This window comes from Miscanthus floridulus, chromosome 14 (genome assembly GCF_019320115.1).
Source record: "Miscanthus floridulus cultivar M001 chromosome 14, ASM1932011v1, whole genome shotgun sequence".
Taxonomy (NCBI): Eukaryota; Viridiplantae; Streptophyta; class Magnoliopsida; order Poales; family Poaceae; genus Miscanthus; species Miscanthus floridulus.
The window spans coordinates 83,426,720-83,498,808 of record NC_089593.1 but is presented as its reverse complement, the minus strand read 5'-3'; the positions used below and the strand labels follow the sequence as shown (position 1 = coordinate 83,498,808).

Genomic DNA, 72,089 nt, shown 5'->3' with positions numbered 1-72,089 from the left:
CATCAGCTACTCAGTGGGGGAGGGTGCCAGACACCCCTCATAAATAGCAGCCCCTACCCCCTCCCTGGAGCTATCCCTGAAACCCTAATTCATATCTTCAGGATCTAAGCCAGCTATCAAGAGAAGATTAGTTCTTCATAGGATCTAGGCTTATGAATAGAAATAGTGAGATAGAGAGTAAGGGAAGAGTTTGGACGAGGTGCCGGTCTGTCGGTGCTCTCTCAACAGCTTGTACCTTGGCGGATCCAAGTTCTATCTGAGCTTGCCTCTGAGATATCTCTGGTAATCAACTTCTGATTCAAGTAAGCATCTTGTTTATATTATTCTTCAGGTTCACGACTCTCTTGAGTGCTTTATTCCTATTCTAGAGGGGGTAAAGTATTAATTGTAAGTGTAAGCATGGTGCTTAGACTTAGGGTAATCGTGGATGCACCCTACATTCTAGATCGGTGGTAGCTCGCGAGGGTGACTCTTATAGCCTCATTAAATCCGTTGTAGTCCACCTCCCATTTCTAGGCCAAGTAGGACCCGATTACTACGGAAATCATCCTCTGCTGGTGTCTTTCCTTAAGTAATGTCCCAAGTTGAATAGTAGAAGACATAGCTTACCAAAGTCAGAACAAGAGAACCTTAGTAATCCTCTCTACGCTCTTGTTTATCCTAACCTTGTTGCTACCCTTTGTTAAGTTAGACCGTAGTTAGTCTCACACGTTTCCCTGTGGATACGATACTTGGAATACTTCTAGGTGAAAGCTACAGCGATATCTGTGCGCTTGCGGATTTATCTGTGTGCGTTAATAAATACCAATAGGTATAGAAAACTTAAAGTTTTTCCCAAGTCTTATGTTCAACTTTCTCATTTGTCCTTCTTGGACAAGTCTTTCGATTGGTTGTCCTATCAACAGGTCAAACTCCATAATATCAAAGATATAGAAGCTCAGGTGAACCTTAGTTCCTTTTACCTAGATAGGGAGGACATATAAAATTCCCAAACTCGAGAGAATGTGTCCTGAAAGATTTTTCAATAACTTTGTTGTAGGAGTCAATGACATGTGTTTCAATAAATCATGAGCAAAAGATGCAGACATGATACTAACACCCACAACAGGATTGTAAAGAGCATCAAAAGGATCTTTGTTAATTTGGCAACAAATGGATATAGAAGGTGAATCTAAATGAATCACATCAGAGGAAAGCTCTGATTCTTCTAACCATTCACTGCTTATAATAGATACTAGCTCTTTCGTAGTCTTTTTAAGGAAAACTTCCTTAGAAGGATATAAAGGTTCTTCATGCAATGATTTCCTAGACTTCTGGGGTCTCCTCATGGTATGTTAATTCAAGGTATTTCCATATTCATCAAAAAGTTCATCCTCGAATTCAAGCATGAAATCTAAAATTGGAGTTTCCTCCTTTTCCGATGGTTTAGGATCTAGGATAGCTGAAGTTGGTGATGGGCCTGGTAAGGATTCAGGTTCAGCTATCTAGGATTCTTCCTCTAATGGCTTCTATTCTAATTCTTCAGGGATGTTCTCTAAGATTTTTGTAAGAATGCTTCTCCCTGAATTGGCGGAGACATGCAAGAATGAGCCTCCTGAGGCCGTATTAAGATGCTCCGAGGTTTTCCTATCAAGACCCATATAGAAGTGTTGAAGAAGAATAGGGTCTTGAATGGCAAGGTAAAGGCTAGTATTAATAAGAGTATTAAAGAAATCTCAAGCCAAGCATAGAGATTTTTTTTCTTTTGTTTAAAAGATAGAACCTCTGAATGAAGTCTGACTACCCTAGAGATGGGAAAGAATTGCAAGCAAAAGCTAGAACACAGGGCTTCCCAATCTCCTTGTCTACTCCCTATGGTGAGATTGTACCAACGTTTAGCTTTTCCCGTCAAAGAGAAAGGAAAAAGCTTCCATCGTAAGGTTTCGTCTAACATGCCCGCAATGCGCAAGCATGCATATGTCTGCTCAAAATCATTTAGGTGGGAGTAGTGGTTTTCATTATCTTTGCCCAAAAAGGGTTGATCCTGAACCATGTTAATCAAACACGGGCGCAACTCATAGCCAGGTGTTAGGATAGGCTTCAAAGACTCTTTTGGCTGTAGGCGTGCGCTTGTGGGTGCACCATATTGGTAGATTGGGATGGATTCTAGATTCATGGTAAAGGCAAAAGATAAAAGAATAATGATACAAGAATAACGCTTGTTGGTATAAATTAATGCACACAGAATAAACCGCAAGTGCACGGATATTATACCGATGTAGCGCTTCACCGGGAGTACCCAGTTTTATATCGAACTCAAGGAAACATGTGTGAGAATAACCAAATCTAATTTATCCCAACTTCATAATCAAGGCTAGATAATTGGAGCGTAGAGGAGACTGCTAAGGTCTTCTAGTTCTAATTTTGGTAAGCTTTGTCTTCTATTGTTAAATTCTAGGGATATTACTAGAGAAAACACAGACAGAGTATGTTTCATATAGCAACAAGGTCCTGCTAGGCCTACTAACGGGAGGTGGACTACAGAGGATTCAACGAGGCTATAAGAGACACCCTCGCGAGCTACCACCGATCCGAAAAATAGGGTACATCCACAAGTAACCGAGTCTAAGCACCATGCTTACACTACGAATGCTACTTTAACCCAGGAGCTACAAGGATTAAAGTACTCAAAAGAGAGTCACAAACCTGAAGAATAATATGAACAAGATGCTTACTTGAATTAGAAATCGATTACTAGAGAAATCTCAGAGCAAGCTCAAGAAGAACTTGATTCCGCCAGGGTACAAGATGTAGAGAGAGCACCGACAGGATAGGACACCTCCAAACTCTTCCCTCTCACTCTATCTCACTATCTCTAGTACAAGACTAGATCCTATCGAGGACTAATCTTCTCTTGATTGCTAGCTCTGATCCTAGTGGACATATGAATTAGGGTTTCTGGCTTCTTAGCTCTCAGGATCAATTGAGGCATGGCTCTCCTAGAGGGGGTGCAGGCAGATATATAGGCTAGAGCATCAATCCTGAGCCCTTGGATCAAACTGACTTGAATAAATAGCGGAGATGCAATCCTTAAGGTAGTGGAGAACCAACTACAAGGAGGTTGACAGGTGGGACCCCTAGGGGCCGGGAGGCCTGCATGTGTGGCCGCATGTGTCCCGCTTCGGTGGAGAGCCACCTGGAGTCTTCTAGAGTCTTCCCACATCTATTACACGGTGCAATTCCATGATTTCCTTTGATGAATAGGTCCTCCTTGGTGGTTTTCTGATTAAATTTTATTGGAAACACATATTCACCAAAACTCATGGAATTTATCAGTTTAAACCCCTAAGTTTACATTGGTGATCCATTTTAGCCATTTATACAAGTTATATTGATGGTTTATGATGAATGTTAACTACTGTCAACACCTATACTACGGATTACTACTTTAGTCACATATGCTAACTAAAGCACTCGATGCGAGTGGAGATCTGATGCTAAGGTATGATAACTATACTAACCATACACATGGAAGGCATAAAAGTAGATAGAGAAGATAACTATATTAAAGCATAAGTCTTATAAAGGTGAGATACAAAGATATACCTGACCTCCAATGATTTCTCCAGAACCTGAGCATGGCCCAACTCTCCCTAACTCTCAACTAGAGCTATTCTACTTCTACATCTTGAGAGCTTTGTGGAGATTTCTCTCTTGCAGTGTATCTTGATCTAAATGAGAGATGGCTCTCAATGGATGCCTATGGAGGGGGGTATGGGGCCCTTATATAGGGGAGATGGAGTAGGGGGCAAGGCATTGCCACATCATCAATCAGTGTCATGACCTCATCTCGTCCCTCGATTCGAACTGACATTGATCTACGATGAAAGATTGATCCCTAAAGGCGGTGGAGCACCGACATTGAAGGGGAGACTACCATGTGGGCCCCATAGGCTGGCCGACCTATAGGTGGGGCTGGTTGGCCTGTCTCTATGACAGGTGGGCCCCTCCCTCTGGTGGAAGCTTCTGGATTCTGTCTTGAGTTGTTTTCTATGTGTTTCGCGAGTCGATTCACTTATTGATGTCGGTTTGATTCTTTGGAGTATATGACGGTGGTCCTAGAGACTATTTTCTAGACAAATCGTTCTGCATTCACATATTCACCTAAACTCATGGAATTCATTACTTTAAACCCCTATACCCATGTTTGGTAATGGAATTAAGCATATATGTATGATATGTTGACAGTTTATGATTGACATTAACAACCATCAACACCTATGTACTTTGAGGAGTGAAAACATTGTAGCAACTCCTAATCCATTGCTGAGTTTAGCTTTGCTCAGGGACTAGCAAAGGGTAAGCTTGGGGGAGCTTATTGACGGTCGTTAACATTAATTATAAACCATCAACATATACTCTATATGTACTTAATTCCATCACCAAACATAGTAATAGCTTTTAAACTAATGAATTCCATGAGTTTTAGAGAATATGTGAATGTTGGAGGATTTATCCAGAAAATAGCCCCTAGGACCACCGTCATACACTCCAAATAGGCAAACCGACATCAATAAGCAAATCGACTCACGAAACTTGTGGAAAACAACTCAAGATGGAGTCTAGAAGCTTCCACCAGAGGGTGGGGCCCACCTATCACAGAGATAGGCCAGTTGGCCCCACCTATAGGTCGGTCGACCTACGGGGTCGACCCATCAGCGTCTCCTTTCTACGTCAGTTTCCCACCGCCTTTGAGAGTGCATCTACACCATTGCTTTAAGTTGCTTTGATCTGAGGGCTCAGAATTGATGGATCCCCCTATATATAGTAGCCCCTACCCCCCACCCTAAGGCCATCCTGAAATCCTAATTCATATCCTCCTCATCAGGATCAGAGCCAACTATTAAGAGAAGATTAGTTCTCCAAGTTAGGATCTAGTCTTGTAATTAGAAATAGTGAGATAGAGAGTGAAGGAAGAGTTTGGAGTAGTACCGGCCTATCAGTGCTTTCTCTACGGCTTGTACCTTGGTGGATTCAAGTTGTACCTAAGTTTGCGTCTGAGATTTCTCTGATAATCAACTTCTGATTCAAGTAAGTATCATGTTTATATTGTTCTTTAGGTTTGCGACTCTTTTGAGTGCTTTAATCTATTGGCCATAGGTTAAAGTAGTATTCGTAGTGTAAGCATGGTGCTTAGACTCGGTTACTCGTGGATGTACCCTACATTCCATATCGGTGGTAGCTTACGAGGGTAACTCTTATAGCCTCATTAAATCCTTTGTAGTCCACCTCCTGTTTGTAGGCCGAGCAGGACCTAGTTACTATAGGAAACATACTCTGTTTGTGTTTTCCTTAGTAACATCCCTAGAATTGAATAATAGAAGACATAGCTTACCGACATTAGAACTAGAAGACCTTTGTGATCTCCTCTATACTCCTATTATGTTAAGTCATGTTACTACTCTTGGTTAAGTTAGATCACACATTTTCCTATGGATATGATACTTGGAATACTTCCGGGTGGAAGCTACAGCGGTATCCGTGCGCTTGTAGATTTATCTGTGTGGGTTAATAAATACCAACAAGCTCCACACCCTATATTTATAATGTAGAGTAAGGGGGTACATGTAGGCAGTAGGACGTCGGTTGAGGTGCCTTAGGCATCAGACGGCACTAGGGGGGCGACGGCCAGCCCTCTATTCCATCGCCTCTTGATCCTATGACGTTAGTTGGCTCCCAAAGGTGGTTGTAGGAGTGGCATGTGTGGAGATTTGGACAAGAGGTCGGTTTGGAGGTCAGTTGGAGGCCTCCAAGCCTATGACGGTGGGCCAGTGGATCCGCGTCAACTCCATCTTGTCCATCGGTGCAAACCGACTTAGATCAATGCTTAGCAATGCTTCTGGAGCAGCTCCCACAAGATCAGTGATGTGGTAGGTGCCAAGGTGGCACCGGGCGACGCCCATGTGGGGCCGGCCGGTGTGGCATGTGGGCCCCTGGCCCCACTGCCACGTCCACTTGCCTCATGTGTCCATATTTGTCACCTTTTTGCACATTTTTGCTATATTTTCCTGTATACAAACAATTCTACAGCACAAGTGGAACTAGATGAATTATAAACAAAAATCAACATGTATGATGATGATTTAGCTCACTCTATCATGCTTTTGGGTGGAATGTTGATGGTAAAACCGGTGTTAGTGACCATCAACAGTGGTTATAGGAGAAGTCTATGGGCTTTGATTAAGCTCATTAAGAAGAGAATTGGGATAATCCAAGGAGGTGGCCTAAAGTTTTGTCTGAAGCTCTATGGCACATTGCATATTTAGGAATGGTGCTAGGTGTAGAAAACCATGCCACCAAGTGGTTGAGGAGCAACAAATTTGGCAAGAGGTCACCACGTTGAGAAGGTCCTTATAGAGTGATCAAAGACATATTTGGCAATTCATATCCGCTGGAGACGTTACAAGGTGATAGTCTCCAAAGGGTAATTAATGGGAGGTGCTTGCAAAGGTACTTTCCAAGTGTTTGGCAAGAAGCCCAAAGTGCTCTCCAAACAATAGCCGATACATGTATCATCCTTAGAACAAATATGGCCGATGTATACATCGCCCTTAGGTACTAGATAGACGATGAGTTGGGTATCACTGCTATTTAGCACTTTAATTATGCATATATGAGAAGATGATGGAAAAGCTGAGGATATTACTCTAGATAAGTTCGAGACAGCAAATAGAAAGCATTACTGAATTTTTCTACACAAGACTGCAGCAAAAGGATTATTTTGGCTTTGAAGATGCTTTTTAGTACGCAAGCTTTACTAAAAGGCAAGGGGGCATATCTTGACACCCAAAATTGTCCAGAGTGCATAATGGACTTTATCATCAAGTTTCTGTCATCAAGACGGCCAGAGAACATACTTGGATCATCACATTTGGCGCTTGGGCGAAGAAAATGGCTTTTTGGGTGCTGAACCAGTCAGAGTCGGCTTAGCCGACTTAACCAACTCCCTAAGTCAGCTAAGCCAACTAGACCAACTTCATCAACTACAAGAATGGACTTCATCATTGTGTTCCTCTCGTTGATCTGATTGAAAAACATATATGGATCGCCTCATTTGGAGTCCAGATGAATTAATTGTGAATTTCAGAAGCTTTTCACCTAGAATTTCAGCAAGTCGGCTAAGCCAACTCCACCCGTTTCAGCCCAGAAACAACGTCCCGGACTCGTGGAAATTGGCTAAGCCGACCTGGGAGTCGGCTATACTTTTCTGCTGTTTCCGAGCCGGTTTGACCCCTAAGTCGGTTTTAGGCCTATTTTTGACGTGGGAAACTTGGAGATTATGTTTGGGATCTGTTTCCTACTGGGATAAGACCACCCCTCTATATATACAAGAGGATCATGGTTGATTGATTTTCCAACTATCCAATCGTCAAACAAACCAATCTACTCCAACCCTTTTAAACTCTTCTCCAACCCCATGTTGTTCATCCCTTGATCCACGACCAAGGATAGCGCCGTAGGCTTGCCGGTCGACCTAGGGCAACCCGGCGACGTCTTTGCCCTGACGGTGTCCCTCCCGGGTGAGAGCTTCGATGGTTTCTTTGCTAGTTTTCCTGAAAACTAGTTGATTCTTCGTCACGCAAGCACGTTGGTTAGCCTTTGGTGGTTTGCTTATAAACCTCTCCATTCTTCACCATGAAAGAGTGGCATCCTTGCTGCGTTCTTCGGTCCGTAGTGGCCCAGGCGTCCAAAGCCCTGCTGGTGTGTGATTCGGACCACCTCCGACGTCAACAAAGGGGTATGTGATCAATTTCTTTATTTTTGTCAATACTGATTGCTGAACAAGGACATAAATTGGTACAATAGTTCTTGCATTGGAGCATAGTAGAAAGGTGCCTACTATATATCAAGCAACCTGAAAATAGTAAATTGAAGCTTTGGATCTTCAGTACAATTTTGCCTTATAAAGGCACATGAAAGTACTAGGACTTGCATACATATATGACCTGCTAGCTAGCTAGTACTCTTTTAATCCAATAAATAAATTTGTCTTTTAAAAAAAAGTCTATATGCAACATGATTTCTTGGACCATGGATATAATAATACATATGCTCCACATATCATTTTCAATATATATACCATTTAATAAATCTCAAATTAGGATGGCTCCTTGGATCTTGTTTCTTCTATATTAAGTATATAGAGCATATTTTTGACCAAGAAGATTTTCTCTGATAAACACAAACTAGTTTAACTTGATACATAATCCGTGCCACCAAATTGTGCATCAGTGCATGCATGCCTAGCTACCTATGTGCTCATAGAAGATTGACAAGTGAGTTTTATGTTGCACTTCCCTTTGTCTTCACCAAACGTGAAACCCACTAATACAAAATTTAACATTAGAGGCGGCTGGGATGTCACTATAGAGGTGAGTGTCCTAGCCTCTTTTGCTTTTCCGGCTTTACAAATCAGCTATTTGTATAGGTGGTGTCCATCCACCTCTAGAAATGGGATTTTTAGAGGCAGCTGGCAACAACAGCCGCCTCTACAAAGTGATTTGTAGAGGCGGTTGTAAACCACAACCCTTCTATTAAACCATTTGCAAAGGCCTCTAATAATATGAATGTTGACAAAAAAATAATCCCAAACCCTAGTTCTAGAACTAGATCTAGATGCAAACCAATCCCTCCCTAAAAACTATTAAATAGACCACTAAAAATGAAGACATGACCTCTAAATTATGGTAGAATCTTGTTCTCCTACTAAATTTATTCTATCACCTTTAAAGATTTGATATAAATGCATCCATAAATGCCTCAACAACCATGGAAGAGAGAAAATGAAAAATCTAATTACACACTAATCTACCACTAAAACTTCAAGAAGAGGCTTGGATTAGCATGTACTTACCTTCTAAAGCCTCCTCCACCAAAGAAATCAAAATCAAAACCTTTCCCCTTAGATTTGCAATTTTTAGGAGGTAGCCCAAGCCCCCCAACCTTCTTGCTTGAGTTACATTAAAAATCTCATGGAGGAAGAAGGGGGCTGCTACTTATACACCGAAGAGTCGCCTCTACAAATGTATATGTAGAGGCAGTTGTTATTACCAGCTATCTCTAAAACTACTTCTATTTTAGACACCGCTAGTAATAACAACTGCCATTTGCAAAGACGACCAGTAATAACAGCTACCTCTACAGATATATTTGTAGAGACGGCTCAATCATGCGCCGTTATAAATGTATTTTCAGAGGCGGCTTGGTTCAAAAAAAAAAAGACACTGTTACTACGGATCAATTATGTAGTAGTGACTACGCCTGACCATATATGCTGCAACAAGATCCATTCTGAACAAGGAGTTTGAGAAATCTAGACATAATAAACCAGACACATGTATATCCTTATCTACACTACATACATTATAGCACACATCAAACTGCTAGCAGGATTGTAGGAAGTGGTGTGTGTGTGTGTATATTGGCCCCGTTCAGTTTACCTTATAATCTGCACTATTCAGCTTGTTTTTTCAGTCGAAATAGTATTTTTCTCTCACAACAATTCAGTCAGAACAGTGTTTTTCAGCCAATTCAGCCAAGTTTGAGCAAGCCGAACGGAGCCATTCTTTCTTTGCCTAGAAAAAGAATGGATCGGAAGATGGTTCCAAGCGAAACGACACATGCGTGGGGGAAGCCACTGATGGTGTAGGGAGAATCTTTCTGTTGAATGCCCTGGCTGTGGCTGCTAGCTTCTTGTTCCATTCTTCACCTCAGATCAGATCAGTGATTCAGGGCCCCCGGCCGGCCCAGACAGTGGAGCACGCCTTGCCTGGTGGATGAGGCGCATCGCCTCATCCATGTTTCCTGCTGTAATGGATTGCAATGCAAGACCATCATTGGTCACTCCACTCCCATCCAATGTGCACACTGGCTGCACACAGTCATGCATCATCAGCACCATACTGCCAAACTGTGGGTTTCAGCATGATAGATTTGGTATCCTCGTAGTGATAACAGGGCTTAAAGCAGCTTCGGCTTCACCTGTAGTAGTGCTATTCATATGAGATCATTTTCTCTCTCCGCCTCAAGCCCTCAAATGAACTAGAAGCCGATAAAGCTAATCTTTTCGACCTCCGTGGCTTGGGAAAGACAACAGAGTTCACCGTCAATTCATCAGCGACATCACACTTTTTCAGAAGACACATGCACTTTACTTCATTTAAATAAAAATTCTTTAAAAATAAAAAATCCACTGTGCTTGAGAAATTGTAAAATTTAGATTAGAGAAAATGACATATGTATATAGACTGGCAAAACGCCAAGCGGTTCATTCCAAACAACTAATTACTTGGGTCCCAAGGAGACTGAAATTTCTCGGGATAAACGCTATGACGTCATCATGTGAAAGCTACCCGGCCAGAGGTAGTGAAATGAACTGCTCATGCTGCAATGCCGCAAAGATAGATTGGCCGGCAGAGAAGAAGAATTGTGCAAGCATGTGTCTCGTAGAAAGTTTGGTCAAAAAAGACGAGCTGGATCAGTTTGCTACAAAAGAGAGAGAGAGAGAGAGGCTCCGAAAGCTAGGGTTCCACTTCCAGAAGCAATATCACTAGCCTACTCTCCTTTTATTTTCTCGGTGCCCCCAATTACATGGTGCAGTGATCAAAAGAAGCGCTGGGATGGGAGACCACGCACTGTAGCTGTCATGGTTCATGACTCATCTCTTATCTGCGCTTTTTTGGTTCAGGTACAACCATTTTGTGCTGCCCTGCTTTTGTGCTGCTGAGTGCTGACCCAATAATTAACGTTATCAGGGATTCAGGGTTATGTTTGGGGGGTTCTGAACATGGAATCTTCCCTCAACGTTTTGGTTTCAGTGTGAACTTCGAAAAATTCGCGGGTTTCAACCTGGAAGGGCATACACAACCGCTTAAGGCTTGACACACTTACAAAGGCCCAACAAGGTACAAAATGTGACATACGACTTACTCCGTCCTAGAATATAAGAAATCAAAGCGATTTTCAGAGAAAATAAAGAGTATGACAAAATACCGCATTACCCTGGCCCTCACTAGTTTGGAGGGAGGGAGTAGCTCACCTATTGCTTTCCTAGTTTAAAGGAAATCTTGCAATTTGCATGCATGGTGTAAGTAGAACGAGAGAGGTGATCGGTTAATAAAGAAAGAGAAGAGAGAGGAAAGGTTGAAGACTTAGAATACTTATATTTTGGTATAAATTTTGAACTTTTATTCAATTTTTTATATTTTAGGACAGAGGGAGTAGATTATTGTTTTTATTACACAAAAACGGTTTTTAGAAGTATGCCAACCATCGATTTTTAGAGGCCGTCGGTAACCATGGTATGTCTCTATAAAATATATATTTTTAAAAATAATTGTAAAATAGCAAAAAGCATTTATTTAACGGTAATGCTACGTGTCTTACGTCTGACACAAGCAAATCGTCGGACATTATCGCAGGCCCACCACCTCGCCGTTCACGCTTTTACCTCGCTGCTCGCTTTGCCCGCAAGTTTATTAAAAAAATCATCCATCATCATCCCTTCCGCTTCCTCTTCTCATGTCACAGCGCCTTACGGCTGCCCCGTCCTAGAAGCGGACGCACACTTCCCTCGCTGCTACCGCATGCCCCATCCGCTGCCGCTCGTTTGTGCCCCGTCGCACGCGCCTCTTGCCCCAACCCATCGCGGCCGCCCGCTCCCTCCCATTGCGCGCGCTGGTGCTCGTGGTCTTCGCACCTCCCGCACGGCCGACCCAAGCCCGATGCTGGTGCCGCTGGTGCTGGAGGTTAGTGGTGCTCGCGTGCCGCCACTCGCCACCGGCCAAAATTGACCGACACAGGGCAAACGTTTCAGAGGTATGTTGTAGTTGTTTCATATGGATGTTGCAAAAGTAGATTGGGAGATGTTGCACAAGTTACATATGTTGTAAGAGTTTGTTCTAAATGTTTCGTCTGTTCAAAACGTATGTTGCAAGTATTTTAATCTGGATGTTGCATATGTTTCATAAATATGTTGCAATAGTATGTGCCAAATGTTTTATTCATTTGTTGCAGCAAGTGTTTTCATGTTGCAAGTTGCAAGTGTTCTATCTGGATATTGTATATGTTTTCACAGATATGTTGCAAATGTATTTTCTAAATGTTTCATCTATTTTAGACGTATGTTGCATTCAAGTGTTTTATGTTGCACGTGTTTCATGCTGTTCGGAGAGTCAATGGTGTGGGAGAGTGATGGTGGCACAGCACAGGCGCCAAGAAATGGGGCGCGGTGAGCCGCTGGCTGGCGGACATGGTGTGCAGCGCACTAGGGGCTAGCAGTCGGGGGCACGACGGCGCGGCGTGCGTCTTTGGGGCAGGGGCGAATGGATGAGGGCAGGACGTGGTGGATTGTGAGCGAGTCATACGGACACGACGATGGCGCGATGCTCATGCGGGCAGGACGAATTAGCGGACGGAGGGCAAGGCGTGCCGGCACGCACGAAAAACGGTCGTGTGACGGAATCCTATGTTGTCGGACGTTCGGGCACCAGCACATTCGTTTATCTTGGAAGTCCGAGAAGCCCACTAGGAAAACACACGGCTTCAAGTCGGAAGTTATATTTTCCGAGAAGGCCACTAGGAAAACCCGCGGCTTCAAGTCGGAAGCTATATTTTTTTTTTCGCGTGTAATATACGCAGATGCAGTCCGTGGTGATAGAACTCAAGCTCTTGTGAACTCTAGGAACTCAACTAGCACGAGGCTACCTTACCACTGCACGACACGGTAAGACCAGTATAGGATCATGTAACCTTTCCGAATCTTGCATAGAGTGTATCGACTTCTAAACGATGTCAAGTGAAACAACAAATTTTTAGATCTACTCGAGCACTACAACTTTGTTTGATGGTCTATTTGTCTGAGGTAGTTTCAAAATCATTTTTTCTAATTTCAAAATTGGAGAACTTAAGTCAAACTTTTAACACCATAAACGATTTTAAATGAAAAAAGTTTGAACCACAAAGTTTTAGGTCTAGTTGAGCACTACAATTTTTATTTAGGGTGTCTTTCCATCTGTGGTTGTTTGAAAAAAAAATCAAAAAAAAAATTTCAAAATTTTGTGAACTGAAGTTAAACTTTTGAGACCCCAAATGATTTCTAGAAAGAAGTTTAAACCGCAAAGTTTTACATCTAGCCGAGCACTACAACATTGATTTAGGGTGTCTCTATCCGTCCGAGGTCATTTGAAAAATTTTAAACTTCAAAATTTTGAAAACTTAAATAAAGTTTTGAGACACTAAACATTTTCAAATGAAATACTACAAAGTTGTATGTATCATTGAGCTCTACACCTATCTACTATTTTAATATAAAGTTTGTCAATTAGTTAACTTGATTTCGAAAAGTTGTGATTTTTTTATGCACCTATTTTCGAAGGCTAGCCATATTTTCCTTTAGAAACCGGTTTCTAGATACAGTTTTGGGAATCCCAACCGCCTCTATAGATGCCTCTATTCAGCCTGTTCGCTTGTTGGTTTCAGCCAGCCCAAACCAGCCAGCCAACAGTGTTTTTCTCTCACAATAAACCAGCACCAGCCAGCCCAAACCAGCCCAGAAACCAACCAGCGAACAAGCCGATTTTTAGGACCAAATGCCTTTAGAAATCCTATTTCTAGAGATCTCATGTTCCCAATCGTCTATAAAAATAAGGAGTATTCTAGGGAGATGGAAACCCCAACACCTTTTGGAAAATCAATTTTTGGAGGCATAGGCCCCCGGAACCAGTTTTAGAAATGGTGATTGATAGAACCGTCTCTAAAACATGAGCCGTCCCTAATTTTTTTTTCATGTAACACTCAATGTTCTTTTATAAGATCCACTCATGTATCAAGATTTAAATTTTATAATCTTTGATCAGTAATTTGGCTAGCAATTTTAACTATTATAGTACAAACTTGATACAGTTAGAATTATAATTAAATATATTTTCTAATTATTATAAATTTATAAATATCAATAATAGAATATGAAATAAATAAATAGTCAAAGTATAAATTTAAAAACCATATCATGCCAAGCCGCACCTTATTACGTGTGCTTGCATGTGCGTTCAATGGATTTGGACGCATGCCTCCGCCCTCCATTACAGGAGAAGGTTTTTAGTGCTTGTGTGTTAGTGTGAGTGGTTACGTGCATCCTACTTGTGTGCTATCCGTAGTCCGTTCTCCAAGCCCTTGCTCCTTGGTTCAAGCCTTCACTTCATCGCAAGCCTTCTCCCTCTTAGGCTCAAGAGTCAAGATAGCCCTCTCTCAGGAAGCACTCTCATTATGCTTGAATTACAAGTCAAGATACATGTTGCACACATAAACTCATGTCTCGGTTAGTTCTAAGTACTAAACCAAAGTTCCGATCATCTCCGGACAAATCACTCATCACTCGCAACATGGTCCCATATCAACCATCGTTACTTTTTTGTGTCTGCTTATTACAAATACATTAGCATTGGCTACAGATCTAGATTAGAGCAAGGCTAATATTGATTGTAAGATTTCTTTATAGCCTTCTCTCAGCCCACTCATATAGTAGTTAGCTCTTCACTATTAATATATGGTTCACTTGTCTCTCTCACAGAGTTTTTGGTTATTGTGCTTGAGCCGGCTGTAAGCTTACAACCCGCTTCTCCTCTCTCTCCTCCACATAAGCATTTAGCCAGCTTATAGTCTGCTATTATACTTCTCTTAGATATCAGACAGATATTGACACGTAGAAAAGAGGTCCAGTAGAGCCCATTTCCATGCTGGCATGCTGCGTATGGCACAAATGGTCCCAAAGCGTTAGCTAAAAGACTGCACAGACGTGTATGGTTGTAGTTGCAGCAACTGATAACGTCTCAGTCTAAACTGATGTAATCAGGTTGCAATGGATCTGATCCGAGTGCTCAAAAGGACCACCTTTTTTTTTTCTGGTCCGCCAAAAGCAAATCAAGATAGCCTGAAAACCTTTTCCTCGGCCTAAAAATGACACTTGAACATGTTCCCTTCTGCATAATTGGTGTAAATATCATGCGCTTCATCACCACTTCTATGATGCCGACTCAATATGACCCAACACGGCACCATTACAGGAAAGCCCAACGCGTGTATCCATGGTAACTATGGCACAAGCAACAAAAGGGTAATCTGAGTTCACATAGACACATGAAATTCAAAAGTCACCAGAGTTCTCATCAGATATATTCATGCATAATACATGAAAGACAGAAGGCATCTCGACATCTTCTGCCCAAGATCAGACGGTGGCCCAAGATGAAAGGCATGCCGTAGCCGTACCTGTTCAAGTGAAAGTCTGAGGATCTGATTCCATTGATGTTGACATTCACAAGTTAATGGGAGTCCTTAGTGCATAATGGCAGCACTTGCACCTGACATGGACATCTGACCAAACAATTGGAAGCCTTTGGCAAGTGCCCTAAGCAACCCCTCCCTTTTTGTTCGCAACAGTGACAACAATTCAGTCCAATACCATCTACTGAATGCACACTTGTCCTAACTGATCACAAGTACTGTGCAGCATCTCAGCAACCATATGTGCAACAGATGCTTCATCTGGTCCTATCATGCACATTACAGAAACATATCTCACTAGTTAAAGTAGTAAGTGGCCCTGGAGCCTTTATGTGATACATGTCATTTGAACAGTGCACTATTCAACCACTACCACGATCAGATGAGGTGTGCACTTCAACGGTAGGGGTATGAAAACAAAGACTTAACAATTTGTAGATAAAGAACATAGAAGGTTCCAATTTATTTTATAACATACCTGAAAACTAAGAAAGTTTGGAACTCTTTAGGCACCAGTTCAGGATTTTAATATGGTTATTAAATTATGAAATGGAATTTGCCCCCCCAAAAAATGTACTATCTAGTAACCAAATGCACAGAACAAGCTGAGGGAGAAAAATTGTGTCACAATAATGTCGTTTCCTGCGTGTGGTGTCCCAATCAATCTGTTTTAAAAGACAACCAGAAAATAGAACTAGGATGTTTCCTCACTATATATAGCAGGGAAACAAAAGGGCGTACCCAGTGCAGAGAGCTCCCGCTCTGTGCGGGGTCTGGAGAAAGGTGTTAGTGGCAAGCCTTACCCTCGCCTGTGCAATGCGATGAGACCGCAACTCGAACCTGGAACCTTCCGGTCACAGGCGGTAAGACTCTACCGCTTGCACTAGGCCCGCCCTTCTATGTATAGCAGGGACACAAAAACAAATATAGATTCTGGCAACCTTTTAGATTCAGAGCCAAGAAAATCACTAGTATCTGAGATCACATAACATAGGATGATTATTGATCGCAATAACGATCAAACATGAACCAACTAGCAAGAGACATGATAATGGCAGCACTTAACAATAGTGGTGCATCTAGTGCTTCTTAGTACTCGAGGAAAATGCTACTGCTACTTAAGGAAAATGCCATCACACACTTAGCATCAGTGCATGACCATGCACCACCCCACGCCAAGCACGCGAGTGACACTGAAAGTGTTAGGCAAGTGGCATATTGACATCACTATCAGCCAAGGGAATATCAGATGGCATTACATTAACTCAAATATGAGTATCTATCAATCTCTGCATAAAAAAATAAGGCCGTGCAATAACTTTCGTATCAGCATTTATGCTCCCAGAAGCTCATCATCACTTTTAACAGTTGTTACCTATTTTTGAGATGCAAAGAGTTCAGTAGATGCTTATCACAAACTGCCCTAGTTGGCTTTGAAGCTCAGACAGTTCCTGAAGTGCAACGGATTTATAGATAAATTTATGCTTATGTGGAATGTTTAATTTTAAATCATTTCCCTAGATCATATCTAAGGCAAAACTCAATCAGTTTCTGAAGCTTACACAACTAGATAGCTTCCATGAGGATTAGAAGCACACCTAAATTTTCTTCTACACATGAGTTTCTTTGAGATCACAAAAAGCTTCCATGCTGATTTAAAATGCTGCATAAAAGTAAGTGCACAATAACGACCTATCAGAGGATGTTGAGTCAAGTGTTACATCACAAAACCTGAAGTCAAATGACACATACCAAGACTTTCATGTTTTCTTAGTGGATAAGCTAAAGTACAACACTCACCAAAGCCAAAGATATTCGAAGTTGAATACTTTTCTGGATGTCCATATCAAAGCAATAATAATGCCTTTAAAATCTCCTAAGGTGCACAGACTTTACACCTGTCGTCTGCTTCATGCTCGACACAGCAAACTACGTCACGATAACTATCTAAGGAAGCTTTGGGTTATCAAAATATACTAACCGAAAGTAAACAAGGCTTCTCAAATGAATTATATCGTACTGAAGCTTAAGAAATGCCAGGATAGTAGACAACTGTCTGTCTGGATCTGATTGAAGTATCATGAAAAGAAACTCATAACTGGAATACAGATAACTAAGCCCTTGATGCACTTCCACTTTCACCAGTGCTAAAATCCAGTACTTCAAGTGATCGAAAAGGTGGACATTCTCCAAACTTCAACAAATGTGCAACTTCATAGACTGGGCGCAATTCTAAAATGGCTTGAACATCTAGGTATGAGTCACATGAGAAACACCAAACTGACAGATCACTGCAAAACATTATATACACAATGCTAAGTAATCATATGGTTTGCACAAGCTGCACAACCAGACAAAAAAACAATTAAAGCATGGCTAGAAACATAAGACGAGAAAAAAAATCAGTATACAGCAACAAGTTCAGTAACTCCATAAAAGAATAATAAAGATAGTATAATCTAAGATACTATGGGGTTTGCCACACACCCTGAGCCCAGGGTGCTTAGGTGTGTTGGTTCTGTGGACATCTATGGTTTTCAGTTTGCCTGTTACTCAAACTACTTTGTAATGTAGTTGCTTTTTAGTAATGAAATTCGGGTTTCCCATTGTGGAAAAAAAGACCAGCCACGAATTTTAATGTGTATTTTTGCATAATATATTTTGTGACTTAGTCACTGTTCAGAGTTTGAAAATTCATGTTTGTGATGAATAATGCAGATGTAGCAACTTCAGAACTTTGCTTTTTAGTTTTTTCTAGTAACAAGGATCAATTATCACTGTTCATTAGCTCAACAGCAAGTGAATCAATTGATCACGCATTCAATGAGTGATCACTTGAAACAATGAATCATAGCACCACAAAGGCTGCATTTGGCACAATGGCTTTTAAAAAGCATAGAGATAGAAGCTGTGGACCATTGAGGTTAGTGATCCAGTGGTCACTAGTCTGATCAGTAGCCCACCTGTTGAGCCAGTGTAGTCATGTATTATTTCTTACAAGAAATCATGTATGTAGGGATAAATACTAGAGAATTATTCAGACTTATTGATAGGTAAAGGCTGAGATCATGCATAGTCATGAAACTAGGATGATAAGGTGTTATGTGGAATTAAGGAATATTATTTATTTGCAACAAAATTAACAATTAATCAAAGCAAGCTCAACAAATTACCTGAAGCTCAAAGCAAGACAGTGACCAGTTTCTTGATGATGGCACAGCATATGTTTGTTGATAAAACGACTGCACAGCGCATCTTTGCATATCAAGCATAACCAGTTTTCAGCAGGGTGATGACATCTGCATGAAAAAATCCCCTCATGAGAAAATCACATGAATATTCTGAAGGACATTGTACTCAACGTTTATAAATCTGTGGTGCCACTAGGGGCTCATGCACTCAATCTGGATTGCATGAGCCAACTTTCAGTACAGGAAAATGTTGACACCACATGCTCCTGCCTTTATGTGCCAACTCATCTCAATGGAATTAGTGCCATAGTCACAGGAGTCAGGGTCAATGGAGCGACAGTTCATGGCCCAGTGATGCCATTCTAAATCAAGGGTCATGGTCGAGTAGGCCAAGTTTTTGCTTGGGTACGGTTCTGCTGATACAAGGACATATCATGGGATCGAATAGGTTGTATTGAGGAACGGGGAGAGGAGGGGGGGATGATGGAGGTTTGTCATTGCTAGGTGTGGACAGCAGCCAACATTGAAGAGAATTTCCTGCCACCGGAGGACAGAACCATGCAGCATGGGGAGCAGCAGTAGCCAACCAAAAATTAAGCCAATCTCCAATGAAAATGAGAGAGGATCTCGAAAGCAGAAGAAGGGGAGAAGGCGGCTGGGTGAATTAGTCCTCAGACTAGAAGAGGGTTAGCCTAGAGCAACATAATGTGGGTAGTGGGCAGGGATGGGCAAGCATACGTCAAAACGTTTACCTTTTCTTCTTATTTTGTTGCCTTTATTACTTTGTATTGATATTCTGTAACTAGCTTGTGCATGATATATCATAGATTCATAGTACATCGACCTCGATTAACTTGGGTCACACGTTCCAAAGAACCCTTCGACCCACACTTTTAGACACCGGCAACCTGCGCCATCGATCCTGACTCGCAAGTCGCAACCCGTCAACCAGATTTCTGGTGACTGTGGTTAGTGAACAAGCATACAAGTGGTTAATATAACTAGCCCGGTAGATGTCAACACCATGTTTGACAGGCTTTCAAGTGTACACCTTAAAACACTGTTTTGAGGGAAATGACACAAGTTTATATGCTCTTTTAGAAAAGCTAGATAGCATGTCCAAATGGGATACATTTTACACATGACATCCATGCACACACACCATATAACTTTTACATTATCGTGATGAATGAGCCATGGATCAGTGCATCACCATCTCAGATCTTACTAGTCACTACATGTTTCAGCACTTCAAATAAGGGACAAGTCTTCAGGCAGATGCCAGTTCAACCTGTCAGGGACCAAATACTAGGGTACCCAAAGAGGAGGAGCTAATAACCATCAACGTTGATTCTTCCGAACAGACAAGAGCGCGACTACACCTCTTGCCCAACGTCCGAGGGTTAACTCCGTCTCGTCCGACCCCGAAGGTTGGCTCCGCCTCGTCCGACCCCTGAGGTTTGGCTCCGCCTCGTCCGACCCCCGAGGGCTGGCTCTGCCTCGCCCGACGTCTGAGGGCAGACTCCGCCTCGCCCGATGTCTGAGGGCAGACTCCGCGTCGCCCGACGTCCGAGGGCTGGCTCCGCCTTGTCCGACGTCCGAGGGCAGACTCCGCCTCGCCCGACGTCTGAGGGCAGACTCCGCCTATGAAGACATTATCGCAATACCGACCCAGAAATCGGGCGGAGCAAAAGGCAAGACGCTCAAGTCAACCGCAATACCGAGGACCGTACCCTGTACACCTACACGATAGTACCGTCAAACCATGTCAGAAGGGTGCTTTATAACCTTCCAGGCATGTCAGGGCCCCAACAGTGTTGTAGGCGCCGACATTTGCCTCACAGTATTGTGAGCGCCGTCATTTGCCCTCGGGAACGGACCCTTACAGAAGCTCACGACAACCACTACGGACAAAGGAGGAGACTCGCATCACCCACAGTAACGGACGTACGGTCACTGTGCTGCCTACTCCCTGTATGGCCGCTAATCAGCACGCTGGTCCGCCGCGCCGCCCGCCGGGCAGGATGGGACGTAACAACCCGCTGGCCATGCCAGAACTTGGCGTCGTCAGCGGACAGACGCCCAGCGTGGGGTTGTCCCTGTCGCCGCCTGCCATGTCAGCGGGGTCCGCACAGAGGAAAAGGAAGACCCGACGTCCTCGAAGGACTTCTTTTACCTCTCGCTTTCCTTCTTTTCTCCTATCTGTAATCCCTGCTCTCCCTTGGCCTATAAAATGGAAAGTAGGGCAACCCACTAAGGGATTGATTCAACACATCACGCATCACATCACATATATCTGAGCAGCAACCAAGCTCTCAGCACCAATTCGACCTTTCCATTAGAGACTTGGGACCTGTCCCTCTCTCGTCCGTTTGTAACCCCTACTACGAACTTTTCAGTGCTAATAATACGAGCAGCAGCCACGAACTGGACGTAGGTACATTTTACCCGAACTAGTATAAACCTTGTGTCTTTTTAGCGTACCATTCGGGCCAGACGCGCAATAACACAAATTTACTCGTTGGTGTTTACTCGAAACACCGACAGTTCGCGCGCCAGGTAGGGGCCTTTGCGCGTCCCGACATTAACATCAGGCCACGGATGGCTTGCCACGGTATCAGCTGGGTCCCGGGCGTACATGTGCGCTTCGGAGACCTAGACTTCATCATCACGGCGGAGGGAGAGCTGATGCGGACGCCCGTTGTCGCTCAACCCTTCCACTCCACCGGCCTCGACGCAAACACCGAGATGATCGAGGTGCTGCGGGTTTCCGGGGGAGAGCCGTTCTCCCCGGAATACCTTATCCGGAGAGCCCCGACGGTGCTCTCGTTCGGTCTCTGCAACGCCACAGAGACCGTTGGCCACCTTGTGACACAGCGCATGATCCAGTCCCCAGCGAACAACGAGTTCGTAGGGGTGATCGAACGCGTCGCGGAATCCTTCCACGACCTCCTCGCAGAGGAGCCAGAGTCGCCCTCTGGCTCTAACTCCAGCAGGGGGAGCCATCACTCCTCTCGTGAATGCTTCATGACGGGTACCCCCGAGGGTCATGTCGAAAGCGTCCCCGAGGAGGCTACCCCGGCGAACAACCTCAGCGACGAGGCCAAGGGGGAGACAGCAGCCCCACCTCGCATAAGGGTGGAGCAGTTGAAAGCCCGACACCGAGAGATCGAGGAAGCGCGACTCCAGCTTGAGCAGGAATGAGCGGAAGCTCGATCGGGAGATCGAGCGCCACGGAGACGGTGGGCGCGCACGCGCCATGGCCCGCGACGTCAACCGGAGGATCATCGCCGACGATGAAGCCCCCCCTCGCTTCGCCCGGGCAAGCTAGAACATCGCCGCTGCGGCGGCCTTGCTCCATTGTCTTCCAGAGGCCGCGACGCTCGAGGATCGTCGGGCCCACCACGAGATTCGCGCGCTGCTCGAGCGCTCGACGGCGCAGCAGGCCGAGAGCTCGTTGTCTCGGTGACGCGTGCTCGACACCAGCCAGCGCACGCTCTCGGAGCGCCCCGACAGGGACGCGTCGGTCCACCAGGAGCCGCAAGGCCGTGGGCAGCGCACCGCGGTCCCGGTGCGTCAGCGTCTCGGCCGCAACCGCGACGCACTGAAAGCTCTAGTTTGGTTTTGTTTAATTGATGAAACCCTAAGTGTTAACCTAGTTTATCAAAGTGATTATGAGATAGGTAACACTACTCCAAGTGATGAAGTAATGGTGAAGATCATGATGATGGTGATGGCATAGTGATGATCAAATACTTAAACATGGAAAAGAAGAAAGAGAAAAATAAAAAGCTCAAGGCAAAGGTATAAATAGTAGGAGTCATTTTGTTTTAGTGATCGAGACACTTAATGAGTGTGATCACATTTAGGATCGATAACCGTACTATTAAGAAGGATGTAACTCGTATCGAAATATGGTTATCAAAGTGCCACTAGATGCTCTAACTCATTGCGTATGCATTTAGGATCTAGTGGAGTGCTAACACCTTTAAAAATATTTGTGAAAATATGCTAACACATGTGCACAAGGTGATACACTTGGTGGTTGGCACATTTAAGCAAGGGTTAGGAACTTCACAGGCGAAGTGTCCGCCCGTTAAGTGCGGACAGTCCGACGGTGCCACCGGCGCCCTTTACTGAAAAGACGGAGGTCACTGTAAGTGACCGACGCTGGTCTCAGTAGGACTGGCACGTCCGGAGCGAAGACGCTGGCGTCGGTCTCTGACCAGACATTGGGTCACTTAGTGACCGGACGTTAGAGGGGTGCGTCCGGTCCTGCTGACGTGGCAGCGAACAGACGAGACGCCAAGTGACCGAACGCTGGGTGTGTCCGGTCGAGCATGACCGGACGCGTCCGGTCGTGATTTTTCGCTTCTAGATGCTTACTGGAAATGACTGGACACTGAGGTCCTACGTCCGGTCACTTCGCAGTAGTGCGTCCGGTCATCACTTGACCGTTGGGATCGGGCGCTCGGTATTTGAAGAGAGGGGACATGTGGCGTGCATCGCACGACCAGACGCTGGGGTCCTGCGTCCGGTCGATATGACCGGAGCGTCCGGTCACCCCGTGTTGTGCCCACTGAAGGGGAACAACGGCTCTATTTCGTGGGGCTTCTATTTAAGCCTCATGGCCGGCTCAAGCTCACTCTCTTGGCCATTTGCTTTGACATAGCAACCTTGTGAGCTTAGCCAAAGCCCTCCCACTCATCTGCATCATTGATCCATCATCATTGTGAGATTGAGAAAGAATCCAAGTGCATTGCTTGAGTGATTACATCTAGAGGCACTTGGTATTTTTGTTTCGCTGCGGGATTCACTTGTTTTTCTTGGTCGTTGCCGCCACTTAGACGGCTTGGAGCAGCGAGGATCGTCGAGCGGAGGTTGTTGATTGTCTTCGGCTCCGATCGTTGTGATTGTGAGGGGTCTTGTGCCTTCCCCGTCGGAGCGCCAAAAGGTAACTCTAGTGAATTGCTCGTGTTATTGAGTTATCTTACTTGTGGGTAGGTTCTTGCGGTGTCCTATTGTGTGGACGAGGTTCGTGCAACACCTCTTAGCCGCCGAACCACTAAATGTTGATCGACACAACGGGGACTAGCGTGCCGGCAAGTACGTGAACCTCGGGAGAAAAATTGGTTGTCTCTTGCCCTTTGGTATTCTCCCGATGATTGATTTAATATTCATCTTGTTATCGGTTCACTCCTCTACACAGCGGTACAATCACCGTACTCACTCATTTATATTGTTGCAAACTAGTTGTAACAAGCTCTTTAGTGTAATTAGAATTGAAAGCTTCCTTTGTTGTTTTAAGTTCATCTAGTGGAGCTCTTTAGTGTTGTAAGTGTGAGAGCTCTTAGTGAGTAGTAACATAGCAAATTGTGTCTAGTGATCATAGCAACTAAAATTGTTGGATAGGTGGCGTGCAACCCTTGTAGAGCTAGAGCAAGTTTGTTTTTCGCTATTTGTTATATTAATCAAATTGCTCTAGTTGATTTGTAGATTTTTAAATAGGTTATTCGCCCCCCCCCTCTAGCCATATTAGGACCTTTCAAGTGGTATCGGAGTAGTGGTCACCGTTTGATTAAAGGCTTAACAACCTCGGTGTCAAATTATGGCTCACGTTGTGTTCAACCATGTGGGGGGCAAACCAGCGTTCTTTGATGGCACATGCTATGATTATTGGAAGAGAAAGATGATGATGTATCTTGTTTCAATCAATGATCAAGTATGGGAGGTGACCGAGAGTGACTATGCTATCATTGATCCCGATAATCCCACCAACCAAGACAAGACCAACAAGCAATGCAATACAATGGCTCTCAACAACATATACAATGCCATTGATTCCAAAGTGTTTGAGCAAATCAAGGATTGTGAAAGAGCAAATGAGGTGTGAAGAAGATTGGAGGAAACATATGAGAGCACACCGACGATGAAGAGTGCCAAGTGGTACATCCTCAAGGATAAGTTGATAAGTTTCAAGATGAAGGATGATGAGAGCATTCCAGAAATGTTTCATCGGTTACAAGTAATTGTCAATGACTTGAAAGCTTTGGGAGAGAAGATCAAGAATGATGATGTCTCACATCGGTTCTTGATGTGCCTACCACCAAAATTTGAGATGTTGAGATTGCTTATCATAAGAGGAGGATTGAAAGAGATTACCCCTAACCAAGTACTAGGTGATATCATGACACAAGAGACATACCGTGTGGAAAGGGAGGGGGTTGACAAGAATGACAAGAAGGAAAATGAAGATAAGAAGAAAAAGAGTGTAACATTCAAGGCTAGCTCATCATCCAAGAACAAGGACAAGTCCAAGAAAGAATCAAGTGATGATGATCTTAGTGATATTAATGATGAAGCCATAGCTCTCTTTGTGCCCAAGATAGACAAATTCATGAAGAAGGGGTAAGGTGCAAGAAAGAGAAGAAATCACACCAAAGACAAAGAATAAGTGAGAATATGCTACAATTGCAAGAGCCTCGATCACGTTGTAGCGAATTGTCCCTACAATAGTGACAATGATTAGGATGAAAAGAAGAAGCACAAGAAGGTCAAGAAAGAAAAGAATGAGAAGGAGAAGAGAATGACCTTCCAAAAGAAGAAAGATGGAGGCTATGTGGTCACATGGAATATGGCTCTTCGGATAGTGATAGCTCTTTAGTGTTGCAAGTGTGAAAGCTCTTAGTGAGTAGTAACATAGCAAATTGTGTGTCTAGTGATCATAGCAACCACAATTGCTGGATAGGTGGCTTGCAACCCTTGTAAAGCTAGAGCAAGTTTGTTTTTCGCTATTTATTATATTAATCAAATTGCTCTAGTTGATTTATAGATTTTTAAATAGGCTATTCACCCCTCACTAGCCATATTAGGACCTTTCACGCACGTAACACCCTCGACGCCCGCAGGCGTACCTACGACGACTCGAGAGAGGGAGCTAGCCACAGCTATCACCCTCGTCGCGGCGGGCGCTACGACAGCAGTGAGGAATGAAGCCCGAGCCCCGGCCTGCCGGGGCCTCAGGCCTTCGGCCGACACATCCTCAACGCTGCCTTCCCGCCAAGGTACCGACCACCAACCAACATCCCGAGGTCCCCTGGGAGACGAACCCCGGACTATAGCTCGAGGATTATCGGCTTGACTGCCAAGCCAATGGAGCGGATAATGACGACTTCATTATCCGCAACCTTCCATTTTCTTGGCCGATTCAGTACGAACATGGTTGTAACACCTTCCATCCAACAGAATCCATAGTTGTGCGGACCTGAAGGAAATCTTCGTGGAAAACTTTCAGGGCACATACAAGCGCCCTGAAAACCATAGGGACCTCAAGAACTGTCGGCAGAAGGCCGGAGAACCCTTCCGTGGGTACATCCGGCGCTTCTCCCGGCAATGCAACGAGCTGCCTAACGTCGCCGATGCCGACGTTATAGGAGCTTTCCTATCCGGGACCACCTGCGAGTCTCTGGTTCACAAGCTGGGACGTAAGGGCCTGCGAACCGCCAAGGAACTCCTGGATATCGCCACCAGCCACGCCTCGGGCGAAGAAACGGTCAGAGCGATCTTCGATCGCCTCAACGGCAAGGCGAGGCGAGGACGCCGGCGAAGGCGCCTCCCATCGTCCCGCCAAAAAGAAGAACAAGAAGCAACGGCGTGAGGGCTCGCTCGTGGCCGCCGCTGACCGCAGGGGTGGTCGGAAGCCCGTGGAGGGCACTCCGAACCATTTCGAAAAACTACTCAAGTGGCCATGCCCGAACTATGCCTTCTCGGTCAAGCATCTATATAAGGACTGTAGCCATATGAGGCGGTTCTTGTCCGGAGGCTCCAACAAAGGGGAGCACGGAAAGGACCCTGACCCCACCGTGGACGACGCCGAGGAGAAAGACGGCGGCTTTCCAACGCCGGATGGCTGCCTTATGATCTTCGGAGGATCGCAGGCCTACGACTCCAAGCGCCGCCAAAAGGTCGCACGCCACGAGGTCTATACAACCGAACCAGCCACGCCTACCTTCCTCCGGTGGTCAGAGTCCGCTATAACCTTCGATCGGACCGACCACCCGAAGAACGTCCCGCAGCCGGGGAGATACTCGCTCGTGGTCGACCCAATCGTCGTCACGAAGCGGCTTATCAAGGTACTGATGGATGGAGGCAGCGGCCTCAACTTCATTTACGTCGAGACACTCAACGCTATGGGCATCAACCGAGCGCGCATCTGGCCAACCGGAGCGCCCTTCCATGGCATCGTGCCTGGGAAACAGGCTATGCCGCTTGGACAGATCGATCTGCCCGTCACCTTCGAGGGGTCCGTCCAACTACAGGACGGAGACCCTCGCCTTCGAAGTGGTTGGGTTCCACGGAACTTATCACACCATCCTAGGACGACCATGCTACGCGAAGTTCATGGCCGTCCCCATCTACACCTACCTCAAGTTGAAGATGTCGGGACCCGGCGGGGTCATCACTGTCGGCACCTCATTCCAGCGTGCCTACAAGTGCGAGATCGAGTGCTGCGATCACGCCGCGGCAATCGTCACCTCCGAAGAGCTCGCCGCCATAAAAAAGGAGGTCATCGAAGAAGCGCCCGATCCCAAGAAGTCGACCGGGTCTTCCGAGCCAGCAGAGGGCTCCAAAGAGGTCCTCATAGATCCCGGCAGCCCCGAGGGCAAGGTGGTGCGCATTGGCACCACACTTTCCCCTAAATAGGAAAACGCGCTCGTCGACTTCCTTTGCGCCAACAAGGACATCTTTGCGTGGAAACCCTCAGACAAGCCAGGCATTCCAAGGGAAGTCACCGAGCACGCCTTGAAGATCCACCTAGGCTCCAAGCCGGTGAAACAGCGCCTGCGTCGCTTCGACGAGGAGAAACGCAGGACTATCGACGAAGAGATCACAAAGCTTTTGGCGTCTGGATTCATCAAGGAAGTGTACCACCCAGAGTGCTTAGCCAATCTCATTCTTGTATGAAAAAAGTGGAAAATGGAGAATGTGTGTTGACTACACGGGTCTCAACAAGGCATGCCCAAAAGATCCATTTCCTTTGCCGCGCATAGACCAAATAGTCGACTCTACCTCAGGGTGCGAAACTCTCTGCTTCCTTGACGCATACTCTGGGTACCATCAAATCGCGATGAAGGAGTCCGACCAGCTCGCGACATCTTTCATCACCCCCTTCGAATCGTTCTGCTACATCACAATACCGTTCGGTCTGAAGAACGCTGGGGCTACATACCAGCGTTGTATGCTCAAATGTTTCGGGAACCTCATCAGACGGACCATTGAGGCCTACGTCGATGATATCGTGGTCAAGTCCAAACGGGCTGACCACCTCGTGGCCGATCTTGAGCAGACCTTTGCAAAACTCCGAGCAAACGACATCAAACTCACTTCCGAGAAGTGCATTTTCGGGGTCCCGAGGGGCATGCTGCTTGGTTTCATCATCTCCGAGCGTAGCATCGAAGCCAACGCAAAGAAGATCTCAGCCATTACAACGATGGGCCCGATTCAAAATATAAAGGGTTACAACAGGTTACAGGGTGCCTCGCCACACTCAGCCGCTTCATCTCACGCCTTGGCGAATGAGGTCTCCCCTTTTATCGACTTCTGAAGAAGACCGACCACTTCGAATGGACATCCGAGGCCCAGGAGGCACTTGACATGTTCAAGCTGCTTCTGACGAAGGCCCCAATCCTGGTTCCTCCTACCAATGGAGAACCCCTTCTGCTTTACATTGCGGCCACCACGCAGGTGGTCAGTGCCACCCTAGTAGTGGAGCGGGAAGAAGAGGGGTACGCCCTCAAAGTACAGCGTCCTGTGTACTTCATCAGCGAGGTCCTATCCGACTCGAAGACCCGCTACCCCCAAATCCAGAAGCTTATGTACGCCGTCCTCATCACCAAGAGGAAGCTACGCCACTACTTCGAGTCACATCCGGTGACAGTCGTGACATCCTTCCCCCTCGGCGAGGTCGTCCAAAACCAGGATGCCACGGGAAGAACCACGACATGGGCACTCAAACTGATGGGTCAGGGCATTGTGTATGCCTCCTGGGCGGCCATCAAGTCCCAGGTGTTGGCTGATTTCGTCGTAGAATGGACCGAGGTCCAAATGCCACCAGCGGTCGTTGATCAAGAGTACTGGACGATATACTTCGACGGATCGCTAAAGAAGAAAGGCGCCGACGCGGGGCTGGTCTTCGTTCGCCCCTCATGGTACGCATAAGGTACATGGTCCGTCTCCATTTCCCCTCCACCAACAACGTGGCCGAATATGAGGCATTCATCAACGGCCTACGCATGGCCATCGAGTTGGGCATCCGACGCCTCGACGTTAGAGGAGATTCCCAGCTAGTCGTCGACCAGGTCATGAAAGAGTCAAGCTGCCACGACGCCAAGATGGCTGTATACTGTCAAGAAGTCCGCCGGTTGGAGGACAAGTTCGACGGCCTCGAGCTCAATCACATCCCGAGGCGCCTCAAAGAGGCAGCCGACGCGCTTGCGAAAGCAACATCTGGGCGAGAGCCGGTGCCAACGGGCGTCTTCGCCAGTGACCAGCACAAGCCCTCAGTTCGCTACGAGGGGTCGGAACAAGGCGGTGACGGTCCGTCCAATCAAGGCCCGAGGGCTGACCAACCGTCAGCTCTATCCGGCCCCGAAGTCATGGAGCTCGAAGAAGACCCAGCCACACCGGGATACTGCAGCGCTGCATCCCCATCGAACAGGGGAAGCGTTTGCTTAGCGATATCCACGGTGGGGTCTGCGGTCACCATGCCGTGCCTAGAACCCTGGTCGGAAACACGTTCCAACAGGGCTTCTACTGGCCCACCGCTGTAGCCGACGCCGAGCAGATCGTGCGCACCTGCGAAGGGTGTCAGTACTACGCTCGGCGGATTCGCGGTCTAGGGACTAGATCTGGTCGGACCTCTCAAGAGGGCGCCCAAAGGGTACACCCACCTGCTTGTCACCATAGACAAGTTTACAAAATGGAAAGAAACTTGACCGATCTCCGCGATCAAGTCCGAGCAAGCCGTACTGTTCTTCCTCGACATCGTCCATCGCTTTGGAGTCCCAAACTCCATCATCACGGACAACGACACACTATTCATCAAAAAAAAGTTCCTTCGATTCTGCGATGAATACCACATCCGGGTCGATTAGGCTACCGTCGCGTATCCCCGAACGAACGGGCAGGTCGAACGAGCAAACGGCATGGTCCTACAAGGCCTCAAGCCCAGGATCTTCAACCGGTTGAACAAGTTTAGCGCACGTTGGGTCACCGAGCTTCCTTCAGTACTCTAGAGCCTAAGGACACCCCCCAGCCGAGCCACCGGCTACATACCCTTCTTCATGATCTACGATTCCGAGACCGTCCTCCCAACCGACCTCGACTATGGAGCGCCAAGGATCAGGGTGTACGACGAACAAGAAGCCAGGGCGTCCCACGAGGACGCCATGGATCAGCTGGACGAAGCACGCGACGTTGCCCTCCTCCGCTCGACCAAGTACCAACAGGCGTTGCGACGATACCGTAGCCGACGAATACGGGGTCGAGCCATCAACGTCGGAGACCTGGTCCTCCACCTCGTACAGAGCAACAAGGACCACCACAAGCTCTCCCCGCCATGGGAGGGACCGTACGTAGTTGCGGAGGTGCTCCGTTCAGGCGCCTACAAGCTCAAGACCATCGACGGCGAAGTCTTCACCAATGCCTGGAACATCGAGCAGCTACGTCTCTTTTACCCTTAATAAACGCACACTTTCTCTTATCAGTTTTGTTATCCAACTCCCCGATTTTCAATGACATCCGACCCCAACAACGGCAAGGGGTCGGATCTCACTCAGGGGCTGATATGAGCATATCTATCCGGCAAACATTTTCTGTGCCTGCCCCCCTTTTTACGTTAGGACTTAGGAGCTAGGTTTACGAGAACAAGCTCTGAGTATAACTGGTCGGACTGCGAGATACCACCACCCAAGCGGCTACGGTGTCTTTGCTCACCAGCGTAATCAGAATTGTGCCCGCACTTCGAGCTTTTATGACCTTAACAAACGAAAAGGGTCGGAATGCACTAACTCTTTACGCAAAAAGGGGAAAAGAGCTAAGAGACAGTTTGCTACACCAAAATTTAAGAGCTTGTCCATTTGTGACAAGTTTTCTCCGCTTGGCTTATCTGCCTAACTAAATTCTTACGCAGGATGTCCTCATTCTTTATTTCCACAGGAAAAAACTTGTCTCGACAGGTAACACGAGTCGATCGGACGGCTTGGCCATTAACGAGAAACGGGTAAGGAGCAGACAGGATCATGCTCATATCCGGTGGAAGTTTTTCGAACCCATCACTCTTGCCATCGAGGTAAAACCGGTGCCCAGATCGATCGAACGGCTCAAAACCGCCGCCGAGAGACAAGCACCCTTACTTACTTCATGTATTAATTTCGATACCGAGCCTCCAACCCCAGCAATGGCAGGAGGTCGGACATCGCTCGGGGGCTGGCGGAAGTGTCTATTCGCTAGACACTCTCTTTGCCCGACCCCTCCTTACGCTTAAAAACTGGAGGCACGGTGTGCGGGAACAAGCTTTGAGTAAACCTGGTCGGACCGCTAGGACCCTACGCCCCAGCGGTTACGGCGTTGTTGCCCACCAGCACGATCAGAGTCTTTGTCTCCGCACTACCAAACCTTAATCTCCACCTTCTCGGGAAGGGTTTGGAGGGGCCTACTTACGGAATCTCCATCGAGGAGAGGCTGTCAGGTCGCCTGAGTCGATCGAACGGCTCGATTCGCTGACGAGAGACAGATACGGAAGAATGGGAGGCTCGTGCAGGTTACACCGGCCCCGTCAGGAACGTTGTACCCGAACCCCACACGGACACATCCGGTAAGAACTCCCAGAATCCATCACTCGTGCCATCGAGGTAACATTACCGACCTCCACTATTTCTTTATATGACCATTCATTCATCCATTTTCATTCATACATCGTTCATTCAATCATTCATACATTCATCTCATACATTCAAGCATTGCATATACAATTGCTGAGTCACAACACTTCGCATCGCGTCACGAAGCGGTAGTCGTCTCATTCGATATGAGCGACGACCAACCGAGGTTCGAAGGCCGGCCCGCGAAGGGCTCGAGGCCGCCTCGTGTCAAACAGAGCCAGGGGAGAAAAACCGAGATGAGCCCCAGCGGCCTTGCCCGATTCCGCTCAGAAGCGGACAGGGACATCTCGACCTTCTCGTTCGATTCTAACCTCGAGCCAAGCTCACAGAATCTTCATTGAGGAGAGGCCAACGGGCCACCCGAGCCTATCGAACAGCTCGAGCATCTGCCGGGAGATGGGATAAGTGGTGGAATGCCACATGAGGGCTCTGCCGACCCCGTCAGTGGATGATGGACCCAGATTCCACTCGAACATGCCCGTTACTGAGCTCACCGAGCGCGACACTCGAGCCGTCGAGGCAAGTATCGTTATCTCAGCCCCTCTGGTTGCGGAAACCGAGGACGGGGTGACGCATGAAACACGGTCAACCCCTATCGAACCCCACGGTGCTCGGGGGCTCGAGCCGCCCGATCCTAGATCGAGAGACCGAGGTTCGAAGGATGGCTCGCGAAGGCCCCGAGGCCGCTTCGCGTCGAACAAAAGCTAGGAGGAAAACGCAGATGAGCCCCAGCGGCCTTCGCCCGTCCCGCCTAGAAGCGGACAAGGTCATCTCAACATTCTCGTTCGATCCAAACCTCCAGCCGAGCCCTTAGAATCCCCATTGAGGGGGAATCTGTTGGAAAGCGGGTTGAGGAGCAACGAAATGCTACCCGAGGGCTTTGCCGAACCCATCACAAGCGACGGAACCGGATTTTGTTCGAACATGCCCGTTAGCGAGCTCACCGAGCGCGTCACTCGAGCCGTCGAGGCAAGTGACATTAACTCAACCCCTCTGGTTGCGGAAACTGCGGACGGGGCGACGGTCACAAAAAACAAGCCAGCCCTCGACTGAATCCCCGCTACGAGCGCGGGCTCGAGTAAAGTTGGACTTGCGAGGAGACCAAACGCACGGTCGCAGAACGATAGCTAAGATCCTAAGGAGGGGGTACGTGCAAATACAAAAGATGCTTTCTCCTACTAAAGTTTCGCTATCCTCTCCTCGATTTTCAGTGACATCCGACCCCAGCAACGGCAAAGGGTCGGATTTCACTCGGGGGCTGATAAAGGTATAAGTACACCTTTTCTGAAACAGTCGCCGCGTCAGACCTCTTCCTCACGCTAAGCCTAGCGGCAAGGTTTGTGGAAACAAACAACGGAGCACCCCTGGTCGGACTGCAAAAAGCCTACGCCTCGGCGGCTACGATGTCTTTGCTCACCAGCGTGATCGAAGTTCTCCTCTTACACCTTGGGCCCTACGGTCTTAATGAACGGAAGGGTCGAAATACGTGAGCCACTATTTTCGCATACAAAAAGGGAAGAAAACAAGTTCAATCAAACAAAACAAAGTTACGAATTTGTTTTTTACGATACATAAGGGTCGGCACTTGTCCACAGATTACAATAATGTTCATCCGACCCATATGACTAACTAGCCCCTTCGGGGGAGAACTATGTCTTCGACTCTGTTCGCTAGGTCCCGCGCAAGAGGAGCCACCGCCGTCTCTATCTCGTCCAGCTCGGAGGCTTCGTAGCTAGGTGCGCAACCGAGGCTCATTGTCTCCAAGTCGATGCTGTCCGCGTAATGCGAACGAGCAATCGCAAAGGCTTGGGTGATCCCGACGCGAAGAACTTCCCTCTCGAGCCGACGCACCCGCGCTGTGATATCTACGGCACGGGCCGCAAGAGAGCTGGTCCCCTCCGACCGCACCACCTCCAGGTCGTCGTAGACCACTCCGAGGGTAGCGCTCAGAAGATCGTGCTCGTCGCTCTCCGCCTGAAGGTTCCTCCGCGCCTCGGCGAGCTCCGTAGCAAGCCCGGCAGAGACGCCTTCGACCTCCAGCCTCCGGGTTTGTCGCAATTCTGAGCTCGGCCTGGAGAGAGCCGATCCTCTACTGCGCCTCGTCGCGCTCTCGGACGGCCTAGTCGCGCTCCTCGCGGGCCGTGCCACGGTCCGAGCGGAGCCTCCCCACGGTCTGGAGCAGCTCGTCTCGCTCCTTGGGCAGCCGGGCAACCGCCTCGGCATCCTGACTCGCCCTCCCCTCCAGGGTTGCAAATTTCTCCTCGGCGACTACTTTCAGGTCCTGCTCGTTCTCAGCCTCGGCCAGGAGGTCGAGGATCCGCTGACGGGACTCAGCGTCCCTCTGGAGCAGCTCGTCCCGCTCCTTTCTAACTCTGGCGGCCTCCACCTCATCTTGGGCACCCTCGCCGACAGGTCCTGGAATGCCTTCTCGGTTTCCTCCTCACGCCGACGGGCCTCGGCCCCCCGCAGCAGGAGACTGGCCGCCTCCTCGGCTAGGGGAGTCAGCTCGGCCACCCTCTATTGGGCGGCAGCAAGCTGGGCGCTCACATCCCCGCGTAGCCAGGCCTCTTCGACGAGGCAGTCACAGTTCTCCTTGTGCTCGCGAAGGAATCGGGATTTCTCCCGGCTACGAGCGATAAGAGACTGAAAAAAAATGATGGTCAGAACACAAAATACATGAAGAAGAGGACGAGAGGCAAGATTAAGTGAATACCCTGCCAGTGGTTACGACGACGTCGCGCAGGGCGCCCCTGGCGTGGTTCAGAGCCTCCAGCACGGCCAAAATCCCCTCGTTGAGAATCTCCCGCTCCATGCTCTCCGAAGCATCGTCGAGGGAGAAGAGTGTCGACGTCGGGTCTTGCGGATCTGTCCACTGGGGCAGAGGCTCGCCCCACGCGGGCGAGTGGCTGCCTCCCGACGTTAGGGCCAGGGGCGACTCCCCGCTGGTCCTCTGAGCCAACGCCACGACGTTCGGGGACCCCTCGGCTGTGTCCCCCTCCGTCCGGCCCAAGTCGGGAGCTGTCACTTGGGCCGTCGGTGGCTCGGGCACCACCGCGGCTGCGTCCGGCTGCGCCTGGATTGTCACAGTCGCTACCACCTCCACCTGCGTCGGCGAGGCCTCGACCGACAGCATCGCACCCACCGCAGTCGGCGCCACAAGCGCGAGCGGCAGCTCCGTCCGCTCCAACGTCGGCAGCGGAATCACCTCCGTTGCCGATTGCTCGACGACCTCCGAGGGCGCTCCTTCAGCCCCAGCGTCCGCTTGACCCGCCGAGGGCACGGGTGCAACCGCGGGCGGCGCCTGACCGGCCGACGAGGCTGTAACGCCGGCTCCGCTCCCGCCCGAAACGGGAGCGACGTCGGCCGACAGCCACCGCCTTGCCTGAAGGGCGACGCTCTTCTTGGGCGCCAGCGCCAAAAAGTTGCCCCGTCTCAAAACGCTGCAAGAAACAAAAGGCGTAAATCACGCTGAAAACAGAGAAAAACAGAGACAACAGAGGAGTTGGTGACTTACATCGACGCTGTTGGGCGGAGGATACGTTTGGAGGACGAACCCACAGGTCCCTGCTCCACCTCGTCGGGACGAGGCCATTTTAAGCCCACCCCCTGCTCCCGGGCAGAGGGGCTCGCCTCCCTTGCATCCAGGGGCGCGACGGCGGAGCCAACCCCCTCCATCGGCACCACGGGCGCGGCGGCAGATCCGTCCACCCCTGTTGGCTCTTGGAGCGTGGCAGCGGAGCCACCTCCCTCCACCGACACCTTGGGTGCGGCAGATCCGCCCGCCTCTACTGGCTCTTGAGGCGCGGCGGCAGGGCCACCCCCTCCGTTAGCACCTCGGGAGCGGCGGCAGATCCGTCCGCCCCTGCTGGTTCTGAGGGCGGGCCGACGGTCCGGCCCATCTCCGCCGGCCTCACGAACGCGCTTTCCCCTCCATGAAACGGGAAAAGCCTCGACCCCTGCAAGGATGAGCGAGTACCTGTCAGCATGTCCTCGCTCTCTAGGCTATCACGCTCGGTGTCATCGACTACCTCATCATCTTCGTCGTCGTCGTCGTCACTATCTGTTTCCTCTCCTTGCTCCCGCACCAGCAGCTTCCGCTGCTTCTTCTTCCTCTCATCCTCCTTCGCCTTCCTCTGCCGCTCGGCCTCGGCGTGGTTCACCGCCCTCACGGCCGGGTCCCTCGGCAACGGAACCGGTTGATCCCTGAGGATGAGGTCCCTTGGCTGGTCCCCCGATCTCAATGTCAGTATCAAGGGGTCAAGAGTTCAATTGAAGAGAAGGCATGAGGAAGGGAAAACTTACCAGGACGATGTACCCTAGTTCCAGCCGCATCGGGGGATGATCCGGCACCGGATACACAAAATCAAGGGGGGCGCCCGCGCTGTCCCGAGGAGACTCCATCGCCTCCTTGATGCGCTACGCCACTTCGGAGGGGGGGAGCGCCCCCTCGGCAAGCGTCGTCCCGTCGAACGACGCCCTGGGCTCCATCACGTACAGGGGAAGCACCCGCCTCATCAGTGGCGCCACCCTCCTCGCGTGGTAGGCGCCGATGATACCCGACCCCTTCAGGCCCCTCTCCTTCAGGATTCGGATGGCAATGAGGTGGTCCCGGATTTTCTTCTTGTCCTTCTCCGAGACACCCCACTTCCTCCACGAGTCCGGGACCTCTTCAACTAGGCGTCCGGTGAACTCTGGCAAGAGGGCGGCTGCGTCGTTCTTGAGATAGAACCAATGCAAATGCCACCCCTTGTTGAAGGTTGAAAAACGCATTGGCGGGTATTCGCCGACCCGGTTGTTCCGGAGTTGGATGCCGATGCATCCCATCGGCGTGCTCAACTCCTGCTTCTTCTCCCATTTCTTCTGAAGGGTGACGACGAAGAAGTACCGCCACAGATTAAAGTGGGGACTAATCCCCAGGAATCCCTCACACAGGGTGACGAACATCGCCATGTGCTGGATTTCATTGGGATCGAGATGCTGCAACTCGATTTGGTAGCAGTGCAGCAACCCCCGGAGAAACTTGTGAGCAGGGGTTGCAAGCCCACGCTCATGGAAGCGCACGAATGAGACGACATAGCCGTCGGGCGGCGACGGCACGTCCTCGTCGCCAGGCAGCCGCCAGTCCTCGGTGGCGGTCCGCGTGCAGAGAAGATCGTGGTGGACGAGGCCCTCCATGCGCTGGAGGGTGACATCAAAGCGGCACCACGGCTCCATTGGGAGATGGGGCGGGTGGATGCGAACTCGACGATGGCTAAGATTCGGATGCGGAGAGCTTAGGCGATTGGCGGCGGAGGTTGCAGATGCGAAGGCAAGGAGACAAAGTATGAAACCCTGGGGGTGAACACTTGGGTTTTATGGGGGCGACGGATGCGAGTAAGCCAACCGTCCGCGTAGATCTCCGCGCCTGCCACGATCCACCATAGCGTCACGCCGCGGGATATGCGCACGCAATCCCTATTCTTTCCTTCGAAAAACCCGCGGGATGTTTCGCCTTCCCGGGCGGACCGGGACTCGTTACGAGTATGAGGAATACGAATCAACAAAACGCCTCTACGCGGGCCTAGGAGTTCGATGGTTGGTCCATCAATGGGTTCGACAGCCGCTCCGAGCACCCCTGCAATAAGGGATGGGCCCCGCAAGCGGCCAGCACCCAGGCACACGAGCGCCACGGGCATCTTGGCCCACGATTGAGTCTCAGCCAGGCTGACCCTGGCCGGATCTCCGCGAACGGGACATCGGGACTCCAATCAAACTATCCAGTTAGCAAACCACCAAATTTCGCAGCCATACCCGCGAAGGGTCCGAATCACCCACCAGGCGATTCTATCTGAATCACCCGAGGGCACGGGAGCTACACCCATCGGATGCGATCGCCCGCACCCACTGGCAAGTCGAAACACCCCTCAGGCGATTATATCCGAATCACCCGAGGGCTCGGGAGCTACACCCACCGGGTGCGCTCGCGCGCACCCACTGGCAAGTCAAAAAAAATCCCCCAGACGATTCTACCCGAATCACCCAGAGGCTCGGGGGCTACTGTTAGGGACCAAATACTAGGATACCCAAAGAGGAGGAGTTAATAACCATCAACGTTGATTCTTCCAAACAGACAAGAGCGCGACTACACCTCTTGCCCAACATCCGAAGGTTAACTCCGTCTCGTCCGACCCCTGAAGGTTGGCTCCGCCTCGTCCGACCCCTGAGGTTTGGCTCCGTCTTGTTCGACCTCCGAGGGCTGGCTCTGCCTTGCCCGACGTCCGAGGGCTGGCTCCGCCTATGACGACATTATCGCAATACCGAGGATCGTACCCTGTACACCTACACGATAGTACCGTCAAACCATGTCAGAAGGGTGCTTTGCAACCTCCCAGGCGTGTCAGGACCCCAACAGTATTGTAGGCGCCGACATTTGCCTCACAGTGTTGTGGGCGCCGTCATTTGCCCGCGAGAACGGACCCTTAGAGAAGCTCACGACAACCACTACGGTTCAAAGAGGAGACTCGCATCACCCACAGTAACGGACGTACGGTCACTGTGCTGCCTGCTCCCTGTATAGCCGCTAATCAGCACGCTGGTCCACCGCGCCGCCCGCCGGGGCGGGATGGGACGTAACAACCCGCTGGCCATGCCAGAAGTTGGCGTCGTCAGCGGACAGACGCCCAGCGTGGGGCTATCCCTGTCGTCGCTTGCCATGTCAACGGGGCCCGCACAGAGGAAAAGGAAGACCCGGCGTCCTCGAATGACTTCTTTTACCTCTCGCTTTCCTTCTTTTCTCCTATTTGTAATCCCTGCCCTCCCTTGCCTATAAAAAGGAAAGTAGAGCACCCCACTAAGGGGATCGATTTAACACATCACGCATCACATCACATATATCTGAGCAGCAACCAAGCTCTCAGCACTCATTCGACCTTTCCATCAGAGACTTGGGACATGTCCCTCTCTCGTCTGTTTGTAACCCCTAATACGAACTTTTTAGTGCTAATAATACGAGCAGCAGCCTCGAACTGGACATAGGGACATTCTGCCCGAACCAGTATAAACCTTGTGTCTTTTTAGCACACTATCCGGGCCAGACGCGCAATAACACAAATTTACTCGTTGGTGTTTACTCGAAACACCGACACAACCAAATTGTGGTAATGAAAAAATTATCTTGAAAATCAATGAACCTAATACCCTAACCATCTCCGACAATTGGAGCCTTGTGGTGTATCAAAGACATTTTTTTGCATGGTCTATAGCACATAGCTCATTATGAGACAACACCTGCACATACAGTGCCATATAATGGAAGAAAACAAATTGTTCAACTGAAACTCAAATAAAGGAATGAAAAATTCTTAAACTGAAGCTCCTGGGCAATGTTTTCAGATCGTATTATCGAGGCTAGTCGTATGACCACCGATCAGACGACTAATCGCGATTAGTCGTCGATAAGGGTCGATTAGTCGGTCCTAATTGGTCTAATCGGCTAGTCGGACATTTAGTCGTCCTTATGCCTAGATGGCCTGATCGACCATGTATATACTATATATATGATGTAAATATATGTAAACATGACTATAATAAATAGGTAAATGTTAGAGGCAAGCAACCAAGCACATGTTTGCAATGAATCATTATCATGGTGATTTGGCCACTTACCTGTAACTGCTGCTTGCTGATGCCTGATGGTGAGTGCTGACTGCTAACTTCAGAGGAGGCAGAGTGGTGGCTCATCTTGATGCTTGAGGCCTCCCGTGTCCGTCCTCCAAGCGTTGAGGAAGGAGACTCAGAGGCGGGCGGAGACAGGAGCGAGCGGAGGTGGAGGCGCGGGCGGAGCTGCGGACGTCGGCGAGAGGCACGGGCGGAGCTGCGGACGCCGGACAGAGGCGCGGGCGGAGCTGCGGACGCCGGCGAGAGGCGCGGGCGGAGCTGCGAACGCCGGCGAGAGGCGCGGGCGGAGCTGCGGACGTCGGCGAGAGGCGTGGACAGAGCTGCGGACGCCCGACAGAGGCGCAGACGGAGTTGTGGACGCCGGCGAGGGCCGCGGACGGAGCTACGGACGCCGGCGAGGGAGATCCAGAGGCAGGCCGCCGCCGGCTGCGAGAGAGAGCAGCGGGAGCTGGAAATATGCCGTGCGGCTGCTAAATGTGCCGTGCGGCTACGAGAGGGAGATCCACTAGGTCACTCACTCACTCACTCCTCTTCTTCTTACCCTAATGGGCCAGCTAAAGGTGGGCCGAATTCTTTAGCTGGGCCAAATTCTCCCTCCCCCGAACTAGTCGTCCGGCTAGTCTGATCGGACGACTAATCGTGATTAGTCGCAACTTATCGGACGATAAGGTTTCTAATCGGTCTAAACTAATCGAGGGTCCTTATCGAGCACCTGGTTACGATAAGGACGACTAATCACGATTAATCGTGATTAGTCGTCCGATCTGAAAACACTGCTCCTGGGCGATAAACGCTGCACATATAGTTGAACTGGAACTCAAATAAACGCTGCAAATATAGTCCATGTTCATCAGTTCCAAGACTATTTCACCAATCGTAAAATACTACATCTTAAATTCAACAATAAATGAACAATTTCTATCCACATCTTACATATATAGTATAACAATATTTTTACTCAGCATTGGCTTGGCAGAAACGCTCGAATGGTTAGATGCACTTACATTGTACTCTACAGGTATGCAACTTATGGCAAGAAATCTTACTTCAGCACCCCTTAACAGGTTTATTGGTTCCAAACAAAGACTTGGCTATTTTATCAAAAAAAAAAGACTTGGCTATTAATATGAACTGAAACTGGCCATTAGTGGGCAGGGCAGCAGAATAACCAAAAGCAAAGTCACCATCAATGCACTCCCTTAGTGACACAAAGTGCATTCCCAGGAATGTAGCAAGTAATGGAGATTCCCTCACTGAAAGCATTGCAAGAGCTATGCAGTACATGCTAAGCTATACTGCTATCAGATCTTGTAATAATTGTCTTAGCAGTGCAATGAACACCAGTCTCTGACCAGTGCGCGGTTAATGGCTTACCCCAGGTAGATCAGCACCCAATCCCAGTGAATCACTGATCAACCCAATTGTTTTGAAGACCTAAATTACCTAATGATTTTTACGGACATAACTGAGCTACGATTTGTTTCAGTTGATAACCTAATACTTTTGGTCGAACCAAAGAACCAATCGATAGGTTCTGAACATGCAATTGTCTGACCACAACATTTACTGTCACAACCCACAATCAATAATCACCTTGTCAGCAAGTAAAAACCTCTGTTCCTCAACATGTTAAATCGATCGTCTCAGTGTTGTTCAGGAAAATTGAACTCCAGGAAATTCCAAAGAATCCACAGAGAATTCGAGCAGGAGGGAGGTGCCCCAAACCTGGAGCACGGAGAGTTTGGCGGAGGCACGCGAGCGAGGTCGTCAGCACCAGCCGGCGGCATGGTGCCGAGGTGCGGGCAGCTGGTCCGCGCCTCTACCCACCCCGCCGCCGCGCCGTACAGGTCACCCAAATCTCCTTTTCCGTCGTCCACCTCGACCCCCTCCTCACGTTTGCTCCTCCCGTCGGCGCCATCCTCCTCCCTCTCCTTCCCCTGTGGCACAAACGCACGGACCCAGCCGGAGGGATGTAAGAGAAAGGAAAAAAGCAGATACAATACAACCTGGAAGGGGGGGAGGGGGCGTGTATCGCACCTTTTGAGACGACAAAGAACCGTCACCGGCGACGGAAGACATCGTCGGAGACGAAGCGGCGGCGGCCGGAGGAGACAGGAGACGATTGATCGACGGAATCGTCGACCTCTTACCAGGCAGGGTAGAGTTGGCCTAAACCACACAGACATATGGCCCAACTGGCCCATGAAGGTCCATTTTGGCCCAATGATAGGACTATGGAACTACGGGCCATTCGGCCCAATCAGGCCTGCTCCTGCGTTAGGGTTTAGCTCGCCGCGTCTGTTATATAATCTTCCGCTTCTCCCAACGGGGCCGCCACTCGCCACCAACTCCATCTCTCTCTCTCCTCCTCACCAGCGCTTGCGGCGGCGGCAGCAAGAGGAGGCGGCGATGGGGCACTCCAACGTGTGGAACTCGCACCCCAAGAACTACGGGCCCGGATCCCGCGTCTGGTACGTGCGTTCGCTTTACCCGCACATGGTCCTGATGCGTAGAGTTGGGGGGTTTGGATTGGCTTCCTCACACGCGCATGATGTCTTTGAATGAATCTAAGGCGTAGAGGTAGGATACTTCTTTCTCGGCGGGGATTTAGGTTCCTCCGTCGATGGGTGATACGATTTCTGCGGCGGCTATCGGCGCTAGGATCGATGTGATTCGAGCTTGTGTAGCGTTTTCGAGGGTTCGTTAGTTCCATTGAGATTGATTATTGTGGTTTAGTACTAGCCTGCTCGTTTATGGATCGTTTGCCTAGGGTACAGTCAGTGTAATTTTTGACATGTCTGTATTCATTGTTGTTATGTATGGCACATAAGTATTTGATCTAACAATTCAGCTAAAACAGGAGTATTAGTATTAGTCTGCACTATTTGCTTGTTATTGTGGTGTTGTTTTGGTGAGTGCTAATGTACTTATCCGAACTTGTTCACTTTTGCAGCCGGGTCTGCGCGAACCCTCATGGACTGATCAGGAAGTACGGGCTGATGTGCTGCAGGCAGTGCTTCCGCAGCAACGCCAAGGACATTGGCTTCATCAAGGTATACGATATAAGTTTCAAAATGCTGTGTGAATGATGCTTACCATCAGTAATGCTAATAATACACTATTCTGTTAGCCTCCATAATAAACATGGATGGCTCCAAGATTCTACGGTGTAAAGTGTTTGATACCCCTCTATAGTTCTATTATCTCTGTTTAGAGGACATTTTGCACTCTAGGGCATTTCTGTTTATTTAGACTGTTCCCTTTGATGCTTTGTTACCTTTCTTGCAAGTGCAGCTGTGGTATTTTGTTGAAATGTGTCCTATACTTAGCAGATATTCTATTTATTCAAAGAATGAATTGTGGTTATACGTTTTCTTGTTTGTATAAAAACATTCATGTATGACACTTAAAATGCTGACAATCTGCTTTGGTATTTTGTTTAAATGTGCCCTATATTTTGCTGCTATTCTTTTTTATTAAAAAAGAATGAACTGTGGTTATATGTTTTTTTGTTTGTATAAAAACATTCATGTATGACAGTTCAAATGCTGACAATTGCTTTTGTTACCCATGTCAATGTTTTTGAATTTTCTCCAATTTGGTTCGACTTACTATCACTCCTTAACTAATGCATTGCCGATGCTTTTGTTGCAGTACCGCTGAAATCAGCTGGGCTATGAGAGCTGGGTTATGAGGACGAGGTTTGGCATGGACCCTATGGTAGATCAAGGCCACAATTTTAATTCCAGTAATTTAGATGTTTTGTTCAGAACTCTGCTAGTAAAGTCTGCCATGTTTGTCATATTGAACACGAGTTACCTGTGTTGTGCTTAAGCTATCTTGTGTCCTACCATCATGTTTGTCACCCGTTGGTTATCAGGAATTCTGTAATGTCGAATGGTTAAGGTGCCATAATAATCCTTGTATGTGCAACCTTTGTTAAGTGTGGACGGATCAATGTTTCCATTTGTGGTTGTAGCGCACTCGTTGGAAAATGCTGCTGGGCTTGTACAGCATCGACATCATGCATCACACCATAGGATTTACTCCATGGACACTCTTGCCCTGCATTGTTATCTGATGGATGCTGGGCCTTGTTTAGATCCCATCAAAATTCCAAGTTTTTTCACTCAATTTTTCGACGCATGTATGGAATATTAAATGTAGGTAAAAAAATAACTAATTGCACAGTTTGGTTGTAAATCACGAGACGAATCTTTTGAGCCTAGTTAATCCATGATTGGACAAAGTTTGTCAAATACAAATGAAACGTGCTACAGTGTCGGGATTGCAAAAATTTGCAATCTAAACAAGCCCTTAATAGAAATAGGATTGCAGGATTGTGACAATGAAATTATACGCCAACAAGAGAGCCATGTAGTACTGAGTTGTAGTCTTTTAGACTAGATGCCTGCATTTCAGAAGGCTGCAGTCATTCTTCCAAAGCAGCAGAGAGGTCAATCTCTGTCCAGCGCCGCTCATTTCAGTTATCGCATTTTCTGGGACCTCGCTCTTGTACGCAAGTGGGGTAGCTGGCAGCAATAGTAAAATTCAGACGGATGAGTAGTTGAACCATGATGTGTAAGTGTAACAGTGATCGTACTCGTTAAAACTCTGAAATCAGAGGGTAAATCTAGCATCTCGTTAACATCCAACAGTTTTAGCTAAATCCGTGCATAGCCGAGTTTGAGCTGCAGAACTCCCTCCCGTTGCAAGTGTCATTTGTCTCATTTCTTTTAGCAAGTAGCCAAGTAGCAGAACTCCCTCCCGTTGCAAGTGGCATACATCTCGTTTCTTTTAGCAAGTAGCCAAGTACAGTGGGTCTTACGGAAAGAAAGCAGGGTACCACCACCAATTGTGGCGTCAAGATTCATGCAGCACACCATAGGAGAATAGTATGTACTGTTGCTACCATTTTGTTTTTCCTAGGAGGAGCATCTTTGACAAACGTAAACTAAAATAAAGTCTAGATGAACACGCGGACGGTTCGTGAATCCATTGCTTAGGAGTCTACCCTCTAGTTAGACGAATGTGGTACTTGGTGAGTACGAATGGACCGCAAGGCCAAGATAGAGTCTATGCAGGGTTTCGTGGTTCGACTATCTCCAACAACAACATCTAAAATATAAGATCAATTTCATGTTTGGGTAGCACCATAGGTAAAGGGCTCAAATACTTATTTTTGGTCTTCTCCAATAACAGGACCCAAAATAGAACATTTTTAAAAATGAGTCTCCAAGAGAGAGGATGCTCATATTTGGGTTATACCTCGGCTGTCACCTAAAATGGGTCTTGCATATAGATACTCTGTCGAAGACCGATACAGTACCATCCAAGACTCATTTTGGGTTTGAGTGCCCATATGAGTCACCTGTTGGAGACCGTCTAAGTGCTCTCAGAGATGGTTTGGCTGAATGGGTGGACGGTCTATTGGGTCAAGGGTGAGGCAGTGCAAACTGTTGGTGGCTTGGTGTGGCCTGACAGGTGATCCATGTGAGCTAGTAGACTATCCGCCTACTTAGGATAATGGTGTTGCAAAAGTGGCATAACTTTGCCTAGTTCACATGGATGGTCCACCTGGACATATGAATGGTGCGTGTGAGATAAGCCAAGGTGTTTATCGTCTAATGTGGTTTCATGGATGGTCATCAGTGGCTTATGGAGGGTCCGCCAGGTCAAGGACTTGACAGGACTGCTGTGTTGATTTAGTTGTGTGTGGGCAAATATTCCTAGTGGTGTGCCAAACTATCTGTCCGTGCATCAATTAATGGTCAGAACTTAGTTCTTCTAGCTATCCAATAGTGTAAGGTGGTTCATAGCTTCTTAGGCTCTATCCTATGGATCGCTAATGGTCCTAGGGGTTCAATCTAGAACCTATGTGATGAGTGAGTTAAGGTGACCTAGCCTAGGTGTCGTTGTTTCGGACCGGGGTCCTCAACCAACCAACTAGTGAATTTGAACTGCGTGCCCCTAATCCCGGATGGTGATGTAAAGAGACATAAGGTTTATACTAGTTCAGGCAATCAGTGCCCTACGTCCAGTCTAGGAGATCGATCTTGTATTCTTTGCACCGAAGTGCTTGTAGTAGAGGGTTACAAGCTGGGTGAGAGAGGGAGCTAGTTCCAGGTCTCGGCGTGGAGCGGTGCGGGCTGCTTGAGACGTTGCTCTCAGGCGGCGGGAGAGTGGGTGTGAATTGAGTGAGTGCGTTTGCGCGGGAGGGTGCGTGCGCATCGGAGTCGGCCTCCAGAAATGGCCCTGGTTGCCCCCTTTTATAGCTATAAGGAGGGAGCCAGGAATACATGAGAGAGCTACACGTGGAGCCTTAGAAGGAAGATCTAGTACTCTATCCCTGTAGCAGCACAGTGTCGGGAATGGCAATTGGTACTTGATCACTGGTGCGTCACGCAGGCCATGCCCGAGGCTGTTGAAGTCGTAGGAGTCCTTGTTGATGTCTAGTCAGCATGGCCTCCACTGTAGGTGACATGCCATGCCCTGTGGATTTTTTGACTTGGTGGGGTGCCGAGGCCTGGCAGGTCGTAGCTAACCGCGCTGAGGCCTGATTTGCCGAGGCCTTGGAGGTGACCTGTGTATGAGGCGGGGGCCTCGGCGGTCAGCGTCGTACCCGGTTTAGGTGGAAAAGTGCAGGGCATGTGTCCGCAGGGCATGTGTCCGCAGGGCATGGCAACCCCTGCACCGTCAGTAAGGGATGGTAAAAAGGAGACTTGACCGTTGTCCCATTGCTCCTGTTGCTGTACCCTGCTAGTCGTGGCTGACGTAGCGGATGCATTCAGGCGCATTAAATAGATGGGACAACCTGCTAGAGGGACTGCCTCGGCGAGAGGGCCTCGGCGAGAATCGGCCTCGGCGAGAGGGCCTCGGCGGGGCGAATCGGAGAATCGGCCTCGGCGAGAAGGCCTCGGCGAGAGGGCCTCGGCGGGGCGAATCGGAGAATCGGCCGAGGCCCCGTGGTTGTCCTTGGGCTTTGATATTTGTAGGGTCTAAGCAATCTTTTCGGTTCTTGCTTAGGGTACCCCTTTTTATGGTATCCGACAGTAGCCCCCGAGCCTCGGGGGGAGTGCGAGCACTCTCCCTGAGGGTTTATCGAGACTTGGCTTGCAGCTGCTCCTGTCGGGATTGTGTTTTGTTCTCGTGGTTCCGGTGGGTGCGCACGAGCGCACCCGCCGGGTGTAGCCCCCGAGGCCCTGGAGGAGTGGATTTACTCCTCCAGGGGCTTTGTTCCTGCTGAGCGAGGAGTTTATTACGTTTGCCGGGCCCCTGAGTGCGAGTGCGGGTCGCTGGGTCCCCGGCAAGTTTGCAAGAAGAGCCCCCGAGCCTCTGCACGGAGCGAGAGGGTGATCAGGAGTTCCCCTGGCACAGCGCTGGCCCGACTATTCGAAGAGGAGGTGGCTCCTCCTACGCCGTTCGTCGACGCTGGCGACCCCGTATTCTGACCTGGGCCAAAGGGGTCATGTAATAGATTAGGACGTACATCATTGTACCATAACGTTTGTGGTCGTCGAGGCCTTTTCAGTACTTGTGTATATATGCATCTTAATCGTTTTCTATTATGTTTCCCAGCCCTTGCTCTCTGCTCCGTTTCTGAACATATCACTTGCAAAAAACTTCCTCGGAGCCCAAGCTGCCCCTCTGGCAAAAGGTGGTGAGGGAGTTGCCGTAGCCCAGAGGCGTAGGCAGTCTCGCGGCTCGGCCGGCCTTTTGGCCTCGAGGCATACTTTCGGTCCTTAGGTTTTTTACAATTGATTTGTCAGAGTACGCGAGAGAGTTTGGCATAGGAAATTTTTCGAAAAGACGACTAAAAAATGGTGTCCCCCTGTCTCGTTTTTAGACAAGTCCTTTACAAAAACTTCCTTGGAGCCTAAGCTGCCCCTCGGGTGAAAGGTGGTGAGGGAGTTGCCGTAGCCCAGAGGCGTAGGCTGTCTCGCGGCTCGGCCGGCCTTTTGGCCTCGAGGCAGAACTTTCGGTCCTTAGGTTTTTGCAATTGATTTGTCAGAGTTCGAGACAGAGTTTGGGATTTAGGGGGAGGTTCCCCCCTAGCTCCCGAGGGAGGCTCGGTTCTGCAGAGGCAGAGTCGAGTCTTCCCCCCAGCGTTATCGTAACGCCGAACCCGTACCGATGGGCTCGGGGGGTTCCTCGAAAATTTAGAACAATTAAAGAACGCTTCTTTATTGTATTTCGAGGAAAATTGTATGACGCTTGGGAATTTAAGGGTAGAAGCGACGTATCTGTTCTATGTTCCAAGTGTTGGTGAGGATTTCGCCCTTCTCGTAGGCTAGCTTGTAGGTCCCGTGCTTTAGTACTTGGGCGGGCCACCAACTTCCAAGTCGTTGATGAGGTCACTGGCCTTCCTAGACTTGTCCTTGATGTCATCCACGCCAGCCTCGACGGTTCGCCCGATGTGCTCGCCCAAGACCTGGGTGGTGCACCGCTGGTATGTGGCCCCTATGTTTCTGAGACTGAATGGCATAGTCACATAGCAGTACATGTCGAATGGGGTGATGAAAGAAATCGGCTCCTTAGGAGGTGGCGGGGCAGAGCTTGATGGCAGGACGTCGCTCCGCGCCACCGGCGTCTTTCCCCTGCCCAGGCTTAAGCTAGACAGGTCCCCAACCAGGGACTCTATACCAATAGCCGAGCATGGGATACCGACAGGGAGTCGCCGCATGCCGCCGGCGTTTCGCCCATGTCTAGGCTCAGGCAAGTCAGGTCCCCAACCAGGGACCTTGTGCCAACAGCTGGACATGGGGTGCCAGCTGAACGCGGTGCGCCACCATGAGCTCGTGCGGAGTCGGGGTGGTCCTGCCCGCGTTGCGCCTGGCGAGCATGACGAGAGCGGCGGCTTGGGAGCCGCCCGCGCCTGGGCTGCTGGTGCGTGATGTCGCCGTCGGTTGATGGGGCTCTGGGTAGGAGGAGTACCATGTCGTACTTGTATCCTAGAGACATGAACTCTAGGCTCCCAAACCAGATCATTGCGCCGAGATGTAGTGGTCGTGTGGGGTCTGCCATCCGGGACTTGTTGGGATGATTAAGCTTCCACGCAGTATACCCCTACCTGGCGCGCCAACTGTCGTTGTTTCGGACCGGGGGGTTCTCAACCAACCAACTAGTGAATTTGAACTGCATGCCCCTAATCCCGGATGGTGATGCAAAGAGACACAAGGTTTATACTGGTTCAGGCAATCAGTGCCCTACGTCCAGTCTAGGAGATCGATCTTGTATTCTTTGCACCGAAGTGCTTGTAGTAGGGGGTTACAAGCTGGGTGAGAGAGGGAGCTAGTCCTAGGTCTCGGCGTGGAGCGGTGCGGGCTGCTTGAGACGTTGCTCTCAGGCGGCGGGAGAGTGGGTGTGAATTGAGTGAGTGCGTTTGCGCGGGAGGGTGCGTGCGCATCGGAGTCGGCCTCCAGAAATGGCCCTGGCTGTCCCCTTTTATAGCTATAAGGAGGGAGCCAGGAATACATGAGAGAGCTACACGTGGAGCCTTAGAAGGAAGATCTAGTACTCTATCCCTGTAGCAGCACAGTGTCGGGAATGGTAATTGGTACTTGATCACTGGTGCGTCACGCAGGCCATGCCCGAGGCTGTTGAAGTCGTAGGAGTCCTTGTTGACGTCTAGTCAGCATGGCCTCCACTGTAGGTGACATGCCATGCCCTGTGGATTTTTTGACTTGGTGGGGTGCCGAGGCCTGGCAGGTCGTAGCTAACCGCGCCGAGGCCTGATTTGTCGAGGCCTTGGAGGTGACCTATGTATGAGGCGGGGGCCTCGGCGGTCAGCGTCGTACCCGGTTTAGGTAGAAAAGTGCAGGGCATGTGTCCGCAGGGCATGGCAACCCCTGCACCGTCAGTAAGGGATGGTAAAAAGGAGACTTGACCATTGTCCCATCGCTCCTGTTGTTGTACCCTACCAGTCGTGGCTGACGTAGCGGATGCATTCAGGCGCATTAAATGGATGGGACAACCTGCTAGAGGGACTGCCTCGGCGAGAGGGCCTCGGCGAGAATCGGCCTCGGCGAGAGGGCCTCGGCGGGGCGAATCGGAGACTCGGCCTTGGCGAGAGGGCCTCAGCGAGAGGGCCTCGGCGGGGCGAATCGAAGAATCGGCCTCGGCGAGAATCGGCCTCAGCGAGAAGGTCTCGGCGAGAGGGCCTCGGCGGGGCGAATCGAAGACTCGGCCTCGGCGAGAGGGCCTCGGCGGGGCGAATCGGCCTCGGCGAGAGGGTCTCGGCGGGGCAAATTGGAGAATCGGCCGAGGCCCCGTGGTTGTCCTTCGGCTTTGATATTTGTAGGGTCTAAGCATTCTTTTCGGTTCTTGCTTAGGGTACCCCTTTTTATGGTATCCGACACTAGGGTTTGGGGGCCTAGATGACATTCATGACTAGGTAACCTCAAAATTGAGAAATACTTAGTAGTGAGGCTTGATTTATAAAGCACCTCGTGAAGGAAGTTGGGCTCTACTTAACTCCTATGGAGTCCCCACACCCATGGGAGGAGGAAAAGCCACCAAGAATCATCCTTAGGGAGATTAAGATGTTGATGAAGACCTTCTTGACACCAAGATTGGGTAGGAGATTAATGGCATGGAGGGATTAGGACTTGATGCATGGAGAGAGGGGTTAGAGAGTTATGGAATTAGAGATTGGGAGGTAGAGAGGGTGTTGTTCTGCTAGTGCTTTTTGCAAAATGACAGGTGCTCTAGTGGGCTATCCAATAGGACCATCAATCGGTTTGCTAGACCCAAGATGACCCGACTAGCTGACTAGTCAACTCAAGCTGGTGTAGGCACTCTTGGTTCAACAAAGGGGGCACTTGCTAGGGTCAGTAATGATTTCAAAGGGTTAGGGTGCACTTGCTAGGGTCAGTAATGATTTCAAAGGGTTAGGGTATGGAGTGTTTAGTTTGACTCAGAGATGAGCTAGGATAGTGTAGCCCTAAGTAAGAAGGGATTCAAGAACATAGGACTAGAGTCAAGGTAGCATGTGAAAACTTGCTTGCTTGTATTTAGGAAGGAGCCATGACTTATAAGGGATTAGTTTAAGAGGGATTTAGGTCTAAGGGAAGAAAGATTTGGTGGTCAACATGAGGGTCTAATCCTGTGAGATATTTAACCTTTGGGGTAAAGGAGTGCCCTAATGGCATAGGGAGAAGGTGAAGCAAGTTGATGACCCAGATCATAATAATTACCTTAGGGCCTGTTTGGAATGCTGGATTTTTCCCCCATTCCTGCATTTTTCCTGTGAAATTGAACTAATTCCTGTGAAATTCCTGTGTGATTCCTGTGAAATTCCTGCGTTCCAAACAGGCCCTAAAGAGAGTGTGGCTTTTCAGGGATTTCAGGTCAGGGTCTATAGTGCCTCAGAGGCAAAAAGTAGATTACTCAAGGTGAGACATGAGTTAAGATTTATTCCACTACTACAGATTGACTTATCACCAACACCTTTATCACCGCCGGTATCATTAAAACCGTTGGCTATCACCAACGGTTCATAATACGAACTGTTGGTGATGAGAGTATCATAGCCAGTTCGTAAGAACGTGCGGGTTGATAACTATCACCGCTGCTTTGTCTTACCAACTAGCGGTGATAGTTCATCATCATAGCTGCTTTGCACCACCAACCGGCAGTGATAATGTGCTCCTCATCACTGCCGCCTCGCTATATGAACCAGCGGTGAAGACATTTTTACCGCCAGCTTGTTGTATGATTCGACGGTGATAACCATGCTGCAGTATAAATAAATCCATAACTTTTTCAAATAAAGTCAGATGAAAACAAAATATATATAAAAGTTGTAGATCTCGACAAGATCGACAACTTTGTAGTTGATGACTTTTCATTTGAAGCCATTTATGGTCCCATAATTCTGATTGAAGCACTCAAATTTTGAAATTCAAATTTTTTGAATTGTACAAACGACCTTAGATGAAAAAATGACGAAAACCAAAGTTGTAGATCTCGATGAGACATACAACTTTGTAGTTAACAACTATTTCATTAGAAATTTTTTATAGTCTTAAATTTGTATCTGAAGTTTTAAAATTTTAAAAACCAAAATTTTCAAATAACCTTGGATGAAAAATCGATCAAAAGCAAAGTTGTAGACCTTGATGGGAACAACTTTGTAGTTGATGAGTTTTTTATTTGAAATCATTTGAGCTCCCAAAAGTCTAGCTGAAGTTTTGACGTTTTGAAATTTAACTTTGTTAAACAACCTCGGATGGCGAAACAACCAAAATCAAAGTTGTAGTTTATGACTTTTTATCTGAAGTCGTTTAGGGTTCTAAATATTTATTTTAAATCCTAAAAAGTTAATACTAGGGGAACGGATATGCTATATAGACACAAGGGGCTTAGGGGGTGGAGTGGTTAGAGGAGAGTGGTTAGAGGAGCAAAGATCTCAGGTTCAAATCCCAGCACCGTACCATGAAAAATATCAGGGAGTTGGAGCTGAAGTAGCTTCCCGGTGCCATGAAGCTGGAGCTAGTGGGGGAGGGTTTCCCAGGATTGAAACAAAAAAAATTGACCCGCTTTTGGGAATTTTAAAAATTCAATTCACCGCCGGCTGATAATACGAACCGATTGTGATAAGTTATTATCACCGTCGGCTGCAAACCGCCTATGATGAGAATATCATCACCACCGATAGCTTACTGCCGAGACCGAAAAGCGCTAGTGATGGGCTTTACAAACCGCTTGTGATTGGTTTCAATGTAGTAGTGTTCCTTCTGTTGAAAGAGCAAGAAGGTAGCGATTGAGACACCAAGTCTCTAGATGAGTAGAAAACTTCACATCAGGTAGGAGGTTCATGGGCTAGAGGTGGCCTGAGGGCTGACTCACTCCCCCACTAGGGTGTCACTAGGTTAGTCAACTTAGGGGAAAGGAGTAAACAAGCAACAAATGGTAACATGGTGAACTCATGCTAAGTGAAGGCTAGCTAAGACATCTAGTTTATCTAAAGAGTTGTCCAAGTTAGGAAGGAAAACAAGAATGTCCATGAGGATCACAAGGGAAAGGTACTCATCCTAAATACGGTGCCATTATCATCCAATACTCTATTAGGAATGATATTAGAACTAGTTGTGGTGCATGCATGGGTCGTTACAGACAACTCAACAAATAATTAAATGTTTTATACAATTATTCAATTACCTATGCCATTTCCTTTCTAATGGCAAATGCATACTCTGTAGGTTGTAATATTGGGTATGCCCTGCAGAGTATCCCTGTACTCATGGTGCTCCTCTTAAGTTGATGTAGGTGAGCCAGAGCCTATCTTTGGTTACTTCTTGCGTGGGCATAGCACGGATCAACAATCCTAAGTATGTTGTCCTGTATATGTTAAACATATGAGTGAAGCAATGTTGAACTTTTCCATTGCATAAAGTCGATGCATATATATCATGTGAAACTTGAACCATGCTTATGTAAAACTAGGTGGCAATGTGTGATGTAATGGTGTATGACTTGCAACTTGGTTATAGTGATCCTTGTGCTTTATGACGTTTTCGGTGATACATGTCAAGGACTATTAGGATTATAGTAGTCTACAAAAAATTACGTTTGGACTAAGCTGGATGCTGAGTGGTTGCGTCATTGAACATCCGAACTACCATGCATTTTGTTCCTATGCAATGCGTATGTGGAAAATAGCAAGTACTATAAGGAAAATATTGAAGGGTCACACCAAACAATCCACAATAGCTGATTGATAAATACAAGGGCGGCCTCCATGACTATTTCTCAACATATACATGCATATATGGTTTGGAAAAACATTCCTGAAGTACACGGGCTTAAGTGATAAATTTGCTGGTACATGGACTAAAATAAATCTTGTAAAGAGACTCGGGGAGGCAGTCTGATTTTTTAGCTTTATTAGTGAGTTTTACATATTGATGACACAAACAGGGCCTGTCAACTTCATCCTTTCTTTATAGGAGAGACAAGAGGTGATGTTCACCGTAGCTGTCACCACTGGAACCTGAAAAGGGGCAAAGATGACGTTGTAAGAAAGTTCAATACTCATTATGTAGTTGAAAAGGATTAAGCCACTTGTTGACTTGTATGTCCTCAATTTACAAAGATCACGCTAACTGCCTTAGGATCACATCTTAAGGAATTTAATTCACCCAAAGCTTCAGTAGTCTCAAAAAAAGATGAATGATAGTTTCAAAAAAAAAAAAAAAGATGAATGATATAGACACTGGAATACTTGAACTTGGTACTCCTAGATAGACAAGGTAGGTGAATGAAGTTGATTAGAATGAGCAGAAATTGCTTCTTTCTTTTATAAATATTATGGTATCTGGATTACTAATTGTTAACTATGGTCCTTTGGCTCTAATACCACATTAGTTCCGATTTACACACGAGGCAGAGGTTCCATCACCCAGAGCTTACTTACAAACAAATTAGAGTAAGCATCTTTTCGTAAGTAATTGGTGACACACAAACCACTTGTGCTGATACAAGTATAGAGACCAAACTAGTCTCGAGGTTTCATTCATGGTGTTAATTAGCTGCACAAAATATCTTGAAATCTGGCACACCCACAATAAGGTTAGTAACATTACCGGATAGAGATGACCTCGCCATATCTGCAGGATCGACAATTCACCCAATCTTGGTGATTGAATCCAGCGACACCAGGAGGACCAGCTCCTCATTGCTAGATGCGTGGTATGGCTGATTCATGTGCGCCGATGCAGCCGCCTTTCGCAGCTGCTCCTGCCTGCAAATCGGAAGAAGAAGAAAACCTTAACCACTATGGTTTGACTCACTCGACATTTCGACAATATGTATATTCTAGGAAAACAAGAGTTTCAAGAAACCTTTTCTGGCTGTCAACGACACCAGCAGCCGGCTGCTGCTTCTGCTCTCCTTCTGGATGCTGCGAGGACGAACACTGCCCCATCTCTCTCTCTCTCTCGGTGTGCTTTGCTTGCTTGTTTCCTTGGCTGAAGAGCTGCAGGGGTGTAGTTGTATATATGCTGGGTTGGTTGGACACGACGATGACGCCATCTTATCATCTTCTTTTATATTATCTCTTTCCAACTAATCGTATAAGAAATATGAAAAAAGTTCCTCAAAGTGTCATTACTTTCTAATTTCGGACTCAATTACATGTTGCACTTTTGTATTTACTTTTCTGATGGACTTATTAGCCTTTCACTTTCAGATACCTTATTCAAAAAGTGGACGACTGAGTCAGTGAGTCTTCAGCAAAGGGATGAGCTTTGAAGTTTGTGTGGTGGGAGTAGGGGCCATTTTGTATCGCCAAGTGGATTGGTCGGCTTTCGTATATTCATATATATCTGGCTACCGACCGAGTTGTAGGGAAGACATACATAATGGATTCGAGCTATGGCTTGATACACAACTAGTTGTCATGTTGACTTTGTATGCGCAGAGTACTTTTGGTCTATTCTGTGAATTGGAGCCATTGTGCTTCAGATTTAGGTAAGTTATCCTGATGTTAAGTATAACTCAACGTTTCAGTTATTAGTTAGTATGTTTTTGTGGTGATCATATATGCTATAAGAATATTTGGACCATACAACACCTATTAATGACTTTTCCATGTTGTCTGTCCTCCGGAAGTTAATTTGCAGGATTGTGTCTATAATGTTTAAAACATTTTAGGTTATAATTAAGCACTTACAGAGACAGGGACTGAGCTCAGGACAGTAGTATCAACTTGATATAATTGCTTCGATTTTAATAAAATCCTCTTTTTGATGTAAAATAGTGGTTTTCATGGTCTAGAAGTAGAGCTCATGTTGTGTCATGAGGACAATGTTGTGACTCGGCCTTGAAGGTAGCAAGTTAGCTTGAATATGGCCATCATCCGCTGAGAGTCATCACTGTCGACAGGCAAAACAATTTCTGTGTGGTCAATTTTGTAATGGGATGTGTATAATGCCAAAAATAAATAATAGTCATTTTCCAACTGTCAAATTAAGTTTCTTATATACAATAACAGACCCGGAGGGATTCTTGTTAAAACTAGTCCATGTATTATAGTAATGCATCTAATGTTCAGAGGGACTTCATAACCACCAAGCTTGACCAGTGCAATAATACCTATGTTTGATGATGTTTAAGTTGCAGTAATTAAATTGCTGATGAAGTTACATGAAGGTGACAATTTTAAAATTGCCTTCATCTACTCCAACAAGATAAGATCATCTATTGAAACTATTGTTTTTAACAATCAAACACTATCCATGGCTGAGAACCGAATATTATTCTAGAATATGTGAAGTGAGACCTTTCAAACCTCGACCGAAACTGCACTTGCTCTATTGTTATTAAAGTATTTTACATAATACACTACAAGACACCTTCTGTGACATTCAAATAGTGACGTTAATAGACTTTTTCATGTCATAGTTTACATTTTATGACATTGTAGTCACAAAACAGCTTTGTCACAAAAGGTACATCACTAACCACCTTTAGTGACAAATAATGTTAACTGTCATAAATACCTGTTGAGGCTAGTCCTTTTAGACTACCGTTTTTTTGCGAGCTAGGAGATCCACTAGCTCGGCACCCAACTTGGGCACTCATGTATAAGCCAACATGTCACCAAGGTCCTTTTCACACCTTGTTTCTACTAGAGTTGCTCTTTGCGATCTCTCATAGGGCGAGTACAACACCACTAACAATGTGACCTCTCCAGAGTACCGCACAATCTCCATGTATGCTACAACGGAGCCTCTTGCCAGCAAGCCGTCTAGAAGATGGCAACTGTCGATGTTTGACCACCGATAGCCTGCCACGGGGGTCCCCGGAGCAGTATGTTCGGGCTTCAGCGTATGCAGAACTCGACGGTAAACGTAAGAGACAGTCGATTTATCCTGGTTCGGACCCTCGATCTTTGATCGAGTAATAGCCCTACGTCCAGTCGACGTTAGCCTTTGCGTTGGATTTATCGTAAAGTGATGTGTTGTGTTGTGTTATGTTATGTTCTCTGTCCCTAGGAACCCTGCCCTCCTTTATATAGTCAGGAGGTCAGAATCCTAGTCGGTTTACAATGAGAGTTTCTAATAGGATTATAGAATAATACTACTACTAAGATTACAGGGGAAGAATCCTAGTTAGACTAGATCTCCTCCCTTCCTTGCGGGGTATCCCATGGGTCCCGCACCGACAAGCCCCCGAGCACTTCAAGGTTGAGTTCTGGAAGCCTCATCTTATTCCTTCAAGTCTTGTCGAGCAGGAACAAGCGTCGTCCGAGTGCTTTCTTGAGCGAAACCGTATAGCGCTTCGTGAGATCTTCGCGTGGTGTGTACCTTTTTGAAGAAAAAAGTACTCCCATTCGGGTGTAGCCCCCGAGCCTCTTGCTGTTTGGCACAAGGAGCTGGAGGTTCTTTTCTTGAAATCTTCCTGATTCTTCGTCGAAGGGCTCCTAAGCGTATACCCGGATTCTTTGTCGAAAAGAGCTCGGATATAGCTATGTCCGGGTTCTTTTTGTCGTGTGGCCTTGAAGTCGTCTGTCTTGAATAAGTCTTCTGAGTGAAGTGCGCTCTGAGTGTAGCCCCCGAGCCTCTTGCTATTTGGGACAAAAAGTTGGAGGGTCTTGAATCTTATGTCGTTTGAAAAACTGCTGTCTTGAAGTGGTCCTCTTGGTGACGTGCGCTTTTTTTTCGAAAAAAGTGCACTCACTGAGTGTAGCCCCCGAGCCTCTTGCTATTTGGAACAAAGAGTTGGAGAGTCTTGAATCTGAGTTGTTCAAAAGAACTGAAAACCTCTCCCGTTGCAGCCCCCGAGCATATATCCGGGTTCTTTTGTTTAGAAAGAACTCGGAAGCAGGGTATTGGCATATTCTCTGGTAGTCTACTGTTGTCAGATGTAGTTGTATGGTGGTGGTTGAGTGTAAATGGTGTTTGTTCACGAGTTGTACAGTGTTGGAATATCCTTTCGAATATGCTTGTCCTTGAGTACTATTCCTTCACGCCTGAGTCTTCTTTCATTGAATTCTGTCTTTTCACTGTGTCCTTTGTTAGGCTTGTTTCGTTGCTGCTCCTGGTCCATGTGCACCGCTCCTTTGGTCTATAAATACCCTCCTGGTGTGCTATTTTGATTCATTGAGTATTTTGTTGCTTGTTCTGAATTATCTGTAGTCATGAATATGGTAGTTTGTGAAGTAGAGCAGCCCCCGGGCGTATTTTGTAGTTCTTGTATATCTTGTCGTAGCTAGAGGAAGTCTTGTGATAGAGATTAGAGGTAGACTAATTCCGCAGTAGCAATGTACCAGGATGTACGTGGCGGTAGTTGGAGGAAGTCTTGTGATGTGGGCTTCGTTCCTTCATCTGGCAGTTCTGGGTTGATCCTCGCCGCCTGCCCTGAGATTGTCCGGTGCAGATCAACACCATATCCAGCATCACATCGGTCTTGGGTAGACAGATGCCTACCGGCCTTCTCTGCTCCATGTTGTTCCACCGTGCTGCTGATCTCCGCCTTGGATGCACTGCGTTCATCCTTTGAAGAAAACAGTGTAGCCGAGTGCGGTTTGTTCTACCGAGTAGCAATTTGGAACATGTAGTCGTTCCAGAGCCTAGTTGTGTCTAGGTTCCTCTTTGCTACCTTGCTTGTCATAGTACCGAGTTCCTTGGGTCTTGTAAGATGTGTAATCTTGTATCTTTTGAAGTCATTTGTAATAGAAAGAATCTTGTATTCTGAGTTGTCATTCTTTATTCTGCTGATGTCCTGGTTGTCTATGTTATTCCTGAGTTCTTTATGTTAGGACCGGGTTGTTATGTTCCTTGTGAGGTAACCTTCCGTTTCTTCATGGCTGATGAGTTCTTTTTGCAACGATATGGTAACTCTGCCGTTTTGCTGGATGGATAAGTCCGAAATCTGCCCGTTGAATTGTACCATTGTGTGGATTTGTGCCTTCTGTCATTTTAGCTGTGTCAGTAAATGGACCATTGCGTTCTCACACCGTGTTTTAACGGGCCTGGTGGGCCACTTTTTTCTGCTGTAAAATCTATTTAAAGGCCTTTTATCTTCTTCTTCTTCACTGCTCCGCTTTTGCCTTGAAACCCTAGTTTTTAGAAATCCACCGCCGCCATTGTTGCCGTCATCTGAGCGCCGCCGTCTAAGCCTCATCTTTCACAAGTGCCTTTTTGCTTCCGCTAGTACATGGGTAGGAAGAAAGCGGCGAGTAAGTCCCAGGCGACCTTTGTCAATGAGGAAGCATCGCTTTCCGTGATCGAGAACCAAGAGTTCATGGCCATGAGGGCTACCTAGAAGGTTTGGCTAGCTCCGACGACGACTGAAGACCAGCTTCACGAGCTTGTTGGCGATGGTCTGATCCAGAGCAAGGACATTGCTGAATGGAGGGCTCCAAGCGAGCATCGGGTCCCTGCTTTAGGTCCTGGTGAGATTATTCTTTTCGTCTCCTTTATCCGTGTTGGACTTTGCCTTCTGGCTTTTGCTTTTCTTCATCGATTTCTCAGCTATTTTGGGATTAGCCTGAATCATCTCGCTCCCAATGCTGTCCTTCATCTTTTTGTCTTTGTTCATCTCTGTGAAACTTTCCTTGGAATTCCTCCTTCTCTTTCCCTCTTTTGTTACTTCTTTCGTCTGAAGCCCCAACCTTGCCGCGATGACACCAGCGTTCTTGGTGGCTGCGGGATTCAGTTTCGCCAAGGTTTTAGAAGCAAATTCTTTGACTATGACCTGGTTGATTCTGTGAGGGATTGGCGTGTTGACTGGTTTTATGCTGCCAACTTGATTCCTCCTCTTTCCGTTCACTCCAGATCTAGTCCCTTGGTTAATGACCGATGGGAAAAGAACCCTATGATGACTACTGAGCTCCGGACGATCAAGCATTTTCTCGAGAGGATTTGCACTCTGAAACAGCAAGGCTTGACTGGCTTCGGGATTATTTCAAGTTTTCTTTGCTGCCGAGTTCAACCTTTAAAGGAGTGCGAACATTACGGTTTCGAGTACTCTAGGGCGGAGGACCCTTCTCGCATGGTCCCTACCCTTTAGTTGACCTATGAGGAGGTGCTCGAGCGTCTCCAGAAGATGCTGAAAGGAGTAAGCGTCGTTCCGCTTGCTGTCCTTGAGTACAGCGCTAAGAACCCGCTCCCTGCTATGAGTTGTTCTTTTCTTTATGCAGGTACTTTTGATTCTCTTTCGTTGTATCCACTTTTGCTTAATCTTCCTTGTCTTGTTGTTTTACTCTTTTATAGGAATTGGGGCGTAATTTCGCTGATCCAATTCCCCTTGATGATCTCCCTGCAAATGTGGAGGTTGGGGGTAGTCTTGCTGGGGTGTCCTTGACCAGTAAGTTTCAAACTACCATGATGCTTTCGGGTGTTTCTTCCGCATTTTCTGACATATATGAAGAGTATGTTCCTCGTCCAGTTCCTCGAGCTCCTCGTACTTTCGGAAAGAGGGGGCGAGCGGATAGTTCTTCTTCTGCTCCATCTGCTGCCAAGAAGTCTTGCCAGTTGAGTACTCGTCCAGGTACTCCAGTTGTAGCTAGCATGCTCTTAGGTGAGCATATTAATACACTCTGTCCTTTTGATGTTTGTTTTTATCTTTGACCGAGCACTTTTGTCCTTTTTTTTAGCTAGAGCTATGGTGGCCTTGGTCGAGAGTGAGGAAGATGAGGCTGATGATGCGCCTCTTGTCGCGCGTCGGTGAGTTCTTTTCTTGTTTTCCTGTTGTTGAACCCCTCCTTTGTTCTAACTTTGGTCTTGATTTCTTTGTAGTAAGCGGTCGTTGGGTACCAGTTCTTCTGGGGCTCTGGTACCGGCTACGCCGCTCCTATCACCGAGTGGCGGTGACATTTTTGTCGCTATGGTTCCCCCTGCGAGGTCTTCTGTTGGTCTTCTGAAGAAGAAGATAGCTGAGTAAGTGATCCCTTGTTATGCTTCTTTGCTTCTCTTCTCGTTTTTCCCTGACTCATATTCTTATCGTTGATTTTCTTATCATCTTGTAGACCCTCGCTTTCCCTTAACCCTCCGCTGACATCTTCTCAGTCCTCTGACCTACCTCTGCGCGCTGTGTCTCGGGACTTGGAATGCTCGGTCGGCGAGGTGGCTGTGAGGGAAGCTAGTTCCCCTGCTGCCGCTGATCCTATTGCTCTAGAGGTGACCGTGGCCACGGTGGTGGGTACTTTTGAGGAGGTAGCCGGGGCTTCCCAGGATACGGCCCTGGTTTTGCCCTCTTTGCCTACGCCGGCTTCTCCCTCTGCTCTCCTTGGAACTAGTAGTCAGCGCTTGGACGATGATGTGTTGCATCAATTTGATGCTACTCATCGGTTGTCAAAGCTGACCGGTGCCTGGGGAAACTTGGCGACGTTTGCGACTTCTTTAGGGGAAAAGCTCTAGGTAAGTTTTTCTGAAGTTTTTTCTCTGGGTGTTCGTCTTTGTTTTGTTCTTTATGCCTTTTCTATCTCTCTCTTTTTGTTCAGTCTTTTTCTTGTGATCATACTGGCTTCTTTTTCTCGTCCGAAAATAAGAAAAAGTTGTCTTCTGATGTAAGCGCCCTAAAGGCAGAGCTTGATCTCTGCCGAGCTGAGATGGAGGCTGAGCACCAAACGCACCAAAAGGAGGAGAAGGCTCTTTGTGCCCAGGTGGTAGAGGTGGAGAAGCAAAAGGATGCTGCGGTGGAGTCCATGAAGAACGAGTGCAAAGGTATTACGGGTTCTGTTTGTTTCCTTTTGTGTTTTAACTTCCCTTTCTGCTGACTTGCTTTTCTTTTGTACTCTGATTTTCCTTTCTGCTGACTTGTTTTTGTTGCCTGGTCTAGCTCTCTGAGTTGAAAAGCAGAAGCTCTCAGAGGGTCTCGAGGAGATGAAGACACTTGTCCGCACTAACCACAACATGGCTGAGGAGGTAATTACTCGAGCTGAAGAAGAACTCGCGCTTGCTAAGTTGATTAGGTGTAGAGTTGATAGGGATCTTGTGCAGGCTCAAAAAACTATTCAAGACTTGACTGGTAAGTTGGCGACAGCTACTGATAACTGGAATGCTTTGTGGAAGTCTTTTCGATCAGTAGCCGACCTTCTCCGGACTCCAGCAGATGATGGTCAATCTTGGGCTCAGTTTATTCCCCAAGTGCTAACTCGTTTCTAGGAGTTCATGAAGAGGTGCGCCCATCTGTGTACCAGGAATGTTCTTGCCTAGGTCCAGGTTCTTTCTCCAGACTTTCCTTTGTCCAAGGTTGCTGATGAAGCCAAGAGCCAAGAGTACCTAGATGCTGTTGAGAGGTTGGAGCCTGAGGTCGATGACTTAGCCAGGAAGATTGTAGATAATCTTAACATTGATGTTTCTTCTCCTGATGACAATGCCTGAAGTAATTGACCTCTGTATTCTAGCTAATATAAGAAAACACTATACTTGAAAACTGAATGGAGATTCTTTATTTTTTGTTGATGTCTTCTTTGTCTATATTCTTTGTCTCGTAAACAACTCAGCTTAGGTAGATCATTGTCTTGACAAACTTTCTTGATCTGTCGAGTGCTTTTCTGGCTTTTGTTTGTGCCTTGTAAACAACTCGGTATATGTAGATTGATGTCTTGATAGACTTCCTTGATTTGTCGAGTGCTTGTCTGGCTTTCGTCTGTGACTTGTAAACAACTTGGTATAGATCGTTGTCTCGACAATCTTTGTGTTCTCGTTAGTACTGAAAAGACTTAGGACATCTCTAGCTTCTTTTTTTCGACTTAACTCAGAGTGTGGTCAGCATCTGGTCTTATCTCTGGTTGCAAAAACATCCTAGGATCGACAAGCCCCCGAGCACTTCATGGTAGAGCTCTGGAAGCCTCATCTTGTTCCTTCAAGTCTTATCGAGCAGGAACAAGCGTCGTCCAAGTGCTTGCTTGAGCGAAACCATGTAGCGCTTCTTGGGATCTTCTAAGTGTAGCCCTCGAGCCTCTTGCTATTTGGAACAAGGAGCTGGAGGGTCTTGTCTTGAAGTTGCTCTGATTTATGTTCAGGCTTAGTTTTAGTCGTTTTGCTTTTTGGTTCGGGTGTTAGCTTATTATCTACCCTCATCGGCGGGCTCAAGCATCTTTTCAGCTCTTTTGCTCTCGGCCGAAATGCTCAGGCGTCTTTTCAGCCATTTTGCTTTTTTGTTCGGGTGTTAGCTTATTAGCTGCCCTCATCGGCAGGCTCAAGCATGTTTTCAGCTCTTTTGCTCTCGGCCGGTATGCTCCGGCGTTTTTTCAGCCATTTTGCTTTTTTGTTCGGGTGTTAGCTTGTTAGCTACCCTCATTGGTGGGCTCAAGCATGTTTTTAGCTCTTTTGCTCTCGGCCGGTATGCTCAGGCGTCTTTTCAGCCATTTTGCTTTTTATTTCGGGTGTTAGCTTGTTAGCTACCCTCATCAGCGGGCTCAAGCATGTTTTCAGCTCTTTTGCTCTCAGCCGGTATGCTCAGGCGTCTTTTCAGCCATTTTGCTTTTTGTTTCGGGTGTTAGCTTGTTAGCTACCCTCATCGGCGGGCTCAAGCATGTTTTCAGCTCTTTTGCTCTCGGCCAGTATGCTCAGGCGTATTTTTAGCCATTTTGCTTTTTGTTTCGGGTGTTAGCTTGTTAGCTACCCTCATCGGCGGGCTCAAGCATGTTTTCAGCTCTTTTGCTCTCGGCTGGTATGCTCAGGCGTCTTTTCAGTCATTTTGCTTTTTGGTTGCATGCATGGGTCGTTACAGACAACTCAACAAATAATTAAATGTTTTATACAATTATTCAATTACCTATGCCATTTCCTTTCTAATGGCAAATGCATACTCTGTAGGTTGTAATATTGGGTATGCCCTGCAGAGTATCCCTGTACTCATGGTGCTCCTCTTAAGTTGATGTAGGTGAGCCAGAGCCTATCTTTGGTTACTTCTTGCGTGGGCATAGCACGGATCAACAATCCTAAGTATGTTGTCCTGTATATGTTAAACATATGAGTGAAGCAATGTTGAACTTTTCCATTGCATAAAGTCGATGCATATATATCATGTGAAACTTGAACCATGCTTATGTAAAACTAGGTGGCAATGTGTGATGTAATGGTGTATGACTTGCAACTTGGTTATAGTGATCCTTGTGCTTTATGACGTTTTCGGTGATACATGTCAAGGACTATTAGGATTATAGTAGTCTACAAAAAATTACGTTTGGACTAAGCTGGATGCTGAGTGGTTGCGTCATTGAACATCCGAACTACCATGCATTTTGTTCCTATGCAATGCGTATGTGGAAAATAGCAAGTACTATAAGGAAAATATTGAAGGGTCACACCAAACAATCCACAATAGCTGATTGATAAATACAAGGGCGGCCTCCATGACTATTTCTCAACATATACATGCATATATGGTTTGGAAAAACATTCCTGAAGTACACGGGCTTAAGTGATAAATTTGCTGGTACATGGACTAAAATAAATCTTGTAAAGAGACTCGGGGAGGCAGTCTGATTTTTTAGCTTTATTAGTGAGTTTTACATATTGATGACACAAACAGGGCCTGTCAACTTCATCCTTTCTTTATAGGAGAGACAAGAGGTGATGTTCACCGTAGCTGTCACCACTGGAACCTGAAAAGGGGCAAAGATGACGTTGTAAGAAAGTTCAATACTCATTATGTAGTTGAAAAGGATTAAGCCACTTGTTGACTTGTATGTCCTCAATTTACAAAGATCACGCTAACTGCCTTAGGATCACATCTTAAGGAATTTAATTCACCCAAAGCTTCAGTAGTCTCAAAAAAAGATGAATGATAGTTTCAAAAAAAAAAAAAAAGATGAATGATATAGACACTGGAATACTTGAACTTGGTACTCCTAGATAGACAAGGTAGGTGAATGAAGTTGATTAGAATGAGCAGAAATTGCTTCTTTCTTTTATAAATATTATGGTATCTGGATTACTAATTGTTAACTATGGTCCTTTGGCTCTAATACCACATTAGTTCCGATTTACACACGAGGCAGAGGTTCCATCACCCAGAGCTTACTTACAAACAAATTAGAGTAAGCATCTTTTCGTAAGTAATTGGTGACACACAAACCACTTGTGCTGATACAAGTATAGAGACCAAACTAGTCTCGAGGTTTCATTCATGGTGTTAATTAGCTGCACAAAATATCTTGAAATCTGGCACACCCACAATAAGGTTAGTAACATTACCGGATAGAGATGACCTCGCCATATCTGCAGGATCGACAATTCACCCAATCTTGGTGATTGAATCCAGCGACACCAGGAGGACCAGCTCCTCATTGCTAGATGCGTGGTATGGCTGATTCATGTGCGCCGATGCAGCCGCCTTTCGCAGCTGCTCCTGCCTGCAAATCGGAAGAAGAAGAAAACCTTAACCACTATGGTTTGACTCACTCGACATTTCGACAATATGTATATTCTAGGAAAACAAGAGTTTCAAGAAACCTTTTCTGGCTGTCAACGACACCAGCAGCCGGCTGCTGCTTCTGCTCTCCTTCTGGATGCTGCGAGGACGAACACTGCCCCATCTCTCTCTCTCTCTCGGTGTGCTTTGCTTGCTTGTTTCCTTGGCTGAAGAGCTGCAGGGGTGTAGTTGTATATATGCTGGGTTGGTTGGACACGACGATGACGCCATCTTATCATCTTCTTTTATATTATCTCTTTCCAACTAATCGTATAAGAAATATGAAAAAAGTTCCTCAAAGTGTCATTACTTTCTAATTTCGGACTCAATTACATGTTGCACTTTTGTATTTACTTTTCTGATGGACTTATTAGCCTTTCACTTTCAGATACCTTATTCAAAAGTGGACGACTGAGTCAGTGAGTCTTCAGCAAAGGGATGAGCTTTGAAGTTTGTGTGGTGGGAGTAGGGGCCATTTTGTATCGCCAAGTGGATTGGTCGGCTTTCGTATATTCATATATATCTGGCTACCGACCGAGTTGTAGGGAAGACATACATAATGGATTCGAGCTATGGCTTGATACACAACTAGTTGTCATGTTGACTTTGTATGCGCAGAGTACTTTTGGTCTATTCTGTGAATTGGAGCCATTGTGCTTCAGATTTAGGTAAGTTATCCTGATGTTAAGTATAACTCAACGTTTCAGTTATTAGTTAGTATGTTTTTGTGGTGATCATATATGCTATAAGAATATTTGGACCATACAACACCTATTAATGACTTTTCCATGTTGTCTGTCCTCCGGAAGTTAATTTGCAGGATTGTGTCTATAATGTTTAAAACATTTTAGGTTATAATTAAGCACTTACAGAGACAGGGACTGAGCTCAGGACAGTAGTATCAACTTGATATAATTGCTTCGATTTTAATAAAATCCTCTTTTTGATGTAAAATAGTGGTTTTCATGGTCTAGAAGTAGAGCTCATGTTGTGTCATGAGGACAATGTTGTGACTCGGCCTTGAAGGTAGCAAGTTAGCTTGAATATGGCCATCATCCGCTGAGAGTCATCACTGTCGACAGGCAAAACAATTTCTGTGTGGTCAATTTTGTAATGGGATGTGTATAATGCCAAAAATAAATAATAGTCATTTTCCAACTGTCAAATTAAGTTTCTTATATACAATAACAGACCCGGAGGGATTCTTGTTAAAACTAGTCCATGTATTATAGTAATGCATCTAATGTTCAGAGGGACTTCATAACCACCAAGCTTGACCAGTGCAATAATACCTATGTTTGATGATGTTTAAGTTGCAGTAATTAAATTGCTGATGAAGTTACATGAAGGTGACAATTTTAAAATTGCCTTCATCTACTCCAACAAGATAAGATCATCTATTGAAACTATTGTTTTTAACAATCAAACACTATCCATGGCTGAGAACCGAATATTATTCTAGAATATGTGAAGTGAGACCTTTCAAACCTCGACCGAAACTGCACTTGCTCTATTGTTATTAAAGTATTTTACATAATACACTACAAGACACCTTCTGTGACATTCAAATAGTGACGTTAATAGACTTTTTCATGTCATAGTTTACATTTTATGACATTGTAGTCACAAAACAGCTTTGTCACAAAAGGTACATCACTAACCACCTTTAGTGACAAATAATGTTAACTGTCATAAATACCTGTTGAGGCTAGTCCTTTTAGACTACCGTTTTTTTGCGAGCTAGGAGATCCACTAGCTCGGCACCCAACTTGGGCACTCATGTATAAGCCAACATGTCACCAAGGTCCTTTTCACACCTTGTTTCTACTAGAGTTGCTCTTTGCGATCTCTCATAGGGCGAGTACAACACCACTAACAATGTGACCTCTCCAGAGTACCGCACAATCTCCATGTATGCTACAACGGAGCCTCTTGCCAGCAAGCCGTCTAGAAGATGGCAACTGTCGATGTTTGACCACCGATAGCCTGCCACGGGGGTCCCCGGAGCAGTATGTTCGGGCTTCAGCGTATGCAGAACTCGACGGTAACGTAAGAGACAGTCGATTTATCCTGGTTCGGACCCTCGATCTTTGATCGAGTAATAGCCCTACGTCCAGTCGACGTTAGCCTTTGCGTTGGATTTATCGTAAAGTGATGTGTTGTGTTGTGTTATGTTATGTTCTCTGTCCCTAGGAACCCTGCCCTCCTTTATATAGTCAGGAGGTCAGAATCCTAGTCGGTTTACAATGAGAGTTTCTAATAGGATTATAGAATAATACTACTACTAAGATTACAGGGGAAGAATCCTAGTTAGACTAGGATCTCCTCCCTTCCTTGCGGGGTATCCCATGGGTCCCGCACCGACAAGCCCCCGAGCACTTCAAGGTTGAGTTCTGGAAGCCTCATCTTATTCCTTCAAGTCTTGTCGAGCAGGAACAAGCGTCGTCCGAGTGCTTTCTTGAGCGAAACCGTAGCGCTTCGTGAGATCTTCGCGTGGTGTGTACCTTTTTGAAGAAAAAAGTACTCCCATTCGGGTGTAGCCCCCGAGCCTCTTGCTGTTTGGCACAAGGAGCTGGAGGGTTCTTTTCTTGAAATCTTCCTGATTCTTCGTCGAAGGGCTCCTAGCGTATACCCGGATTCTTTGTCGAAAAGAGCTCGGATATAGCTATGTTCCGGGTTCTTTTTGTCAGTGTGGCCTTGAAGTCGTCTGTCTTGAATAAGTCTTCTGAGTTTTCGAAAGTGCGCTCTGAGTGGGTAGCCCCCGAGCCTCTTGCTATTTGGACAAAAAGTTGGAGGGTCTTGAATCTTATGTCGTTTGAAAAACTGCTGTCTTGAAGTGGTCCTCTTGGTGACGTGCGCTTTTTTTTTCGAAAAAAGTGCACTCACTGAGTGTAGCCCCCGAGCCTCTTGCTATTTGGAACAAAGAGTTGGAGAGTCTTGAATCTGAGTTGTTCAAAAGAACTGAAAACCTCTCCCGTTGCAGCCCCCGAGCATATATCCGGGTTCTTTTGTTTAGAAAGAACTCGGAAGCAGGGTATTGGCATATTCTCTGGTAGTCTACTGTTGTCAGATGTAGTTGTATGGTGGTGGTTGAGTGTAAATGGTGTTTGTTCACGAGTTGTACAGTGTTGGAATATCCTTTCGAATATGCTTGTCCTTGAGTACTATTCCTTCACGCCTGAGTCTTCTTTCATTGAATTCTGTCTTTTCACTGTGTCCTTTGTTAGGCTTGTTTCGTTGCTGCTCCTGGTCCATGTGCACCGCTCCTTTGGTCTATAAATACCCTCCTGGTGTGCTATTTTGATTCATTGAGTATTTTGTTGCTTGTTCTGAATTCTCTGTAGTCATGAATATGGTAGTTTGTGAAGTAGAGCAGCCCCCGGGCGTATTTTGTAGTTCTTGTATATCTTGTCGTAGCTGGAGGAAGTCTTGTGATAGAGATTAGAGGTAGACTAATTCCGCAGTAGCAATGTACCAGGATGTACGTGGCGGTAGTTGGAGGAAGTCTTGTGATGTGGGCTTCGTTCCTTCATCTGGCAGTTCTGGGTTGATCCTCGCCGCCTGCCCTGAGATTGTCCGGTGCAGATCAACACCATATCCAGCATCACATCGGTACTTGGGTAGACAGATGCCTACCGGCCTTCTCTGCTCCATGTTGTCCTACCGTGCTGCTGATTCTCCGCCTTGGATGCACTGCGTTCATCCTTTGAAGAAAACAGTGTAGCCGAGTGCGGTTTGTTCTACCGAGTAGCAATTTGGAACACGTAGTCGTTCCAGAGCCTAGCTTGTGTCTAGGTTCCTCTTTGCTACCTTGCTTGTCATAGTACCGAGTTCCTTGGGTCTTGTAAGATGTGTAATCTTGTATCTTTTGAAGTCATTTGTAATAGAAAGAATCTTGTCTTCTGAGTTGTCATTCTTTATTCTGCTGATGTCCTGGTTGTCTATGATATTCCTGGGTTCTTTATGTTAGGACCGGGTTGTTATGTTCCTTGTGAGGTAACCTTCCGTTGCTTCATGGCTGATGAGTTCTTTTTGCAACAATATGGTAACTCTGCCGTTTTGCTGGATGGAATAAGTCCGAAATCTACCCGTTGAACTGTACCATTGTGTGGATTTGTGCCTTCCATTCATTTTAGCTGTGTCAGTAAATGGACCATTGCGTTCTCACACCGTGTTTTAACGGGCCCGGTGGGCCACTGTTTTTACTGCTGTAAAATCTATTTAAAGGCCTTTCATCTTCTTTTCTTCACTGCTCCGCTTTTGCCTTGAAACCCTAGTTTTCAGAAATCCACCGCCGCCATTGTTGCCGTCATCTGAGCGCCGCCGTCTGAGCCTCATCTTTCCCTAGTGCCTTTTTGCTTCCGCTAGTACATGGGTAGGAAGAAAGCGGCGAGTAAGTCCTAGGCGACCTTTGTCGACTGAGGAAGCATCAGCTTTCCGTGATCGAGAACCAAGAGTTCATGGCCATGAGGGCTGACCTAGAAGGTTTGGCTCGGCTCCGACGACGACTGAAGACCAGCTTCACGAGCTTGTTGGCGATGGTCTGATCCAGAGCAAGGACATTGCTGAATGGAGGGCTCCAGGCGAGCATCGGGTCCCTGCTCTAGGTCCTGGTGAGATTATTCTTTTCGTCTCCTTTATCCGTGCTGGACTTTGCCTCCTGGCTTCTGCTTTTCTTCATCGGTTTCTCAGCTATTTTGGGATTAGCCTGAATCATCTTGCTCCCAATGCTGTCCTTCATCTTTCTGTCTTTGTTCATCTCTGTGAAACTTTCCTTGGAATTCCTCCTTCTCTTTCCCTCTTTCGTTACTTCTTTCGTCTGAAGCCCCAACCTCGCCGCGATGACACCAGCGTTCTTGGTGGCTGCGGGATTCAGTTTCGCCAGGGTTTTAGAAGCAAATTCTTTGACTATGACCTGGTTGATTCTGTGAGGGATTGGCGTGCTGACTGGTTTTATGCTGCCAACTTGATTCCTCCTCTTTCCGTTCACTCCAGGATCTAGGTCCCTTGGTTAATGACCGATGGGAAAAGAACCCTATGATGACTGCTGAGCTCCAGACGATCAAGCCTTTTCTCGAGAGGATTTGCACTCTGAAACAGCAAGGCTTGACCTGGCTTCGGGATTATTTCAAGTTTTCTTCGCCGCCGAGTTCAACCTTTGAAGGAGCTGCGAACATTATGGTTTCGAGTACTCTAGGGCGGAGGACCCTTCTCGTATGGTCCCTACCCTTGAGTTGACCGACGAGGAGGTGCTCGAGCGTCTCCAGAAGATGCTGAAAGGAGTAAGCGTCGTTCCGCTTGCTGTCCTTGAGTACAGCGCTAAGAACCCGCCCCCTGCTGTGAGTTGTTCTTTTCTTTATGCGGGTACTTTTGATTCTCTTTCGTTGTATCCACTTTTGCTTAATCTTCCTTGTCTTGTTGTTTTACTCTTTTATAGGAATTGGGGCGTAATTTCGCTGATCCAATTCCCCTTGATGATCTCCCTGCAAATGTGGAGGCTGGGGGTAGTCTTGCTGGGGTGTCCTTGACCAGTAAGTTTCAAACTACCATGATGCTTTCGGGTGTTTCTTCCGCATTTTCTGACATATATGAAGAGTATGTTCCTCGTCCAGTTCCTCGAGCTCCTCGTACTTTCGAAAGAGGGGGCGAGCGGATAGTTCTTCTTCTGCTCCATCTGCTGCCAAGAAGTCTCGCCAGTCGAGTACTCGTCCAGGTACTCCAGTTGTAGCTAGCATGCTCTTAGGTGAGCATATTAATACGCTCTGTCCTTTTGATGTTTGTTTTTATCTTTGACCGAGCACTTTTGTCCTTTTTTAGCTGGTAGCTATGGTGGCCTTGGTCGAGAGTGAGGAAGAAGAGGATGATGATGCGCCTCTTGTCGCGCGTCGGTGAGTTCTTTTCTTGTTTTCCTGTTGTTGAACCCCTCCTTTGTTCTGACTTTGGTCTTGATTTCTTTGTAGTAAGCGGTCAGTCGGGTACCAGTTCTTCTAGGGCTCTGGCACCGAGTTCTTCTATAGCTCCTGGTACCGAGTTCTTCTGGGGCTTCGGTACCGGCTATGCCGCTCCTGTCGCCGAGTGGTGGTGACATTTTTGCTGCCATAGTGGTTCCTCCTGTGAGGTCTTCTGTTGGTCTTATGAAGAAGAAGATAGCTGAGTAAGTGATTCCTTGTTATGCTTCTTTGCTTCTCTTTCGTTTTTCCTGACTCATATTCTTATCGTCGATTTTTCTTATCATCTTGCAGACCCTCGCCTTCCCTTAACCCTCCGCTGACTTCTTCTCAGTCCTCTGACCTGCCTCTGCGCGCTGAGTCTCGGGACTTGGAATGCTCGGTCGGCGAGGTGGCTGTGAGGGAAAGCTGGTTCCCCTGCTGCCTGTCGATCCTGTTGCTCCAGAGGAGACCGTGGCACCTAGCAGCGGGTTCATCTGAGGGATTGGCCATGGCTTCCCAAGAGATTGCCCTGGTCATGCCTTCTTCGCCTCGCGGCCGGCTTCTTCCCTCTCCTCTTCTTGCTTTCGGTGGTCCGCCTTTGGCTGATGATGTGTGCAGCAATTTGATGCCACTCATCGACTATCGGAGCTGACTGCCGCCTGGGGAAGCTTGTCGACCCTTGCGACTTCTTTTGGGGAAAAGGCCTCCAGGTTAGTTTTTCTTGCAGTTCTTTCTTTTGGATGTTCATTTCTTCTTTTCTTCTGTCCTTATGTCTTGTTTCTCTTTGTTTCTTTTTGCTCAGTCCTTTTTCTCATGATCATACGGCTTCTTTTTCTCGTCTAAAAATGAGAAAAAGTTGTCTTCTGAGGGTGAGTACACTAAGGCAGAGCTTGACCTCTATCGAGCCGAGTTGGAGACTGAGCATCTGACGCATCAGAGGGAGGAGAAGGCTCTTCGTGCCCAGGTGGTAGAGGTGGAGAAGCAGAAGGATGCTGCGGTGGAGTCCATGAAGAACGAGTGCAAAGGTATTGCGGGTTCTGTTTGTTTCCTTTTGTATTCTGACTTCCCTATCTGCTGACTTGTTTTTCTTTTGTACTCTGATTTTCCTTTCTGCTGACTTGTTTTTGTTGCCTGGCCTAGCTCTCCGAGTTGAAAAGCAGAAGCTCTCGGAGGGTATCGAGGAGATGAAGACACTCGTCCGCACTAACCAGAACAGGGCTGAGGAGGTAATTACTCGAGCTGAAGAAGAACTCGCGCTTGCTAAGTTGATTAGGCGTGGAGCTGACAGGGATCTTGTGCAGGCCCAAAAAACTGTTCGAGACTTGACTGGTAAGTTGGCGACGGCTACTGATAACTGGAATGCTTTGTGGAAGTCTTTTCGGTCAGTAGCCGACCTTCTCCGGACTCCAGCAGATGATGGTCAATCTTGGGCTCAGTTATTCCCCAAGTGCCGACCTCGTTTCTAGGAGTTCATGAAGAGGTGCGCCCATCTGTGTACCAGGAATGTTCTTGCCTAGGTCCAGGTTCTTTCTCCAGACTTTCCTTTGTCCAAGGTTGCTGATGAAGCCAAGAGCCAAGAGTACCTAGATGCTGTTGAGAGGTTGGAGCCTGAGGTCGATGACTTAGCCAGGAAGATTGTAGATAATCTTAACATTGATGTTTCTTCTCCTGATGACAAT

At 47.3% G+C, this 72,089-nt stretch overlaps 1 protein-coding gene across 1 annotated transcript; it reads right to left on the bottom strand.

Annotated features, from left to right (window-relative positions):
* Positions 1 to 17,068: 17,068 nt before the first annotated feature.
* LOC136505271 (uncharacterized) lies at positions 17,069 to 41,294 on the bottom strand. The gene is made up of 4 exons (XM_066500419.1): positions 41,147 to 41,294; positions 40,835 to 41,046; positions 18,495 to 18,620; positions 17,069 to 17,612 (listed from the first exon to the last, which is right to left on the bottom strand). The coding sequence occupies exons 1-4, from the start codon at positions 41,186 to 41,188 to the stop codon at positions 17,435 to 17,437; spliced, it is 558 nt and encodes a 185-aa protein (XP_066356516.1). The 5' UTR covers positions 41,189 to 41,294; the 3' UTR covers positions 17,069 to 17,434.
* Positions 41,295 to 72,089: the final 30,795 nt, after the last annotated feature.

Coding starts and splice junctions, on each gene's coding strand:
- LOC136505271 (XM_066500419.1), bottom strand. CDS start 41,188: ATGTCTTCCGTCGCCGGTGACGGTTCTTTGTCGTCTCAAAAG. Junction 18,621..40,834: donor CCAAACTCTCCGTGCTCCAG/GTTTGGGGCACC, acceptor TTTTTCATGCAG/ATGTCATCACCCTGCTGAAA. Junction 17,613..18,494: donor TGTCTTGCTTTGAGCTTCAG/GTAATTTGTTGA, acceptor AATGTTTTGCAG/TGATCTGTCAGTTTGGTGTT.